A 54859-nucleotide genomic window follows, 5' to 3' on the forward strand; every position below is an offset into this window, starting at 1 on the left:
ATGTTTAGATTACACACAGAATACTATTAACAGAAATGGGCTCCCTTTCTAACAGCTCTGTCTAGACACAATGATGCATGCTAACAAGCCCACTATAACAACACCAACATGTCTTGATGTTCAGCAGGTATAATATAAACCATCATTATTAAGTATTTAAGGTGACTGCCACATTGCGTATGGCAGTTGTTTGAATGGTTTGACCCTGATACCGTCACAAGAAATAGAAAGAATTAAGTGCAAGTTTTACAGCTACAGAGTGACACAATAAAGAAATCAGTCATATTATCATTAATCCTGAAGCAACAAATGAATGCTCAACTACTGATTATCATCAGTATCTATTAATCCAATCGATTATATGATTGGTCAAAAAAGATTTTGTAGATTTTTTACATTTTAAAACACAAAACGAATCCTTTTACATGCACGTGAAAAGTAAGTGAACAACAGGAGGATAGACAATTAGATAGAAAACACCATTATAATTGTGTGATGTTTATTCATCAAAGTAGCTAAACCTCCTTACAATCTGACTACCAAGACTAACTCTACAAGATGTCTTGGGGTATTTAATGTAGGTGAGGACTAAAGTGGTGGAAAAATTAGCTGCCTGAGTCCCTCCCATTGCCATTCCTCAGCCAGTGTCACTGGCACAGCAAAGAGAACTTGCAGAGCCATCTCTGCTAAGTCACTTGCACCAAACATATCCCCCACAGAATGAACCTGACTGTAACTTACTGCAAACTGTGACATTTTAAATTCACTGACTGCAGCACTCTCCAGCCACTAACTTTTAAACAACTGCATAAGTGGGGAATGAGTGTTCCAGCTTCAGTTCCTGTTGAAGTTGAATTACACACAGTCTTTAAAATGGTGAGCTCATCAAACATCAGCTGTTGCTACTATATGTGACATTTGACTGTGAGTAGATTAACTGCTGCTCCCCGCACTGCTGACCTGAATCACTGGGAAGATGATGAGTGAAAAACAAGCATAGGAAAATACATGAAGAAATAAATCTCAACCATTTATAATGAGCATGAGGAACACTAGAATGCTGAACCATTTAAGTCAAACTAGCCACAACGACCACAGTTAAAAATGCATAAAATTACAACTAGAGCCATGATATTTAAGTATACATACTTAGCAACTTCACCCACTCTTGTCATGTCGGCCAGGTTATCTTGATTTCCTTATGTTGAAGATGATGTTGTGCCACCAAGTTGAATACATTCAATAAGTACAGACATTATTAATAGTAAATGTAGGCATTTTCAAATTGTATTTTAACTACTGTAGACCAGAATTTATTTTTGTGCTTAGACCAGGAGTGTCAAACTCATTTTAGTTCAGGGGCCAAATATTTGATCTCAAGTGAGCCGAACTAGTAAAATAATAGCATAATAACCTTTAATTTATTTATATATATATATATATATATATATATATATATATATATATATATATATATATATAGAGAGAGAGAGAGAGAGAGAATATAAAACTTTTTCCCCCTTTGTTTTACGAAACACATTATGAACTGGACATTTCCTAAGAAAATAAGTGCAATTTCAAAATTACTATGCTTATTTACCATTTACACATGTGCATTACAACTTACAGATCATGCATAATGAGAACGATATGATGCATTGCCAGCCTACACTACACATACTGCTAACTGCTATTGTTTGGATAGCCTGTGGTCACTATAAAGTATAAATATGTACATGTAATTTATTTAAAATATTTAATTTTAATGAAAAATGTCTGAAGTTAGGGTTAGCTAACTGGCCCAGATAAAACACTGTTTTTTTTCCTGACCAACATCCATTAATCGTAGTAAACAGCCAAGTGTGCATATTTGAAAACAGGAGGATCAATTAGTTAAGTAAAAAATAATAAATTCAGCTTTAATTTAATTAGATTGGAAGACTATTATAAAAAACTGCTTTGAATAAATTGAATCTTTAGTTTAATAAAAAAAAAACCTGTGCACACTCTAAATCATGCTCAAAAATTCTGTAACACCACATGGAAACAAAGTTGAAGTATGTTCCATGAAACCAAATAACACATTCATTACTATGGTTGTTTGGACTGAGGAATGCTACTGGACTTAAAGAGAGTGGTGAAGTGTGCAGGTATTTCAATGTTCTGTTGTCATTCTCAAAGTCTGGTTAATGTACAAATTACAGCTACTTCACTCGTTTGTTTTGTTCGTGGTGACGTCCGTTTCATCTGTTCTCCATCTACATACCTCTACAGTCTCATGCAAAAGTATAATAAAGAGTGGCAGTACCCCGTGCATTAGTTATGGATAACTGGACTAAGCTCAAATTAAACAAATACTTTTTCGTGTGGATAGATGGAAATGATAGAAATGAACTATACTTCTCTAACTGAAGGTCAAGTGAGAGACTTAGAAAAGAAACTTAGATCTTAGAAATATGGGGGCTGAGCAGTCCTCAAAACAATAGACATTAGAGGAGAACTTGTCTACATGTACATTAAATCACTGTCAATATCTTTGATAACAATTTCAAAGTCATTTTTGACAAATTGAATAATCGCTAAAGTAGCATTGCATTGCACAGTCAGTCTGAGGTATAACAGATGCAATTACGTAAGACTTCACCTTACATGTGACAGAATATTTCAAGCCACAGGTTTTTGTTTTCTGTCCATAAAACGTTTAGAACAGGAGTCTCAAAATCAAATGACCTGGGGGTCACTGCAGTGTCTAGTATGGTCAGTATGGGCCCAGTCAAGTGACCAAAAAAAGGCAAAACTCAAGCGCCCCTACAGTTTCCGAGTGAAATTACACTGTCGTAAATGCCGCTCAGACACCGCGACAGATTAGCACAACGTTCGTCCCAGAAAACAACGATGTCACCCGACAAGTTACAGTAATTTTTCATGTTATTTAGGGAATATTACTTATATCGCACAGTTGTATTAATTTTGCCACGTAAAATAAACATGAACAAGTCAGGTGTTTTACTTCGGCGTCGCCTCGAACGGAAAAGTTCCACAGCTAAACCTGCTGCTAGCTTCCCACTCGCGGTGAAATCATTCAATCATTGAAACAACTTCCCATAGCCAAAACATCATAGCCATGTTAGCATAAGCAGCTAATACTTATCTTAAGTGGCGTTTGACAGTGGTCCCTATGAACGGTCTCCATTCACATCCCACTGTAGTATCTGCAGGTGTCACGTCCAGCTCCTCCAGGTGTTTAATTAGACTGCGTCATTGAGGAAAGGTGCGCTCGATTTAGTTGCAGCATGTGCAGCTATGGTGAGTGTAGCACCACATCAACTGTCCTCAGGAAGCATGACATTGCATATTTCCCATGAAGAGTTGCTGTAATGCAGTGTTCTACAAGAAAAAGTACAATGAAAATTGAAGCAAAAGTACCTTAAAATAGCGCTTGAATAAAATGTATTACTTCTGTTCATGTGCTTGTTGAGGAAAACTTAATCCAGCCAATTTTGCGTATTTTGCACATTGCTCACATTTGTTTGTTTAATGTCGGATTTATTTATTTATAACATTTTCTTTACTAAATGTTTAACAAAATGTTAGGAATAGATACTTTTTGTCAGTGTTTACAGAAAGGGATAATGAAAAAAATCCCTATTGTCCTCATTATTTACTTGAGGGCTGGAATAATAATAAGAAGAAGAACCTCCTCATGCTTTGTTATGAAGATCTGTGAGATCCAAACATGGCTTTGGTAATTAATGTTTCTTCAGGTTTTTGGATGCATGTACCCCACACCTTGCCCATCTATTTGCTGACCATATTTTGTAAAAGTAAACTAGCCATCCCAATCAATGCAGCCCTTCAACAGCACAGTGAAGCTAACATGGCATTTTCATGGCAGAGAATAGTGCTCTTATTGTTCACGTTTTGCTCAACATGTCCACTGTATGAACCACTGAACCACTGTCTTTGTGCATTTAAAAAAAGCTGAAGGAAACACATTAATATTATATTCTATAGTTGCATCCATACAGGCAGCTCCCAGAACGGTACAATGCTCAGAACTGTCTGGTGGGTCAAACTGCTTTGTGTCGACTTTATTTATTTTTTAATTAGATGCCACAGCACTCCATTCTCATGACAGAAAGGGTTGTGTTTGAGTTGTCTAAAAATAAAGAGAGAGTTTAAATTTAACTGTCCATAAAGTGTCAATGACTTCCTGCCTCAGTGTTGGTTTTTATTTTGGGTCCAACGGTAGTTGGCCTTGCTTTGACAGATATATACTGCCCCCTATTGAGCAAAGCTAGGAAATAACAATACATTAACTCAGTAAACTTTGTATTTCTGTCAAAATGTTCAAAACACAGTCATTTGTTAGTTTCAGTTACAGCCATAAAGATTTCCCTTAATAAAAACTGTTTTTCAATATTGCACATATGTTACTGACGATATCAGGGTACAGCAACACAAAGAAAGCAGTGTCCCAGGAGCAGTGCAACGCCTTGTTATATTCACCACGTCTTTCATTTAATTTTACTTAAGGAAATTTAATTTATGCTTTGTGGCCCAAGCAAGTAGAATGTGTCAGTATTTTATCAAACGCAGTTTAAAAATACATTTGCACCTCAGGACTTCTTTACGCTCTGAAAAACTGCTCATTTTAATTATAATCTAAATTAAACAAACCGTCAAGCTGAAACCATCAAACTTTATTACATACTGCATGTCCTTTTAGCATAATACATCAATGATCACATCAGAATATACATATATATGTATATGTGTATGTGTATATATATACAGTACATATATACATATACATACATATACATATATTTATATATATATATATATATATATATATGATTTCAAGGTACATTAATCACTCAACAAAATACCCTGTTTGGACAGACGACCGATACAAAGTGCACAAATAAAGCTGACTCAAGTCAACTGCATCATCACATTACGCAACTGCTGTTGGGTTTTTGTAGTAAACAAATAAATAAAAAATAAAGCTTACATTCAGAAACCTCAGGAGGGTTTGTCATGTTAGGAGAATTTCATGGGACAGTACTGATTATACTCTCTGGTGCTTAATGAAGTAGTGACCCCATGCATCATAGTTAGATGGCACACATGCGTGCACTCCCCCCCCCCCACAAACACACACACATCCACGGCCACACATACATACAAATTAAATATAAATATTGTATATTTGGCACCATATATTAGGCATAGAACACAAAATACAACTCGAAATACAACAGTTAGTAGTATATGGAGGTAATAGTATCTGATTTTGGCACATTACAAGAACACCCACGGTTTAAAAAGTTCATGTAATCTTCCCTATTACATGCTCAGTCTTTACTGAAAGGTATTTTGAGTTAGAGATAGAAATCACCTCGCCGTATAGAGCAATAATTCCTCAACATTAAAATGGTCTTCGGCTCACTGAGCCGCCATATTCATGGAGAGCTACTGACTACAGATTCCCATGTCAGTGACATCGAGTAATGTATGCTTAATGGCAAGGAAAGCACCATATTTTCCTTGGACAGTTTGACATTGGTTGCAGGTCTTCAGCGCCATAATGACTAATGTAAACACGTAGCAACCAATAAGCTGTTGAGTATGACCTCTCTAAAAACCCTTAAAGCCAAGATGTCCTTACAATCTAAGACATAATCATATATTGCACTCTAGAAGGAATCCTAAGTCCTTACTGCACAAAGGGGTTGTCCTGGCCTGTTCAAACCATCTTGACAAAAAAAGAAAGAAAACTCTGTATATAGATATAGAATTAATAAGGTATTCAGCAATACTATGTTTATTATAACATCTTGTGTATATTAACTTTGATATATAGATTATTTCAACAGTATGATATGAAAGATACATATTTATAAATTGCTATGAATATAGGCAGATGCCTCTGTTGAACAGACACAGTGCCAGGTATAACATAATAACTATTCTATGATTACGTCTTGTCATCCAAACAAATACAAATAAACGCTCTCACACGTGGCTCACAGAGTAAACCCGGCGTGAAACTCCATAGTGGATGTGAATTGAAGCCTCCCATGCACAGAGAGGTTTCAATACAGGTCGAGACTGGTTTTCAAACAGGCCAGCGTGAACCTTAAAACCTCAGCATGCATGCTAAGTAGGTAGAACAGCAGTCCCTGGTGGACACATTGAAAAATTACAGCAACATCTCTGTATTCTTTGAATTTTGTGTTTGGCTTGTGTCTTACTAGAAATATGCGAACGAATACAATAAAACACTTTGAAAGATTGGTCTGGGGCTGTATTTGAATATCAATATGCGGGAAATAAAGTAAACAATGGCCCGTCACCTACCTCAGTGCATTACAACTTCTTGTTTTCAGCCTGTCACCCTCCACACATACATCTACCTCATGTATATTTGCACCAACATATACATATATATTAGATTCAACATCAGTATTCTATCTCAGAGCAGCAGAAACACACACGCACTGTATACCGTAAGGAACAGAAAACAAGGAACGGACAATTCCGTCATTTCGTGGAATCTGTGTTAACCTCAGTCTGTGGCGGGGCACGGCACTATGCGTTGAGATGTGAGCTTAGTGAGCACATCCTGGGGAAAACTCCAGCGATGTTTGTTTGTCGGAGACAAAAACACATAAGTTTTATGCCTCAGGTTTGTCTGGCAAGCTGCCCTGACTCCTTGGTAACTTCACTGTATCTTCCACAGATGTACCAAACCACTGATCAGAACCACCAACCCCTATTCGGAACACGTACGCAACACTAACTTTACATGTAAATAGCCTGTTTCCAAAAAACATGCAGGCAATGTCCACCATCACGGATGGCTAATTCACTAACAAGTTTAACAACAAACGAGGAACCCTCATGAAGCTCAATCATATTAAGGAGCAATTTTATACTTAAAAAGGCCAGCAGCATGCACTTTGTGTGAAAAGAGGCAAAAATAAATGCCCGTAATCTTATTCATAACATAACTCCACGTTTGTCTATGCAAATTCACTCCACACTCCACACTGAGAAGCTCACAATATCCACAGTCTGCAAGATAAAAAAGCTAAAACTGCATCAAGCCACACTCTAAACTCTATAGCAAGTCTACTGCCAGCTTTCTACAGCGACATCAGAATCACCACTTACACTACCTGTAATCTACAATCCGGCCCCAACACATGTTCAGTGACGTCCCACTTATTCAGAAGTAGGAGATAAAAAAAGACTCTTTTCACTCCATCTTATCACGCACACCTGCTTCCACTCAACACTGCGCTGACCTCGCTGCACTGGTGCTTACGTCTGTGTCCTTTACCTTGTGCAGAATGGGACACTTTCATCACCTGGTGGAGTGGTGCTCGGATGTCAAAAGAAAACAAAAACATTTTGCACCCAAAATGTACAGCAATGACGGTGGTTCACGCATCGAGACCACCGGGTATGACGATGCCAGCGCCGCCTGGCCTGAGCTAACTGCAGCCTCAACCAGCGTACAGTTGCAAGCATGTTTGTCTCCCTATCGCCGCAGGAGGACAGTAAGATGCCTGAGCCCTAAAAGGAACCACAATTGAGCTAACGTGAAGCCGTAATGGTCAAAGAGCTGCCTGGTTGCCAAACTGTCCCACCCTGTGAAGTCACCTAGAGGCCGGTGAGGTCCACAATTGCCTTGATGAAGATGGTGTCGTCGCGGATGTAGGAATTCTTGCCATCGAGTTTGGAGAGCGGGCAGAAGAGTGGACAGCCGCTGGCGATGTTCATCTCGCTCACTGGTCTCTGGAAGGAGGACGACGTGACGTCAGGTCGGAAGGCGTCAATGATGTGCTCCCTGTTGCTCTGGTCCAGCAGCATCAGAGTCACCTGGAAACAGGGAAAGGGTAGAAAGACAATGTTTTCTGTGCATACTTTTGGTGTTACTTACTGTTGGGCATATTTAACAGTGACAGTGTATAGTGACATTTTAAGGGTCAACATGCAAGATTTCTCGGAAAAACAAGTACATCCGGTCCATAATCTGAGATAAAATGACTTGGTTCAGGTGACAAACAACTCATAAACAAACAAAACATTTCATAAACAGTTCCTAAAACTATACTGGTTCACTGAATAAGTACATTTTAGTAATTTATGCATTGTTGATGTATTGCTGCTACTTTATTTGTTTTTTATCTAAGAAAGAAACTTGATTATGCATGATTTATATATGATGATCTAATTCCCCTCCTTAAAGTTGCAGTATGTAACTTTTAAACACAAACTAATGTCTGTTAGATGCAAACCACTGTCAAATGACTTTCACACGATGCTGATTAAGCCTATCACCTTCAGATGATAGCGGTGTTTGAATACTGTGTCACCCAGCAACATTCACACGCTGCACACAGGAAATTTGTCATTTTATGCCAAGACAGATGGGTGCAAAAGCAACATCGAGCTAATAGAGTGAGATGGCTACCAACAGGTTGTAGTAAGACTGAAAGAACCACCCATGAAAATACAAATTTCATGGGGATAAATGCTTCCTGCCCCCTGCTCTGCTGCTGTATACACGTAAACGCTCACTCAGTCAGGTCTGATAGTATTTCTTGTTAGAGCCCTTTTCAATTGAAGGACGCAGCATAAAAATACATCGTTTCTGTTCACAACGACTAAACAATAAAGAAAAATCAGGCACTGCAGCTTTAATATACATACTTTCTTAGGCCAAAAATTTTTTCCAGCAGTTTTCTTGTTTGCTGTGGAACTTAACCTCAAACACGAATATAAATGTGGCTGTTTGGTGCCTGAAAAAGAGCTAAAATACATTATTTTATGTTCCCTTGATATCTTTTACCTTCTGGTTGAAGGGCCATTTGAGCAGGGCGTCACTCTGACCTCTCATCACCACAAAAAACAAGGACAGGTGGCTGCCACGCCCCGTCCCATCTCCATTCAGATAGATCCGCAGACACATCTTATAGCCATACTTGTTGGTGTAGAAGGCTGAAAGGGTGAAGGGGAAATTTAATCGTGAGAATTCTGCTATCGATTGGCTGATTAATTAAAAGTGATTGCAACAGGTTGACTTGGTTTTGAGAAACAGGGTCTGACCCTGATCATTATTCAGTTTAATCAGGTCAGGGGGGGTCTGACCACACTTGCCGTCATCTTTTAACCCACAGTGGATGTATGTGGATCATCTGCATTCATTTGCGATGTTACCTGGTGAGAACATGGCAGGGGCTCGACCAGCGATGGCGTCCTGTCTCTTTTTGGCAAAATCAGAGATCCTCCACACAAAGACGCCATCGAAGGTAGTGGCAGACATTTCCCGTAGTCGACCCTCCATCTCGGCTACTGTCAGGTCTTTCAGCCCCACTGTCCTCTCCAGCTGTCGCACCTGGAGGGGGATTTCACACACTCTACTTTATCAAGGTCTTCACGCAATCCTATTCAATATATACCACATATAATTGGAACATACAAACGTAACATAAATTGTGGTTTAATACATTTAGAATCATGAGAAAAAGAGGATGTATGGAAATAAGTTTCGAAGAATGTCTTCAGAAAAGAATCTGTGTGTAACTGTGTGTTCAGATATGAAAGTGTTACATCTCCAATAACTATGATAGTCATCTATTTCCAGTCCCACCTTATTACTCAGAGCCTCGATCTTATCCTGGTCCAGTTTATGCTGACGGTTGCTGGCCTCCATGGTGGTGGCAAACCTCTCCACCTCTCTGTTCAGGACGCAAACCACGTTTTCAAACGTGCCAGATTTGACCTCCAGCTCCGTGCACCTGCGTCCCAGCTCGATCACCTTGGTCTTTTCACTGTGGAGCTGGAGCTCCAACGCTGCACCCACTGAGCTGGGCAAAGGTGTGAAAGAGGTAGACACAGAGAGAGTGGGAGCTAGTGTGGGAGGTGGAGGGAGAGGAGCTGAAATGGGTGGACCAGGGGGGCCACTGCTGGAGGATGAGGAGGAGGCGGCGGCGGCAGCTCCCTGCACGGGAGGCCCAGAGGAGGTGGTGCTGAGCTGGGAGACTCTGGCCTCGAGCTCCCTGAGGGACTGCTGAAGTTCTACTAGTTTGTGTCCGGCGACTTCCAGTCCCTGGGGCTGCAGGCCCTCCATGCTCACTTTCATGCCCATGATGTAATGCAGCAGCAGGTTGAGGTGCTCGTAAGCAAAGGCGCGTTCATGGTCATGAATCTTTTCCTTCTCCACCTTTATAAAGGGAGGGAATACACTGGAGGTCAAAGTCTTTGTGTAGAAACGTTTCATGCAGGCATTTGTAAAGTTAGTCTTATACAAAGCAAAGTTTGGCCCTGATATTGTGTATATGCATGAGTTACATGAGGACATGCAAGATGATCCTATTCTATGGGATCAACCAATATGGGTTTTTCTATGGCCGATTTTTAGGAATCAAGGATGCTGATAGCCAATAACTGACAATAATTTGGCCCATATATTTAGCTGATTTTCCTTTTTTTCCTCCATCTGATAAAATATTACTTTTAATGATGACAAATATTACAAAAATTGCCTTACTTCAGTTACCAGTTAATGAACAACACTAATGGTTTGTCTCTCTAATCTACATTTTTTTGTCTTCACTGCTGTAAATTTTACATTTTCAATAGAAAAACAATGTATAATGTTTAAAAGTAAACAATATTAACTACATGAAACAGGTCATCAAAAACAAAAACAAAAACTAAGAACAATAAAGACCAACGCTCATTATTAAAAAATGGCAAATAGCAGCCCCAGTTAATCGGTCTACCTCTGTCTATGACCTGTGTTTGTCATATGCTGTGTGCTGTATAAATAAACCTGACTTGACTTAATGAAAAGAAGCCTCTACTGCAAAAACTCTCATTATTTCTGCTCTCCGGTCTCACATACACAGAGCGTGTTCACTCTGAACTGAAAGTAGCACCTGCACATTATGGTGCTTACTGCAGGGTTACGTTTGAAACTGTCCTGTAAAAGCAGCCACAATTGTCATAATTTCTTTTTTTAATTGCATACTCATGCCCATGGTGTAAGAATTCACTGTGCATGATTTATCTATCTGTATATTCAGTACAAGTCTGTCTCGGAAGATAAGTGAGATATTTGGTTATTATGTAAAATAACTATTTCAATATGGACAGTTGACAGTTGAATGAAGTTGAATAGTTCATCACTTCATATTGTAACTCTTTCTTTGGACCTTGACCTTCCTCCTCTACAGTATCGACACAAAATAACAAAAGTTATCTTTATGTAAAAGTAATACTGAATGTTTCAAATGAATAATATTTCAAACACTCAATATTTTAGATGAAATACGATTAATTTCATTACTTACAGACATATCACATCCCACCACATGGAATCGACACGGGGTTCTGAACTTGCTGCAGAACTTAATGTGGTCCACGTACTAGAGAAGACAAAAAACAACGAGACTTTGTAACACATAAGCAACAACTATACACACATAATAACACATAACAATAATAGTACTACTACAGTAACCTCTGTACATCAATGAGCTTATATTACATACATCTATTTCTCTGTAAATATGTTTGTTTCACACAAATGTGTAAATGTAAACTGTAAATCCATATTCCAACTACTGCCTTTATATTTAGTTCCTGTTTTTTTTTAACGATGATTGTGTTGTGCTGGAGTGAACTCTTCATTGTGCGTCTTTCTTTTTTGTGTATATCTGGGTGTTTATTGGTGTAGGATTGTGTGTGGAGGTCCGTTACATAAGTCTATGACTCATCATGAAACATGCTTTATTTTCTAACGTTGTGCAAGTGTGAAAATAGAATGAAATGAAATCAAGAATTAAATCGAGAATTGTATCTGGCACAGCAGAAAGAGTTGATTAATTAAAATAAACCATTATATTAGGCCTTTCAGTCCCGTATAGACGTGTTTCCATCTTTTCCAAACATTGCTGACAGAGAAGAATCACCTTTTCTCTGGGTATTTTCTTCTTGGCGCAGCCTTCACAGATCATCGGGTACTTGGGACAGATTTCATCATGTGCCTGAAAAACAAGGACAGTACACGGAGCTGCTGCATTGTGTCCGGGCATGACGAGCATCTTAAGTCTAAATAAATCATTTCTAACCTTGATATTTTTGAAGTGAAATGGCTCCTTGCAGTACTTGCAGTTGAGCGTTCTCTCCGGGCACTCTCGCTCGTTATGGCGCTCCTGCTCGTTGAAGCGGATGCATTCCTTACAGGAGGGGCAGGGGATGATCATGAACTCGCAGTTCCCCTCGTGGCTCATCTGTGGGGGAGCAGAGCTGAGCGTGAGCGCCTGTGTACGGTCAACAAGTGGGTCGAAGTCGGGTCACAGTTCACCCTCACCTCGTACTCTTTGACGCTGCCTGTCCACGTGCAACTCTCGTTGATACAAACAGCTGTTAGGTTCTCAACTTCCCTTCGAACGGCGTTGTCAGGAAAAGCCTGAAAAAACAGAGGATTCGGCGTCACACTGTGCCAGTGTGTGTTCACAGAGCCTCCCTGTTTGATTGTTTAAGCTGAGGGAAATGTGTACATTTAGGATACAGGGTAATGTATATACTGGACGTGCATTGGTTTATTTTTCTTTTCCTTATCAGCGGAGCCTCCCTCAGAAGTTTAACATTTGTCTGACATGAAGGAAGAGCCAGATTACTAAACAAGTCCTCGAACAGCAGAGGCCGAGGCGAGTTCATTCTCTGTCAACACAACGTAACAATTTCCATGCACTATGCCCATTGTTTGTAAGAAAATCAGTGTAGACGAAGGTGAACAGATGAGGCAAGAACAGATGTGGTGGAAACAACAACAACACAAGCAGCAAACTCTATTTTTAGTCTGCAGTTTCTCTTCCTGTGGCTTCGGAGAACTTCTTGTAACCTTTTGTTCGACGAGAGCTAAGAGATTTATTGGTGTGTCAGAAGAATACACACATATGTACAAATATATATAATCATACTTTGTATACAACTGCTTTTTCTTGACACAGTAACTGCACTTTGATACTCACACATCCTTGTTTCAGAATCGATGTAGGGTCCTCAAAAATCTCTTCTTTAATGCAAGCGTTGCATTTCTGGGGTCCATTACTGGAAGAAACATAACAACATGTGCTTAAATACACACATCAGATACCAAACGGTGGGAGGACACAGTGCCGTGCTTAAGTAAGTCATCTCTGAAAGCTGCGCTCCCATAACTGCCCACCTCACTGTCCTGTTGAAGCAGTAGGAGCAGAAGCGGTGTCCACACTGGGCCTGAAATGGTCGTCGGAGTATGTTGTGGCAGCAGTTGCACAGGTGCTTGTCCTCCAGCTTATTGCCCAGGATCTTCTTGGGAAAGCCGGGTTTGTTGCTCTCCATGGACGAAGGCGGGGACGGCTCCTGTGTGGCCATGGTGTCTATTCACACGTCACACCTGGAGAAGAAATAAAACATCAAAACACGAGCAAGAAACACACTCATTTCGATGAAAATGAAAAATTACAAATTACTAAATGAAGTTTCCCTGGTATGGTTCAATATTTCCAGGACAGGCACTTCTATATTGTATTATATTAAGTTATGCCATATTATATTTGATTACTTTCCCAGACAGACTAACATGACATCACCAAGCAGACAAAAGGGCATCTTAACTCTGGCTTAAGGGAAAAACTGAGGCCTGAACACAGACGCATGCAAACGTTTCCTGCACCATAAGACATTAGATGTAATATACAGAATATCATATACATTAGGACTGAACGATTTGGAATAAATATCTTATTGTGATTGCGATATGATTAGCAATATCAGAGGGAATGGCAATTTTTACATCATTATTCTCATTTTCATTCGAAAAAACATATTGAAAATGAGTGATATTGTGATATTTGTGCACATCTGTGAGAAACAACACCGTCCTCTTGAGTCTGTAGAATAGGATGTGTACAGATCAAGACAATCATTTGTCTAAAATCATATTTTGGCTTCCAAATATATTGCGCCTCTTGCGATTCTAAACCATCCATTGACCCCTTTGTGTCCTGTGGATGTTTCCCATCAGGAAGGAAGTGTTTTTATCACCGAGAGCAACGGTGTATTGATTTGCAGCGACTCTTACTTCTCCAATGACAAAATGTTGGCAAAGTAAAAACTCCGACCGTGTCCTGCCCCAACAGCCTCCGTCTCCTGCAGAAGAGTAAGTCGCTCTTCCCTTTTTCCCCCCCTTAACGCTAATGCATCACGGTCATCAAACTTGTGCTGTCGACCGCAAACCTTATTAACTCGAGTGTTTTCCATCGAGCCTCATGCCGAGCCACTCACTGTACCAAATGAAACACCGGCCATTTGAGCGTCTTTGTGAGCGAAGCTGCCGCCATCTGTGCCGTAACCGTACACCCTCTGTCAAAGTCACTCGCATCTTTTCAGAATCAAATGGGCTTGCTCTGCTTTTATTTATACATACTTTAGAGGGAGTAAGATTGGAGGTTAATTGCTTGACTGTGCCATGCACCTGTGCACATTCCTTTCCTTTCATTTGTCACCCGTCTGTATGCAAATCACACAATGTCTAATAAAGGTGCTTTTATAAAGAGTTGACAGTGGTGGCAGAAGTGTTCAGAATACTCACTTAAGTGGCAGCAGTATTCAAAACTTTCAAAGACAATGTTCTTCATGCATCAAGTGTAAGTAAAAGAAGAGCTGCACTCTACCGTACTTAGTATAAATAATAAGAACATGTTAAGTAAGGGTGACGAAGGTTAAGTGGGAGCTTATGCTGTGAACAACAACAACACTATAAACTAAAACAGTTCAAGGCTACAGTGTGCCGCGAGTACGGAGCGAGCAGAGTCTGACACAGCAGATATTCTATTTCAGAGACGCTAATATGCCATTGATCACAGGATGTAGACAGAAACAGAGCAGAGTAAACCTGTTAGCCTCTCACTCTGCTCAAACTCTACACACCCAGCCTATGATGTAGCAGTCTACTCAACCGTGTTTATGAGCTTTCTTTGTCAGGGTCTGTGATGATCTGACTTTATTTACTTTACACTTTCTCTCATCATCGATAGCCCATCATTGTTTGGAGGTTATGTTTTTTGGCCATGTTTGTCTGTGAGCAGCGTTACCAGAAAAGGTCTGAGTGGTCTTGGCAGAGGTTGGTTCACCGTGAGTGTTTTTCTTGCTGAGGTCATTTGGTCTGTGAAAATGTGTCAAATCTGTGAAAAAAAATCCATTCCACGCTTCAAAACCCAGAGGTCAAAGCATCCACCCAAACAGTCCAAACGCTTTGTTTAGCTCGCAGTCACAGAGGACACAGACGCAGTGACGTTGAGGCTTGAACTGGTAAACATGCAAGTGGATCAACAGAGCATTTTAACGGTGTCGTTGAAAATGAGAGTTTGTGAAGGCTAAAATCTTGATTTTGAATTTACTTCAACCTTTAAGGACAACAAAATGTGTTCTTTCTTTGCTGACAAACTTTATTCAAACCCTCGTTTCCACTCTTGGCTGTTAAGTTTCACCTTGACTCCCTGAGTCCTTTTATGATATACACTCTATAAGTGTGAAAGACCTAAACACTCTGCAGTGAGAAACATTGTTAATGAACTGACTCACAGTTTCTCAGATGAAGTTTGGCACAAAGTGGTGAGACATAACCCTGAGCCTTTGGTAGACGCTCTTTTTAAGTCCTCACAGCGGGGTAGTGGTTAGTGACCCAGCTGCACCACCCGGTCAGAACAACAAGGGCCTTTCTGCAGTCCAAAAACATGCAGAAGTAAAAACAAAATGTCTTTCAGCTTCTGAATTCGCATATTTTATTTGGCAGATATGTTTTTATGCCGGATGCCCTTCCTGACACTGTCCCAACCCTCCCATTTATCCAGGCTTTGGACCAGTTGGGGTCAATTTCGAGTGTCCAATTAACACAGAGCAATAGGGATTGGGTATCTTGCTCAGGGGTACACAGCCCATGACCTGGCACGGACTGAAAGAGGCAACTCTTCATTCACAAGCCAAGTTCTCTTTCTACTCAGCTATGGGCATGCAGAGGTTAACTGACCACTCTAAATGGCCTGTCGGTGTGAATGTGAGAGTGAATGATTGTTTGTGTCTGTGTGTGTCAGAGTGTGACCTGCCTTTCACCCTGTGTCAGCTGGGATCGGCTCCAGTGACCTCACGTGGAGGATGAAGTGTTGGAATATATTTGTCAGGTCTGCCAGTGAAAACACTTTTTTACCGTTAAATAAAGGTTCATTAAAGTGATTTAAGATTTCAGCTACATTCTTTAGCAAGTGAGCCAACTTTTCTGGAAATGGGCTTAGGGAATAAATAATAACAATAAGCCAATGGTGATTATTTGATGAAGCGGTCGAGGGCGATCCTTTAGTGGAAACATTTTAAAGACCCAGTGAGCCGCGAAGTGTGTCTGCATCCCGAGTGTGACATCTTCTCCTCCTCTGATCCTCAGCAGCACTCAGTCCCTCAACAGTTCCTCTGTGTGGCTGTTCACAGAGCAGCACAGCCAGCTGGAAGGCCCACACCCTTTGTTTACATTTGCACTCTGCTTTCATGGCTCCCCGTAGTTGACTTGGCACTAAGTGATGATGAGGAGGAGGAGGAGGAGGAGGAAGAGGAGGAGGATGACGACGGCGGCGTTGGTGATGATGATGATGATGATGATGATCACCAGCTGCCTCTCTTTATAGCCGAACAACACAGGCTCAGCAAGCCTACCCAGTAACGATGCTGACAAATCGCACAGCCATTGTCTCTCCTCCGCTTCCATCTCTCCCTCCTTGTTGCTAAGCTATCAGCATCCTCTGCTCAGAAGTGGTACCCAGCCAGCCAGCCAGCACGCGGCCACGCCCCTTTGAAATCCGAGGCTCGCAGCCTGCAAGAGACCATTAAGTGGAAAAGCAAAGCAAATGCTGCTGCAACCAGCGGAGTTTGCACTTACCAGCGTTTTTAGTCTAAACTGTCATCGCGTGCAGAGGCTGTGGAATCTCTTCTCCCCGTGGCAGCCGGACGCTCGTGCACTGTGCCGCTGTTACACGCGCTCCTGCAGCCGACTGGACGTGTTTCCTTCAACCTTAGCCACATAATATAGATGTGGTCCCCAAAAGCGACGGCTGTTATTGTCCAATATCGCCATTGCACTTTCAGACTGGCTCTTACGTCATGCGGTGGGCGGAGCACGGGTTGATAGGCAGACAAGCTGTGCAGGCGTGGACGTCATTGGTCCAGAATTCACGAGTGGGCGGATGCTTTGTTAGAGAGCACAATAAAGGCAGCAGACAACATGGTTTACAAATGCACATGACAGGAGTCTGTTTTTAATGATGCTGCTGTTGTTGTTGTTGTTTTCTTTGTTTCCTACTGTTATGGAGGTTTTTTTGTATCACTTTTGCACAAACACAGAGTTGCATCATGTTTTTTTGATTTCATTTTTTTTATTCCAAAAGGTGTCATCTTGTCATTTCACACACCATATGAAGTGTTAAACGTGATGAAGGGCATCTGCAAAAGCCTTTTTCTTTCAGCGGAGTGTGTGCAAAATGTAATAAATAAATATTACTTCTCTTCAAGCCCTAGGAATGTATCCGCATCTATAAAAGGTACAATCGTCGTGATTCACACACACATTCCTAAGTGTTAAAACTGGCGGAGGAAGTCGTTATACATCTTCCTTGGAGACGACATGGTTTCTGCACACTTCTGAAAATGATGCTGAATAAATCAACAACAAAAGAAACTGGTCTACCAGTTATTATGATATCTATGACTTAAAGGGACCAACTCCTCATTTCACACACATGAAAGGCAGCCAATGAGTGTCTCGTCAGGTCAGGAGGGGGCTTTTTTTTCAGAGGAGGAAAAAACTGTTCAGTAAGGATGATCATCATATCACAATATTCCATCATGTAATCTTACTATTAGGTATTCATAATAATAGATCAATAATGATACAGAATAAATAAAATAATAAATGATGTATAGGAATGACATACATTAAAAACATACAGACAGAAATAAGTCATAACCGTCACCCCCAAAGTCTTCCTATCTTTTCCTCGTGATGAAAATGATAAATAAATGTTACTGGTGTAGGCTGTTTCAACCCTTATGATTATTATAATCATTACCTTTAGTTTTTGTGGGAAGTCTTAATATCCTTTCTGTAAGAGGACACTTTATGGACACTTGTGGTTTATGGAGTCTCAAAGTAATGTTTGACTACAGAAAGCACTCAGAGAGCACAAACCTCTGCCAAGGACGCTCAGTTTCCCACATGGTCAGTTCTGGATTATGGCCAAAATTGAATAATTTCTCCCTTGGAATATGGCCACATATAACATATCCCAGAATATATAAACAGTATCTCTTAATAGAGAGGTCTCAAACTCAAGGCTTGTGGCCCCCCCCCCCCATCGATATCTTGTGGCCATAAACTTACTTACTTTTAAACTCTAAATTACATTTATTAAATGTATTAAATTCAACATTTCAGTTTAAATTACTATTATCGATGTTATTATTGGTTTAACCCTGAGGACAGGTAGCATTTAGGCAGCTTTTTTCTATTTCTATGTTAAAATGTACATACAGACGTGTTAAGAATGTGCAGTATAGAGTGATGTATATCCTTTTTTCTCAGCACAGCCTATAGGCAATCTAATGAAAAAGAATTGTTTCAATTTTCACCAACTATAGAAACACACCTGAGCAAAAAGTACTCCAAATCTTGTGAAATTGGAAATATGTCACAGTTCAAAGTTCACTTGGCACCACCATCATGTTCTTTTTGTGAATTATATATCCAACACCTTTCCTTTGAAATGGTGCGCAGTATCTGCAACATCACGAGGGATTATCAAGATATCATTTAAACTTTTAAATCACTGAACACTTAATTTGTCCCGGATCTATAGTGACTATCTATACTTAAACAGGCTGGCATAAACAAACACATCCTACCTCTAAATAAAGAAAAAGCTCACTCCTCTTCAACCTTTATGATTACAGTCACAGCCTTTGTTTCTTCTAAACAACAGATGCTGAACTAAACTTATAGTCGAGTGGCACTAATTGCCCGGCCTTCATTTTTAGGGACTGAACCACGACAGTGGCCACAGGTCTGAACCGCATCATCATACGACCGCTACATCCCAGACAGCTGCAGCTGTGGTCACATAAGCCCAAAATATTTGCTCCAGAGGTTTGGAGGTGCTTTCTAACAACATGTAATTAGTCGAGGTCACGCGGGGACTGAGTGAAAAACAGTTACAGTACAATAATGGTGCCAGGGTCAAAGTGTTCAACAGGGACAATAGGCAGATGACTTTGTATAATTATTGTTTACTGTATTCTATTCAGGACGCACTGCACAAACAGTGCATTAACACACAGCACTGTAGTATTTCATATATTTTAATTTAATGTCTGCAGCTGTCAATCTTGAAAAGTAACAAATAAAACCCAAAAAACGTATGAAAAGTGGGATTATCGGCAGTAATCGTCACTGTAAAAGTCTTTGGAAGTTCATGTTAACGGCCATTCGTGAGAATTTACAGCCAGCACAGAAAACTGCCAGGAATTGACGTGGAATTTCAATCTCAGCTTATAACTACAAATGTACATTTGTATTCATAAGCCGTATACGAGCGCCATTAATTCCTGGTCTGCTACGTGTTGTGACATAGAAACGCACACGTCTGGGATTAAAAACCAAGTCGCTGAGGTTCGCTATTGCTCCTGTAATGATTAGCAGCACTTAAAAACGACAAAAACCCAAGAGAGATTAATGTTAAAAAAACAAACAAAAAAACTAAAACAAGAGTAAAACGTTTTAAATATGTAAGTAAATAAACCTACAAAGTATATATACAGTATGGAATTAAAACATAAAGTGTTTATTGACCAAATAATCCTGGCTAAATTGGCTACATACTATCACACAAACAACACCTCAGTCAATGATATAAATACATGACATAAATATAATTTATTGGTATTTTGATTCTAACAAAACATCATTAGTACAGCACAATTTGACCTTTGCTCTGTGGAGACATACATGTATATTTATATATATACTGTATATATAAATATATATATATATGTATATGTACATATATATCCCACTGTTCTGAAATGTATAATCAAAGACAAAAGCTACACATTATTGCTTTCCTATCCCTAACACTGGCACGCACACACACACACACACACACACACTTAACTCTACACTCAGTTTCTGCTCTAGCACAACTTTTGTCTTGAGAAAGACTTCAAATATAAAAGAGTCCTGAGAGGAAAGGAGGACAGATATTGCACGATTTATATTAAAGACAACTCTCTACACGAGTCGTCCACACTTTGGCATCAGATCTTTTTTTCTTTTTTTTTTGACTTAACCTGATCACTGCTGTTAAAGGAATGTGTCTCATAAAAGATTGAGCTCTTGTCCAACAGTCGTCCTTTAAGTTCCTTCAAGTAGCTTCTGGAGGTTCTTTTGGATCTGGAATGACAAGAATATTAGATATGTGAAAACATCACAAACCTGTGACAATGCTGTGAGTGGAGACGTTCATACAAAAAAACAACTGTGAGCTTTTCGTGTACGTTTTAAAAGGTGCAAGAGCGGCAACTAAGGATTATTCTCATGGTCCGTAAAATGTCAGAGTCGTCTTAAAAGCCCAAACAAAGAAAACAATACATATATCATTTAAAAAGCTGAAGCAAAGTATTATTTTATCTAAAGAAAAACGACAAAAAATGATTATAAACTGAGTTATTTCTTGATTGGGTGAAGTGACCTCCTGGATTCATGTTGTCAACTTTGAGAGTTTCTACTAATAATAGTACAAACACGATTTAAAGCTTTAAATGTGCTAGTAGGTGGTTGTATTTATTTATTTATTTACTTGTGTATTTTGACCTCAGCACAGAGCCAGACTAACTGGTTCCTGATGCTTCCTCTCATGATGCTATAAGCAAAGCAAATCCAGAGAAGCTTCCAGCCTTAGGCTTCATCATCATACAGGTATAACATGCAAAAATGATTCTATGAACAAAAGAGACACCTGGTGTTTTCTGAGAGCCAGGAGACTTCTTTTATTTTACTTCAGGTCAAGGGTTTTTTATGCTCTTTCCCCGTGTGTGCGTGGGTTTTCTCTGGTTTCCTTCCACAGTCGAAAAACATGCAGATTTGGGGATTAGGCAAATTGCAGTGAGTGAAGGAGTGTTTATTTGTGTTGTTTCCCTTCTGTTTGTTTGTGGGTGTTTACGTTTTGGAAAGATGATTAGCATATTTTTGACAGTGAGAGACGCCCATATGTGAGTGAATGATTCTTTGGGGCGGGGGGGAATTTATCTTATTTGAATCTTAAATCAATGCATTTTATTGTATTCAAGATTTAAAGAGTCATTAGACAACATTCCCATGTGTGTTACTGTTTTGTCACTGTCATTAAAAAGACTTCAGGTCAGAACACAGGTACTTTTCCCACAGAGATAGAGTTACAATATGAAATGACAGGATTCTCTTTTGTGTTCCTTTGTGTCGTAAGTTGGACCGAAAACTACATCTTAGTTGCCAAGAGGGTAAAATAACACAAAGTCAGTCAGTTTTAGCATCCTGATGACAAAGTTCAAGACACAATGTTGTCTAGTTCAGCTTTAAAATGTTTCATTTACTTCATATCTACTTTATTTGTTTTAAAATTGTATTTATTTAATTGGTTTAATTTCTCTTCCACCACTTGGTTCTTGTGTATTTGTCTCACGCTGCTTTACTGCTCACATTTACTCTGTCTTAATGTCAGCTTGTCAGTCCCAACCTGAACGAAAAGACAATTATAAAGGACTTATAAAGGAATTATAAAGGTTTGACTGATTGAAGGTTAACTTTTTTTCGTCATTTGCAACATTATTTGACAGAACTGGTCTGATTTATACAGCAATACTTCACCGATTTGCATGTAGCTTTGTTTTACTAGAATAGGGGTAGTATTTCTTTTATATTTCTTATGCCCCTTTTTGCTTATACAGCTCTCAAAGATATTTAATAAGTATTTCTATTGGTTGGCCACGAAATATTGATTTGTGGCCAAGAAATAGAGTTTTTTTTCCACCTTGTTATGTCTGGGGCTCTGTAGATTGTGAGTTTTTCATGTTAAATTTGTGTAAATAGACATAACATATTAAATATAATATTAGTGATGTTATATCGTACAGGTTATTAAAACGGGACAAACCTTTTCTATCTTGAACAGGTTGGTGGAAAGCTCTCCATAGAACTCAGCGTTCAGTTCACCCTGGGACCTGTGGCTCAAGGCATGCCTGCAAATAGATTTGCACTGTGATGACGCACACACACACACACACACTAAATGAAATATGCGATATCGTCCGTGTGGAGAGGAGCACTCTATCTTAACATCTTCTCAACACACTGTGGTTTACACTCTTACTCGTTTCGAATGCGCTCCCCCATGGATATCAGGGAGTTCAGCCGGTGCTCAAGAGCCATGATCTTGAAAGCCATGTAACAGGAGGACAAGACGAGAACACTGACTCTGTCCGGACACACAGACACAGTGAGAGATGAATATTCAGACTCAGTCAGGACGCAGTGTCTCCGAGACATCGCACAACTCATACTCTTACGTCAGAGAGCGGTACTCACATCACCAAGTAGATGAGGAGGATGGCGAGTAACGGCATGGACTGTGAGGATTTGTCTCTGAATATGACTCCGTGGTCTGTCTTGGCCGTCCCTGGATATAACATAATATTTCAGTTGTCATAAAAGTGTATTTTACATAATGGAAATTAAACAAAGTGGGATAATAAATGATGTTGAACGACTTTGCCCACACACATGAAACAAAAGGAGTATAGTTCATTTGCGTTAAAGGTGACATGAACATATTACTTTTAAAGGGGTAATTCCGGCTGTAACTTAACAATAGGCTCACCTAAAGAAATCCATGCCGGCTACAGTATATCTGAAGAATATCGTCACTGTTTGTGTCGACTTCTGCCTTATTCAGTGACCTTGTTTCACTTAGGTGAATCTAAAACAGCTAAAGGAGAGATTTCAGACACTGAAGTCCTGTACACTGTAACATTAAAATGCTGATTTTTTTCTATGGACTTTGGCACAGGGAGTTAAGTCATTTAGAAACACAAACTTCAGTTTCCAGTAGGAAAATGATGCCTAACAACAGTGAGACATTTCTCAACATACACTACTGTATATGGACAATGCTTTGCTTCCAACTTTGTGACAACAGACCCTTTTCTATGCCAACATGACTGTGTCCCAGCTCAATGTAAGGACTATAAAGACTTGGTTTGGTGTGGAAGAAGTTGACCGGCCTGCACAGAGCCCTGACCCCATCCAGCACCTTTGGGATGAACTGGAACAGAGATTGTGAGCCAGGCCTTCTCGTCCAACATCAGTGCCTGACCTCATAAATGCTCTACAGAATGAATAGACACTAACTCACAAAGAAACACTTCATAATCTTGAGGAAAATCTTCCAAGATGTGTGGAAGCTGTTATGGCTGCACAAGAGGGACCAACTCCATATTAAAGTTAAAATATAAGTATTTGAACACATCATTACAGTCCCTGTTGGTGTAATGGTCAAGCGTCTGAATACTTTTGTCCATATAGTGTTTCACAGATTGGAGCAGATGTCATTTTATTAGGTGAGCCTTTTGTTAAATGGTTATAAAATCAGTTTTACACCAAGAACCAACACAATAAATGATAATATAATGTATAAAATATATATAATTATATAATAATTATATATATACTGTATATATATATGTACAGTACATAACACATTTATTAGACCACCACCCAAAGCCACAGCTGACCTAAAAAATGTATTTAAAGAAATCATATTTTATGTTTCAGGTAATGGTTAATACACCTTTATGAAGCTCTTTAACTGAAATATTTTTTTAATAATCATAATTATATATATATAGTATATATATAGACAATATAATTATATATAATAATTATAGTATAATTATTATTGTTATCCATGAATTTTCAAATGTACTGTTTTACAAAAACATTGGAAATATGGTGAAGTGCATTATTATTTCTTGATTAAGAGGTCAAATTACAGTTATTTACTACAGAAAAATCTGTTTTAGTGCTTGAATGTTATGCTTGATTAATTTCTGACTTCTCAGAGAAGAAGCCCAGCGAGCTGGCTCACACTTGGGCATGAAAAGGTGAATTGAGTTTGTTATTTGCCAAATGAATAACTATAGTTTTTGAAAGATTTCTAATTTTTATGACACATATGTATGGATTTAACTTGGTGGCAGGTGCACATCTGGGGATTCTAGGGAATCCCCATTTCTGGGGAGCAACAACTGGTGTTTGGAGACAACCTCATACAACCACCCTCCAAAAAACCCTGAACTATTCATTTAACATAGAAAAAAGGAAATGATGAATACATTCACAGAGGTAGTAAGAAAGCATCTTTTCACTCGGGTTGTTTCAGTACCGTTGTTGAGGGCCGCTCTGTGTTTCTGGCCTGGAGTCTGCAGGTGAACGTCTGCGTGGACTGAAACCTCTGTGCTCTTCGTTGCACTGAGGAACGTGTCTGGGACGCTGGTGAAGTCTGCTCGAGTAAACACACACACACACACACACACACAGAGAGAGAACCCGTGACACCAGAGCAAATATTCGCTTAGAGATGGAACAACACTGTCTCGCTGTAAAGACTAAAACAAAAGTAATAATCTGGAGATTCCATCGCTGTTGTGCGACCAGTTGTGTTCACACGAACAAAAAAGCAAAAGGTCAGATTTCACTTGGCATCATGCCAGCTATGTGCCAACTAAAGACTGTCTGAGCCGCACTGACACCAGACACCCTCAGCACGTACAATAAAATGTGTACAATAGATTAAGTTTGCTTTGTTTACGTACACATAAACTGTACATGGGTGTGTCAGGTGACGCTAAACAGGAAGTATGGATATACAGAATGGAGGTGAAAGGGCAACTCCACTGGTTACAAAAAAAAATCTGAACTTTGATTGGACGTTGGATGTGGGAATATGAGCCTATTACGCACTTTTAAATCGCCTTTAAAGACACACCTCTTCTCCTTGGCCTTCACTTCAGAATAAAAATAGTCAACCCGGCCACTTCTGTGTAGTTTTTACCATTTTACTATTATGTTATGTCACAATTTTTAGCTGTATTTTTATTGATTTTACGTTTTATACCTTTTATGTTGCAGAGTTGACTTGACTTGACTTGATTTACAAACTCAGAAATCATTTTCCTGAGGAGTTAATGGTCTCAATCAGTAGTTTCAGGCCTTTTTAACAGACAATTATGTCCATTTTGAAACTGAAAATAGACAATAAAGCATAAAACTTTAGCCAAATCTCAAACCTAGCGGCTTCAAATTGGACTTCAGCGTCTCATGGGTGACCACTTGATAAGGACACACAGTGTGGTATGATACTGAGGGAGCACACACCGGTTAGTTTGTCATAATCCGGAGTCCGAGACCCAGAGCTGCTGCTCTCCATCATCTCCTGCCGTCTCTGTTGCACGACGCCGTCGAAGTCAGAGAAGTCTCCAGAAAGATCCTGCAGTGCACACGCAGAGAGGATTGCATTGTAATGTACTGTATATGAACAATAAATACATCCAGTATAAACATCCCATAAATAACATACACACAAAGATCCCCGACCTACCAGGGGAAGTGACGACGGGCAGCTGACGCTCAGGCTGTGTTCAAAGGAAGAATTAAGAACGCTGTTACATTTCTGCTCCACCTGGAACGACAGCGTTTACATTTCAGTATGCAGAATTTATAATATTTCATTCTTTTGACTGCTGTTTGACGCAAAGCAGGTTGTGGAGACATTTTACTGAAAACAATACACACCAGTCGTGCTATGCATGTTTTAAGTGATGACATTAATCGTATTCCTCTTATTAACAGTGTTGTTGTTTTCAATTGTATTGTGATATTGTGATCGTGGGCTACAGAGTTCGTCTAATGCAGCGAGACATTTTCTCAGTCCTCTCGAGCGGCACCTGGCTTTGGAGTTCTTACACACTTTTCCAACACACTGACACTACACACAGATTAGATTAGGGAACTGACAGTAGACTTTTCCGGAGAATAACAGGAATGACTTCTGCTGACTACTGTGTCCACACACACACAGCTCCTCTGGACGATCTCTGGAGTTCAGCACACACCATAAAGCAACTTATGCACCTGGGTGACTTATGTTTCACCCTGATTCTCTTCTAAATCGGACACTACTCCCATTCAGTCACCATATTTATCAATTACTCAGTGGTCTTATTTTTCCAATTTTAGTCAGTCAATTGTCCCTTATTTATTAGTTAACGTACACATTTTTGTTCTCAGAAACTTGATAAAAGCTTTTTTTTTCATGAAAAAGTTCATTTTTTATTTTAATATGCAAGTTTACTGTGGTTCAGAAAAAAAAATGGAGATTGGTGAGACAGAGGATCAGTGTTCAGCAATCCCATGGATCATATGTTATACTTTAAAATACTTACAATTTAATAATACTAAAGATCAGCCAAGGAAAAACCCCTATCAGTTGACCTATTTACATTCATTCAAGCAAGAATGAGCAAAGAATGAACGGTAGATGAAATGGTCATCTATAGAAAAGGTTGCTCACCTCCAGTTGAATGCAGATGGATTTCAGAAGTTTGTAGGTTGTGTTTCGGGAGAGGAACGACACAAACACATGCTGGAAAAACATTTACATTTACAATCACTCTTCAGGTGTTTCATGTCAAGTTGTGATGAAAAAAGTATTTTCTCAAAAAGCCATCTTCTTACCTGATCACTTGCAGTTTCAATCACAAGGGCATTTGGCACTAATAACGCAGTTTTGGTTTTTTTGATAAACGTCACGGACACGACAGGGATTGAAATCTGGAGGCGAGTCAGAGAAGACGATTCAGTCACGAGACGTTAAAAAAGAAACCTGAAGAGAATTCATTCCTTAATCCCGACTGCAGCGTCGTACCTTAGTATCTCTGCCAAAGACTTTGGAGTGGAAGCAGATCCAGTTATCAGAGACAAACATTTTGCCCTGATATAACATATCCTTCTGCAGGGCACAAGTGTAACCTGTCGGCACATGCAGCATTTCACGTTAGGATTACCAATCTTACATTTCTGTGCCGGGGGGGGGATTTTAATCTCACTCACACCTACTTTGCTTGAGTGACTCATCTCTGCTGACTTCTTTGAACAACTTGTGATAGTGTTTATTTGTCTTTGACAACTGGGAAAAAAAAAAAAAGGTCATTTTTGGTAAAAAAAAAAGGGGAAAAAATGTGACTGGCTGAAATGTAACGTGTTCATACCTGACCGGGCTCCGATTTGCTCCTTTGAAACTTTGCGTCAAAGTCACTGGGGCTCAGCATTGGTGAAAGCTGCTCCACTGGTTTCAGTCTGACAGATAATAAAAAAAAAAAGGTTGGCGTTAGCCGTTGAGTGCTATGGCAACAAGACACGACAACTGGACGAGCAGCAGCAGCAGCAGCAGCGGAAACTTTATACGCGAGTTAAAAGTCAGAATTTGTAAATAAGTGGGAGAGTAAAAGTCTTATGTCTTAAGTCATGTGGCTCTGCAAGGTGTCACCTGTGTTTATGCAAGTGCTGCTTACACAGCAACGGCAACATCTGCAAACAGCTTCTCAGTCATGCAGGTGCACACTAGCTATGAGGAGTTATACTGTCGTACTGTGCTGTAATTAGAAATTAGAAAAACGCCACTCGCGATGGCTCCATCTTTCTAATGCTTTACTGATATCACAACCACGAGTATCTAACGATAACATCCGTCTGATACAGTCCTTTCTAAATCCTTTAAACTTCTGAGCTGTCATGTCAGAGACATTATGTTCCGACCGTAAAACAAACACTCCGCTCCTACAATGGAGAAATAAACAGCACACATAATTAGTGTCATATCGACTCAGGCCTCACATTAATCAAACACATTTATTTATTTATGCTCGTGCAAAGAATGACTCTATACAGTAGAAGCATGAACAATTCTTTGCCAACACACACACGAGCTGATGCCACCAGGAGTTTGTTTTTCTCCCAACACCGGCTTCTAAACAAATGGAAATAAATCTTTTTTTCCTTTTTTATTCCAATAAAACATTTAACATTTAAAATCACCAATTCATCTGTATAGGTTGTCTCTTTTTTTTCTTTTTTCTTTTTGTCTTAAGAGCTTAAGTAAATAATCAACAGAAAATCCAGTCTGTCTTCACATGTACAAATATTTACATTTTGCTGTGTTTGTGCCTGCAGCTAATCCCCTGAGTGTGTGTACGACCGTCCAAAAATCCAAACACGGTTTCATTTATTCCATTAAGAAACATGGAAAAATCTTTTTTTTTAAAAACAAATAAAAAGCTAGAAGAACAGTTTATGCTTTTTAAAAAAAAATAATAATAATAAAATAAATAAAATACATATATACGACTGAATTTCCATAAATTGACCAACCAGTTTATCCGTGACGCTGTAAAACCCACAACCAGAGGATGAATGACAACACAGTCGCTTGAACTATTCCACGAGGAAGTGATTGCAACTGATCTGGAGTTCCGCTGTACTGTATATCTCTATTTCATGTGCATGGAGAGAGTCAACGATTATTACATGCACACACCTGAACCTGTGACCATCGCAAAACACAGTGAAAGTCTGGGAGATTATGCAGAAGGACGGTGTGCAAGTTACTAAATGTCAAATCTCAAAACTCTATAAAAATCCACATGCAATACAATAATCACTTTTGGATTTTTGTCCCACAATTACCTTGAAACTTAAGAAACATTAGGACGATAGTAGAAGGGATGCATGATATTGGACTTTTTGCCGAGGTCATTTAGTTACTTCTGTAGTGAAATGAGCATCAATATTTTGCATGCTCGTGTCACAGCAGATGGAGATAAACATTTTGTTCACTGTGCAAAACAGTTGGTGAGAGAACCAGCATAAAAGTCATATCAAGGGATCTTAATGTCATTGCTGATATCCTATAATATATTTTAAAGCCAATACCAGCCAACTACACTGATATTGTGTTGATAATATTATATTTATATATCTTTGTTAACTGGAAATCAGCCTATGCTGCATCTTCATATGTGTTGATGCTGTTGTTATCATCGAGTTTTTGTTTTTTCCTAGTTTTATTCTTGTTTTATTCTCACTTAGTTTTAAAACAGCGGACTGACAAAGGACTGCAGATCTAAAAGAGCCAAAGTGGCATATTCACATGCTCATGTCCTGACTAAAATGAATAAATACGCCAACACCATTATTTCATATTTATAAGTAGTGGGTTGGTTATAACACATTGCAATAAGGTTGTAATGATTATAAAGCCGTTACTTATCAGATTATTATAGTATTTGTCTGTAACTGAGCAAACCAGTGAAAGCTGTTGTTTTAACATTTAATAATAATAATAACAATAATAATAATAATAATAATAATAATAATTTTTATAATAATAAAAAAGCATATATGCACCTCAGGCCGGTTGTTTTCCTCCTGCACTCAGATGGATCAGACTCGGTGTCCACGCAGCGCGTGGGATCTGTTTTTGACCTTCCACGCCTCCTCTGTCTCCTCTCCACTCCATTCTCCGGCCCAGACCTGGACACACAAGACAACACCGTGATCAGCTGCGTGTGACTCACCTGGAAACAGGCCAACAGACAGGAGCGGGAACACACACACACACACACACTGTTCTTCTCTCCAAGTGACGCACAATAACACATTCAAAGCAGAAACTTAATATGAAAACTTTCAACCTGTACATGAACCACAACTCCAGCCACGTACGCGTCAGTGTTTTTTTTTTTAAAAAAAAAAATAAGAGTTAAGAGTTAGTTCAATGACATGCATGCAAATCCCCACAGTGTCTCGGGCCTGGTCGCGTCCTCTTCAGCTGGGAAGCAAACCAGGCCCTTCCTCTCCATCTTATCCACTTACGTCGGCCGATTCCCACGGGAGTTCAAGAGTTGCTCCGGTGCGGACAGCGGGGTCAGAGGTCTGTCCGCCGGCTCGGCCATCAGTACCATCTGTTTAAGTTCATATCTTGCACCTCGACCCCATTTGGTTTCCCGCCGCAGCGCCGCAGAGAATGTATGGAGCGTTTGGAACGGAAAGTTAGGGAAACAACTCGACTCCTCGGCCCGAGACAGAGGAGGAGCCGGGAAAAGGGGGAGGGAGCAGCAGGGAACACCAGGAACAAGGGGGGGGGTGTGCTGTGGTTGATAAAGCACCTGAAACCTGACGTAAAAACAAGAAGTGATAATCCGCCTCTTTTTGATTAAAGACTGATCGTCTTTGCAAGGAAGCAAAACTGAACCAACACAAGGTTATGACAACAAGTTTGGACTGTGCGTAAAAACCGTGCGTAACGGTGCGTAATTGTCCTTTTTTAATAAAAGTATCACTTTGTTGGACAGTGAAGCTGTTCGTCTGCGTCCTGCACGTTTAAAACTTCATGTTTAAAACTTTCATGTTTAAAACTTCAATAAACATCAATGACTCTCTGCTGTGTACTGGAGAGACGGGTCCAGCAGGGGGCAGCAGAGCCTTGATGATGTAATGACAGTGAGAGTTTTTTTCCCTCAGGTGACCCTGGCAACAGTGACAGAACATTTTACTTCCAGGAAGTGATCAATGCCATAAAAACACAAAGGATAACAATGGTGGGAAGTAAAAGAAAAGAAAGTACATGACTCACCTCATTGCATTTATACATAAGGTTATATATGTAAATGTATTGAGTTATATATAACTCAAACACCCAAAAGTTAAGATAAAATAAAATAAAACAGACAAATTAAAAAGTGGAAGGTAAAAAAAGATGAAATAAAACGGACAAGATCAACACAGTAGATGGAGGTTAAAAATAATACAGTCATTTAAAATGCAGAATACTGAAAGAGATGGCTGAGGTGATAGCGGGGGGATGGTCATGACGGATTATAGGCTAATCTGAACAAGTAAGTTTTAAATTGGGATTTGAAGGACAATATTGTTTTCGGATGTGGTGAGGGAGTTTATTCCAGTGTTTCAGAGGGGTAGAAAGGCTGAATGACCTTACTCCTGTTGTGGACTGGCGGGCAGGTGGTGTGGAGAGTAGGGAGGCTAAGGAGGAGCGAAGAAGGTGTGTAAGTGTGGAGCAGGTCAGTGAGATATGGAGGAGCTAAGTTATGGAGGGCTTTGAATGTTAAAAGAATCTACCACTCACCTACTGTCGTGTACAGTACCTCACTTTTTACCCCCAGACATTTCAGATTAGTCTGCTTTAAACGTGTAAAATTGCAAAATTAGCAGTGACAAGATGATCCTCCCCTGTGTGAGACACTTCTGCTGTATCTACCATTAGAAAATAAAAACCAGCCAAGTGCAGTAGTGCTATATAACTGCAAATGTGCAATATACTCCCATAAATGATGCACTGTGTATACATATTCATTGTATTTAACTGTATTTTTATTGTGCACATATTCTATAGCTTTCCTTTTCTTATTATTCATTCTGTTTATTACCATTCGTATCTATTCTGCTGACTCCAGCAGCCTGCACAAATATTCCTCGGCACTCTAACCGTGCAAATGTCAAATAAAATGCATTTTTTAAACCACACCGTCCCCATTATTTGTGAGCCCTTGCTGCATTTTAGAGATGAGCCGTTTGTAAAGAATCCCCCCCGTTAAACCTCTCGGACGGTTTCATTAAACTATTAGAGGCCTAAAGAGGATTTCATCTCATCTACATGAAACTGTCGCCGTCTCCATTTCAGCTCCACAACCCCCAGGAGTCGCTGTTGACGTGTGTAATGAAAACATCACTCCGGAGTTCAGCAGAAGACTTGTCAGACTTCATTAAGTAGCCAGGAGACAAAGGCACAGCCAGCGACTGCAAGCCAGCAGCTAGTTAGCCTGTCATTAATCATAGCTGACAGGGAACAAGGGGTTAAAGGTGGGGACACTGCCAGAGACAGTGAGTGGTTTTATACTGCAGGATTATTCACTGAGGAGGAGAGTCGGGGAAACACAGAGACATCCGTTTGGTAATGATACCGGCCAAAAAGCAACAATAAACCAATATCACTATAATACATAGGAATAAAGGAATGACATATGGGATCATGTGGACCCCAATCTGTTCCTCAGTACTTATTATACTAATTATTTTACAGCAAATAGAGATACACCTAATCTAATCTAGGTCAGCTAATGTGCAAATATGCTTGTACCTTCATTTAGATTCAGTTACTATTTTCCCTCATGAAAGACGTGACTTGATTAAAACCCATGCATGTAGTTATTACTCACCGATTTAGACTTAATTCTGTATTAAATGAGTGTATTTTGCTTGTTTGTAGATATGTTTCACATTTTACTCCTTCAATGCTCTGAATAGGAGAGCCAGTGTTGTGTCAGCCAAAAATATTTGAGTATACCAGGATTATTACCTTTAAAGGAAACCTCTGGTAAAATATGGGTATAAACTATAACGTGCATTTTTTTTTTACTATAACAGTGGAATCTGTAATTTGTAAGTATAGGTGTCGCATACTTCTCTGAAATGTGAGGGTCTAAAATTATAATGTAGTGAGGTATGTAAAAAAACTTGATATTGCTAATTCTCATGAAACATGTCAGATAAGGATTAAGTTTGGCTCCTGAGTGAAAGCTGACTTAGAGACAAAGTTATTTTTTCTAAATGTCTTAATGGACAGAAAATACCAAACACTTTCATAACATTTTATAAATCTGAGGCAAAACATTCACATCAACTATGTGTCTCAAAGTAGGTTTAATTACTGCATAAATATATACCAGGATACATCCAACCACTGCTATATTGATATTGAAGGAAACATCTTGAATTATTTCCAATGACTAAAAGTAGTATATTTTTTTAAAAAACAGATGGTTTTAGTTGCCACACTAATAGTATTCTATTTTTATAACTTGTTTTTTTTTTTCTTACACTTCTCATTTATAAATACAGGACGGCACGGCTGATAATTAGATCACATCAAACATTAGCTGATGCCCACGACCGGTGGATGTGAGCATGAAAGAGCAGGACTCTTTCTACTGCCTTTGCTCTTTGAGAGAGAGAAACATCTCCTTCTGTAGGCAGAGGCCTTTTCAGAGCCTGTCAGATATTCTGCCACAGAAAGACAGAGAACAAGGAAGGCATAGAGAAGGAGGGGTGGGGGGTGGGCTCCGAGAGAGAGAGTGTGTGTATGAGAGAGAGAGAGAGAGAGAGTGCAAAAATGGTATTTGTGACGGGGGAAGATTGAAGTCCTGTTAAGTGCTCTGCTTGAAAGCATGTCTGGCCTCATTAGCTGTCAGTTGTAACAATACTGAACTGGCAGTGAAGACAGGTTGGACTCTAGTGGTCATAAATCACTCCTCGACAGCTGCCTGACAAGCTGGGAACCAGTACAGAGGCGCACGGGCACCTACTACTCAGCCTCGACACTGCACAGGCTCACAGCCGCTGCACTCAGTAATGTAAGAGAATCATCGCCCTCGCCCCGAAAATTACCTGGAAAAAGTGGGATTTCTGTGCGAGGGAAACTGTTTTCACAGCGTGTCTGCCTTTTGTACGCGCGTATAAGCCGTGCTCTCCCGGCCTTTGTCTGTCTGTGCCTGGCTTTGTACACTAGTTTAATGAGTGGTGGCTGCAGTGACTTCAGTGGTGAGGTGTGGTGGTGGTGGGGTGCAGCACAGGGCCTGCAGGTCATTAATCATGGCCCCTGACATGCAGAGCAGGAGGCCAAGGCTCCCCTATGCATACAGCTGCCGGACCACACTCAATGCACAGGCGATGTGTTGACCCTACAACCCCCCACCACCCACACCCTCCACCCCCTACTCCCGACGCCTGTGGCTCTCATCTGTCCAACTCCCTCACTGTTTGTGTCAGTCATCAGCGCTGTCAGACACAAGCTCCTCCTGACCGACCACAACACTCTCTTCACGCTGACTCCTCTCATCGCAGAGACACTGAATTTCTACAGCAGAACGTTTTTAGCATTTGCGGGAAAGATATTAAGCGGATTACGGTGATATTCATGGTTCCCATATGATGCCTGCTCACGGTGAGCGGCTTCACACCGCTGCCACCGTGAAGCTGACATTTATGGTTGCGGCTGAAATGCCATGGGACGGACTGCCATGAAATCTGGGTCCAGACATTCAACTCATCATCATCAAAACGTTGTTTTCACAATGGCTGTAAACTCTCAGTTTTGTGATTCTAATAGTCGATCACTCAGCCTTAATTTGGCGAGCACTTTTCATGCAAACACAATGTAAACAGGCCAGAGTCCCTCACACATGAACAAATAAGATGTGGAAACGCTATCTCGCCACTTTGCAAATGAGGAAACACCAGCACTAGATATAGTCTGTTGTTTTTTCCTATTGCAGACAAATAGAATAAAAATGTAAATTTCAATACAATCCTGAAAATATACGGACAGGAAAAAAACATTCAATTTAAAAGTGAGAAAAGAGAAGTCAATAAATGAATGGAAAGTAAATCAAAATATGGATTGAAAGAGAAAAAAATATCCAAGAGGAATTTAAATAATGGAAAGTGTTGAAACCCAGACTTAAAAGCACATATTCACAACATCATTACTGAGCGTACGGTAAAAAAAACAACCTGCACTGTTTGATGTTCAGAAACTTCAAAAAGAGTAAAAACAGTAATGACACAAACATACTAATCAGTTGATAAAGTCAATAACAAAAGCAATCATCAAGATAACTTTTATAAAAAATGGATTTCTACAAAAACAACCTATATAAACCTAAGATCCGACTGTCTAAACGTTATTAAGTGGATTATTTTGTCAAGATACAGTTTAAGGTCACGACAGAGCGTTTTTTGTTGTTGCGACTCGTCTTTATTTGTGCACATTCCGGCGTTTGTACGTCATGCATACTTTGACAAACAGCGACGCCTTCCTCCTCGTCCAGACGCACAAAATACAAGAGGCAAAAAAAAAAACGTGAAGAACTAATGTGCCATCTTGTCCTCGTTCCCATCCACTGACATAACATCACCCGGACCCACAGCTGCTTGCATAATGATGAAAGCCAGTCAGGCTGTGAGACACTGAAACACTCTGTTTCATCATTCACAGCCAGTAAATCACAAGTCCAGGCAACAAGACATCTGTTGAAAGCTGATTCCTTATCAGCCTTCCAGCGTGATTTGGGAGACATCTGGAGTTTCTGAGGACTTTGGCAGCGTGTGGGCTGGAAAACTCACAAAGACGGCTAATTCTCCAGAATGTGTTGACACTTACAGTGGAGAGCAGGTGATCCGCTGCGGCGTAAACTGTGTTTTTCCCCCCGAATGTGGTCGCAGATGACGGAAGACAGATAATCAACTGATTAAATAGCTCTTCATTAGGAAACATGACATGTTTTAATTGATGGGGGCGACGTTTTCATTAATTGAGCGAATGAATATGTTTTGAAAGTTGACTGTTGACACTGCTTAGTTGCTGTTGTTGCATCTGTCATCAGATATAACACTATGTATGTTCTGTATATGGAGGAAAAAAACAGTTTAACCGTCGACGTCTGATTGAGCAGCTGTAGCTATAGTTAATATGAGAACAAGAATCTTGTGTGGGATTTTATATATTCTCCTCATACTGTAGACACATAAATTACCGGAGGGCTTGTTTTATAGCACTTTCTCTTCACTAAAGCTTTCCACATTTTTTTTTTTTTTTTACTAAACTTTAACACACAAACACACACTCTGCTGAACAAACACATCGTGTCTGATCTAAGTTAGTGGCAGAGATCAGGTCTGGTGGTTAGACTAAACAACAGAATTTGAGTGGATTTGCTCTCTCTCATTAATCATCCTGACAGCTTGAAAAACAACATTTCCTCCTTAATGACTGTATTTGAGTAATCACGTCTGCTTATTTCCATGCAAGCATCTCATTCGGTTTCGTGCTCCCTCTCTCTCTCTCTGGCTTTCTGTTGCCATCCCTCTCTGTGTGTGTGTGTGTGTGTGTGTGTGTGTATTTTGGAGCCTCGTCCTGACCTCCCAAGTCTGTGGCGTGGCGTCTGCTCCGGGTCACGCCGGCCAATTACAGTCAGTTACATTCGCGAAAGAGGGCGAAAAACCATAACCAACAAGAAAATGTGACCATGAGGATCCAGATGCGGAAGGGGGCGGATGGTGTCACCCCCTGCATGTGGCTAACCCACAAGCACCCGCTGGCCTCCAGGCCTCCGCTAGGTCACTGCCAAAGCACGTTTTTCCGCAAAGCGTCGGCCCTGTGATGCATGAGAGCTGACAACTGAGCGAGGAGCCCCGAGAGCACTGCCAGATCAAAACCAGCTGGGGCCATAATGCATATTAGCAGTGAAACCATAATTGCATTTGCCCTTTTGTACACCACTAAACTACCCCTGTCGACTTTGTTTTTTTCCACCGGGCGAGGTTTGAGACGCGAGGAGAGAGAAGTGGGATCTGAAGAGTTCCCCGTTTTAGATGCAGAATTACCTGCTCGAGTGCAGGTTCATTTATTGTTGCGAGGGGTAATTTAAGATACGAGCGCCGTGTAGTGGATCGACGCGGTTTCGTGGAGTGTTTTTCTGTACGCGGGTGCAGAGTGCATTTTCAACTTTCCTCGCAGACTGTGGGTGGATGTAAGTGATGGGTTCATGGTGGTTTAGAAACATCAGTATAGCACGGCTGACATCTGTGTCCTCTTTATTTTTGGACCACTTGAAAAGCCCTTATAGTAGGATGATGGATGAAGTGATAAAGTTGGAAAGGAGACAAACTGAAAGCCAAGGAGTCCATTTTCTGGGAAGCAGTCCACAATCTCTAACTCACAGACAGTTCGGAGAGAGCATCGCAGATGTTCATAATTTGTGACTACACTTAATGATTTTAATGCAAGAAACTTTCTTCAAAAACTATCTCTGAGGACAAAGGGAACGAGTCCACTCACTCCTTTTTTAGAAAGAAGCCACAAAACGTCCTTGTACGTCTCCGTATTCGATTCCACCTCTCATTTATCTCGTCTCTTTGAACTGGTTTCCACTGATGGAGAGATTAAAGACATGTCATGTAGTGGAGGAGCAGCCCCACAGTCTGTCACCATTACTCACTGCAGCTGTCAAACTGTATCCAGGTCTCACTCAGAACCAACCAGGCAAACAGCCTTCACCTCCAAGACCAATACCAAGCGTCTTTTTATATGTTACACTGAAATATATCCTCCTCACTCTGGGTGTAATTTAGACAGCTATATAAAAAAAGGAGGGGGCTGTGGTAAGCATGAGTTGAGGGTAACAGAGTTATTATGTGAAGGGTGAATGTCATTTGTTGACATGGGAAACGTGGGTGGGGGAAAAATGACTGAGTGACCTCCACGTCCTCCCCTCACAAGTGACCTTTGAGCGGGACTCTCGGCCCCAACTTCAATAACAAAAAAGACAGTGGGAAAGTGCTGTTTAAAATTAAAAAAAAAGGAAAAAAGAAGCATGAATGAGTCAATGTAATTCCTGTGGCTGGAGGAAAAAGGGAAAGGAGAAGGAGGAAAGGAAAGAAGGATTTCAGATAGTGGCTACAAGAGTGAGCAAGGAAATAGAGGCTTACTTTTTAGTGTGTTTGTATCCTAATATTTGATGAGTAGCACTAAAAAAGTGCAGTCCAGGTGGATGGGAATGTCATTAGTTCTGCACGTATTTGGTCGTAAAGCAAAGTAATGGACCAATTAAAACTTTGACTTTATGTTGCTGGTATCACCAAGTACCACAATGTGTCCCAAGGGAGACATGATAGTCCACATTAAATTCTTATGGCAATCCATCTGAAAGTTAAGGTATTTTAGCTCCAACCACAAATGTCAACTCCACGGTTGTCCTACAAGAAAAGTCGTCGTATTCCCATTCTGACCTCTGGGGAGTGTGAATGTTTCCGTGGAAATCCAATGAATTCTTTTAAACATTTCAGCCCGGACTACAGTGGGCGATGGATTAAATGAAACACAATTCTTGTTCAATAACCCATTTAAAAATAAAAAAGCGTCCCCTGCTCCCTATACTCTGAACGAACATAAAACTTCTTTCTCTCAGTTGAAGAATAATCCAACCTTCCCCTTTTCTGATCTCCCTAATAATATATGTATAGTCTGTATGTATCGTGTTATTATTTATATATCAGGCACAACACACATAAAGGACCATTATAAAATGATGTAATGGTGTCAGATTTAAAAAAGAAAGGATAATATTCATCAGCAGTCCCCAGGTATGTTGAACCCATAGACTGTATATAAAAATAAGTAATAAAAGTATATAGTCTTCCAGTTACAAATGGACCTGGAACTCTCACTGGTGTCCACTCATACGTGCTGTGATTTATTATTTATTTTCCTCTAAATGGGGACATCGGTTACAAAACTGACATGGTGTTCTATTGAAGACCTGAAACGAGCGATTGAGACCATTAACTCTCAAAGCCTGCACCCACACGAGAGGATAATTGGCCAGATTTCAGTCCCAGTCTGGCCCGTGTCTTCCGATTTTAGGCTGATTTGAACAGACTATCTGGCCAAATTATCCTGTAGTGTGGGGGATTAACAGACGGAATTTTAACGTCATTGGATGCATCAGAGTCTTCCCGATTTACAATGATAAGTATTAAATGTTTGATACTTACAACTGACCAGCAAAGTAGATTCCGTCTTCTCAGCCATGCTTTTTAGCGTTTCTCAGCACAAAACATCGCACACTCAAAAGAGCTAATTAACTGACTCAGCCTACAGTCCGCCTCCATGTCTGTTTACATTCTGAAGTCACGTTAAATCACGTGAGATTCTGTGAGATTCCAAATCCCTGGAATCTCCTCCCTGACGTAGTTCAAATAAAGTGTGTGGTCCTCCATGTCTACTGGATGGTCTAGTCTGTGCTTGCTAAGGATTAAAACATCGAAAAACAGTCACAAAGTCTGTTGCGTCTGTGGTCTCCCACGTTTTTAAAATCAAGTCAGATTTGTAAATCCTCTGGTGTGGGAGCGGCTTTAAGAAAATGCTTACTGATGTTACAAATCAAGTAAGAAGAAGACTAATTTCCCATAGATTTTCATTCAAACTGAGTTCTTTATGTAACCAGCAGAGTTCCCTCCAGAAGTCTAATTGCTGCTTCCTGGGATTCACTTTCCAAAGCGGGAGACGAAATCCATTTTTAGATACTATAGTTTAAAGGTGTAAGAGTTCGAGGGATCTATCAACAAGAAATGAGTATTATATAATTATCTAAAACTAACAATAACATGCTTTTTTTTATCTTAGCAACCTTTATATTTACAGTATTCATCTTATTTATGATTCTACAGAAGCCCAGATATGACAAACCAACAATAGGACGAATTGCATAATTTCTTCTAGAAAACAGAACTATCCAGTATTAAACTTCACAGATTCCTCCACAAGTAACCTGAATAACAAACAGATTTCATTAGTCACCAACAGAAGTCGTTCTAATCCAGCTCTTCACCTCTTTGCTACACTGAACGCAGCTGTCTGGAAAAGCCAAAACACACTGAAACCCAACAAACAGCAAACAGCGTTTCTCCCACACACTCCCACCACCTCCGAGATTCTGAATGCCTGGAAAACAGCCAACGCATTTATTTGGCTTAATAAACTAAGTGTGTGTTTTGTGGCACATGTGGGGAACCTGAAACCTCCAGCGTGGGCCTACAAGATCTCATGCCCTCCTGTCGAACTTGGACACCCCACCGCACGCAGCATCTCAGGCCCCGGCGAAACAGGAGCGCTCTCTCTGGTTACAGCGAGGACAGGCTGTGTTGACCCCTTGTCAGAGTCGTGAGTGACCAGTGTGGGTCATCTAGACTTCGCCAAGGGTGTCACAGTGTCATGTTGCTAGGAAATGGCCGCATTACCGCTGCCAATCATGCGGCAGCCGCGGTAACTGGAGCGACTGTCAGGAGGACTTCATCTTGAACACATGCAGGAAGCAGCACTTTGGCTCTGATGCTTATCATGATCCTGCGGCGGCGACAACTCGGTGTGCTGCTGTGCATTGTTGTCGTGTCTTATTTTGATGGAAAATCCAGTTTTCTGCGACGATATCTCCACCAGAGAGGAGCTTATGAACAGCAGGGATACAGCTCCTGCAGATTTATTCCTAATTTTCTTCCTTGAAATGCACCAACTTGTGTGCTGTTATTTTTTTTATTTTATTTATTTATTTATTTTTTTAAACAAAAAAAAAAGACAGTTACTAAATCCATTGAATGTGCATGCTGTTGCCTTGAAGAGACACCGTGTTCCCTGCAGAACAGAGGAATGTGAGCTGCATCACTCCAGTCTGCTTACGATCTCACTGTCAACATGGCGAAACATTTGTGGTAGTAAAGCACACCCAAAGTCATCATTCATGTGATTCTCTTTCGCTGTAAAAATAGCCTGTTGTGCAAATCCACTCACCACTGAAGCCTCCCCTGACAAGTCTACTGACAAATGTTTACATCTTCCTTCCATTTCAAGCCTTTCACCACCCGTAAAGGTCACACTGTAAAAAAATATCAGGAAATACTTGGAAGTAGATGAGATAAATAAGAAAATACTAAATAAAAAATAATATTCGCAGCAGAGCACATGCAAAATTACGACTTAAAATAATGTCATGAATTAATTAAATAAACGGCATTTGTTTGTAGAAGCAACAAACAAGAACACACACGTTTGAAAAGACGTCATAATTAATGTCTGAAAGCAGAAAAGAGTATAGTTCATTGTTAAGTTTATTTAAATGTATTCTTCTTTTTATATCGGCTCACTGGTCAATTTAATTAAAAAAAAGTTCCTATATTTGTTGGTTAAAATTACAGGGCGTAACATGTAGCAACATTTATAGGCGATGTTGCAGCTAAATTTCCCTCACTTTCCAGTTAGCACCAAAACTCAAAAGAGGTTTAGTTTGTCCATTGTGGGCTACCGTAAAAACATGATAGTCTAAAATGGCAGCCTGAGTAGCTTTAAAGGAATACTTCACTGATTAGCATTTAGCTTTGTATTACTAGAATAGGGGTAGTATTTTTGAAAAAGTGTGCTTCCAAACCTCTTTTCTTTGTTACGTGTTAGCGTAACTGTTAGCGTAATTGTTAGCAAAGATGGCCGACACTGTTTACATTCTGGGAATGAGGTCCTGTCCCCCTACGAGTGTAAAAAATGAAGATATTTCTCAACTCAAGGGAAACTGAGGTAATTTTTGGTTAACAAAAGAACAACAATTTATCCAATCACCTAATTATACATTTAAAAATGAAGTAGACTCATTTTATCTTCAATATTTGCATCCTCTGCCATGATTTCTGAGTAGAGAGTGAGTTTAGTGTGCGTTCATCTGTCAACAAGAAGAGCTGGCTGATGATGATGCTAAAACTGACAGAATGAGAAATGAAGACAAGAGAAAATACATCTTCAGTGAGATTTATTTAACAAAATACCACCTCCCCTTTCACTGGATGCCGCCACAGGGTGCACCGATTGTTCTTTCTTTTTTTTTTTTTTTACAAAAAAATATCACATCTCATTTTTATTGATTTCCTGCGAAAGTAACGAAATAATAAAGGCTGAGGATTTCAGAGGGAGAAGTGATTTCAACATTCAATCTGGAGAAGTGTTAAGACACAATATATTCAACACCTGTCATCTGGCTTCCCCACATGTTTGCTCAGAGGACTGTAAAACGAGAACAGATTCGTATGGTTGGTGAGCATGAAAGCGAGATGCCCGGTATTAAATAAATACGACTTCTCAGTAGGAATAAACAAAACCTAAAGGAATCAAAACAAATCACGAACCATGTGGCTGAGGAAACAAGTCAGGTGTGTATGCTGTGCTGAGCGTGTACATGCATCTCTCGCTGGGAGACGGCGACTGCTGGAAGCAGACTGACATCAGCTGGTTGCCACCACTCTTCCCCCCCCCACACACACACCCCGCCCCCCGCCGTCACTCCACATTTTTCTGCACTAAATCATCATCATCTGCAGCGAGAACATCCAAGAGCTATTACACAGCGTCCAACCATCAATTTGCTGAGCCCATCGGGCGGAGGACTTCACCTACGCCGCGGCAGTGGCGTCTGTTGCAAAAGTATCCGAGCAATGTGCAGACATGCATGAGCCACGTGTGTCCTCTGAACTTCAGGAGTGGAGTCTGATTAGTAAAAAACAAACCTCATCTATATATATATATATATATATATATACATATATATATATATATATATATATATATATATATATATGTACATACACATATATATATATATGTTTATATATATATATGTATGTAAAGAAAATGTGGAGATGTTCTCAAGTCAAAATCCAGGACTTCTCATCCTATTGTTCCACTTAAATCCAGACCGAAGTCACAGGCAGCCGAAGTCTGCGGCGTTTAAGTACTAACTTTAAGTTATACTTTGACATTGTAGGAAATAAGATTGACTCTCTGGTGTAGAATTAAATGAGAACACTGATACTGTCTCTTTAGTAAATATGAGGCTACAGTCAACAACTACTGAGAGACTAGCTGACATCACTATGTCTAGAGGTAAAAGGTTTATGACCGGTGGCCATGACTATTTGTCCATAAATTGATTACTTGAGTGGTAAAAAAGGGAATTTGCAACTGTTTAGATCATCACTGATTCATTTCAGTTGTTTTCCAAACAAAAATGCAAAACATTTGGTGTATTTTCTACGTTTTATGGCCACATAATAAAATATGTTTGAGTTCTGAAAATTTGGCTGAAACCAAATATTTGTTGAAAAATGACTCGAGTCATTTGCAGATTCATTGTTCATTGCTAAGCTAAGCTAAGCTAAGTAGCAGCTGTTTATAGCCTTATATTTTTTTTACAGATAACAACAGCAGTGTTCTCAGCTAACTCTCCACCAAAATGCAAACAAGCACACTTCCCAAATGGTCAAACAATTCAACGTGAGTCCATGTTGTATCACTGGTATCCCAGTGCAGATGCAGATCCCAGTCTTTGACCATAGAGGGTGTAATGAGGATAGTACGGGCCTGTGGTGGGAAGAGAGTGCAGGGAAATGGACGGGGGACCAGGGGGCAGATGGACTTTGCCGTAGGGGTGATAGCGAGCTAAACCCAGACTGGGAGGAGCTCTGAGAGAGAGTGAGCTGGGCATGGAGCCTGGACTACTCTGCTGAGGGAGGTGAAGGTGGCAGGAGGCCGGGCCAGAGGAGGAAACGGCGAGCAGCTTACTGTCCATCCCAACTGGCAGGGCTGTGTGCGTGCGGAGGTGAGCCAGCAGCTCGTCTGAAGTGGCGAAACGTTTGTCACACGGCCCTCCGGCTGAAACCCAGTTACACGCGTGAGGCAGGGGATCATTAGGGAGCATGAAGCCATATGTGTAGAGGGGATGGGAGAGGGAAGAGGTTGCGGAGGATGACAGGGAGCTTTGGTGGAGAGAGTGGAGAGGGTGGGAGGGATACACCAATGGGAAGCTGGATTTGAGGGAGGAGGATGGGTCATGGATGCAGGAATTGCAGTTGCTTCCACCCAGATGGGATACACTTGGGTAGCTTAGACAGTAGGGGTCCCTGCATAGACCCTGCATGAGGGAGGGAGGAGAGGCCCCTGTGAGAGGGCTGGAGCTTGGGTGCTTTCCGGGGATGCCCATACTAGATTTTGTCGGGTCCAGCCCGGGAACAAACTGAGACGGGTAGCCCGCATAGGCTCCCACGACAGATCCATGGTAGCCCATGTTAGAGGAGGGCAGGGAGAAGAGTGGTTGGCTGGTCTTGTAAGGGGAAATGGGTGTAATATGTCCAGAGGTGAGGTTAGGCTGGGCGGGCTCTGCTTTACCTCCCTCGTGGTTGGAACCGCCGTCAGAGCTGCCGTTACTGCAGTTGGTGCTGGCTCTGACGTGGCTGGAGTTTGCGTGGTGAGGACTGTCTGAGTTGGCCTTGTTTACGTCAGCGTCTTTTTTGCTGCTGCTCATGCTGGTGGGACTGCCTCGCTCATGTGCAGCGTCTCCATTGGGAGTGTGGGTGTGTGACGAGGACTGTCCACCAGGGGAATGGCTGTGTTTGTGAGAGTGCTGCTGAGTTTGTCCTGGTGGGGAGCTGCTATTGGCTCTAGAGCTTGGTGAGGCAGCGTGGGGTGGATAGGACTGCTGGCCACTGGTAGAGTTTCCATTAGAGGTCACATTATTGCTGGGCACTCTGAACCCGACTTTATCGCCACTGCTGGTCACTCCGTCTTTGTGACTGTCCCCGTTACCTTTATTGTAGGGCTTGAAGCTGGATTTGTCGTCCAGTGAGGGACGGCGCTCCCCGAGCTTCAGGATGGAGATGGCTGAGCGACTGCTGGACTCCTTGTCTCCCTGGCTGCCGGAGGAACTCAGCTTGGAGGAGGATGGAGGGTCTGGTTTACCAATCTGAGAGCAGGTCTGCGCCAGCAGGGCCAAAGGGCTCTTCTTGGCGTCCAGCTACAAGAAAATACAAATCTGATTATCACACAGGTTTTGTTTTAAACTGTAATCTGATATGAAATTTCATGCAGAAAATCATAAATGAGTCCTCTGTGGAAACTGAAATTTACACACACACACACACACACACACTTAGTATATATAAGTAAAATAAAACAAGGGCTGTGATGGATCATTATTTCACAAATGGATTAACCTGATGATTAATTAATAACACATGCATGCGTCTCCAAATGACAGTTGACTGATGATTTAATAGGTAAATAATTGCCCAGTATTTTAAAAAATAGATTGATGCTGTGAGTGTACGTTGTTTTTTTCTTGCCATCTATCGATGATAAAAATCATTGTTGAAGAACAGGAATAACAAAAAAAATCTTAAGACATCTGGTGGTTGTGATGGGTATTTTTTTACACCTCATAATAACATAAATGATTAAATACACAAACAACCTGTCATAACAGGTCCATCTATAGATAAATGACCTGTTAAATGTGTATGGTTGTAGATTTATCACACATGACAGGAGCTATTCATCACATTTTGGCAAATAATCAATGATCAGAAACAGTTGCTTATTCATTTCCACTTATTAACTCGAATCACTTCATTAACCTTTGATCTAAAATGTCATGTTTTAATAGTAATTGAGAAAAGGTCAAAAATAAACCCCTGTCTGTTGCTTCTACAAACAGTTTCTGTATTTAATTATGCGGGTCAGTGTGAACAAGACGACATCAAATGGTAATTTATGGTTATTTACTAAAAGCAAAGGTAATTTTATTTATACTGGTGGAATTTTAATGAGGGTAAGTCAGTGCGTCCGGAGCTATCTTTACATTTTCAGCACACACACACACACACACACACACTGTGCTGAGCAGTCAGGAGAAGTGCGCTGCAAATATAGAAACGATAAAAGTAGCAACACGGTGTAAAAGACAATAAATACCTCGATGCTCACTGGTGAGGACGTCAGAGGCTGTAAATATTCCGGGTGCAGCAAGTGTCCAGTGTGCGCAGTCAACATCTTGAGGACTCGGATTGGGAGCCGCTTAGCCTGGCGAAGTGGGTCCTGGGGGGTCAACAAAGAGACCGGGACACCGGGGCGAGAGTGTGGAGAGTGTGTGTTCTCGCTGAGCACGATCCGCTTACTGACACGATCCGCAGTTGATCCCAAGGGCAGATATATCATTTGAGAGAGGGCGCTGCGCTGTCGGTGCGGAGTGCGTTACTTGTTCCAAAATAATCCATGCAGCCACCAAACAACAGCTGGGGACGTCCTCAAAAAATGTCCCGAAGGACGGAGAAGCCTCTCAGTCCCGGTGCATGTCCACCTTTACAGACTCTTACTCCAATTTTTTTCCCCCCCTTTTTCCTCTTTATTTCTTAAACAAGTGACCAAAGAGTGAATAGAAACATCCACCGCGTGCTGCGCGTAACGCGGGCAGAGAGTCCTGTCTGTGGGTGCGTAAACAACCACCACTTCATAGAGTCCAGAGGGCTGTTGAGAGCGAACGTCCCAGTGCGTGTCTTCAGTCCGGAACTCAGCAGCTCACTGATCACAACACACGCACTTCAAAGTGCAGCAGTCGCAGTGAGCGGCGCTGGGTGGACGCATGAGTAATGAGGTGGGCGGAGCCACGGCGTCCTCGGGGGCTCACAAGGACAACCCCTTTCACATAATTTACTATAGTTTAATAAATAATAACGCAGACGAGCCGCTCGGTGATTTCTGCTGATGAGGCATTTTAACATATGAACATAAAGCATAAACTCTGCACTGCACGAGGATGAAGCGTTTACTTCATAAACATGTGTCAAATCATGTGTTTGGCCAGAAGGAGGCAGCAAAAAAGCCACCAACGAGACTGACACTCACTGAAGTAACAAGTAATATTACTACTACTACCAGTGTAACAAAGTACTAATACTTTGTTACTGTACTTAAGTACACAATTCACACATCTGTACTTGTTATTTATATTTCTAGCAACTTTTACTTTTACTCCACTACATTTCCTCAAAGAATTGTGTACTTTTACTCCAATACATTCGACAACAACTATCTTTGTTGTTGTTGTATCAAGAAGAGTTGGTAAATGGTCTGTATTTATATATTGAGCTTGTCTAGTCTTGATGAGTTTTGTTATTCACCCATTTACACTCAAGGATCAAGGTGGGCTTAGGTGTCTTGCCCAAAGACACAGACTAGTGGAGCCGGGAACCAAACTCACAACCTTTCAGTTGAAAGACGACTCACTCTACAACTGAGCTACCCCTCAAGTTTATAATACTTTTAGATTTATACTTTTAATCCCCCTTCGGGAAATTGTTTCACTGCATTTGACCCATCCTAGAATTAGGAGCAGTGGGCTGCCACACTGAGTAGCCCACTGCACTCAGTGCAACCCACTGCAACCCAATGGGGGTTGGGTACCTTGCTCAGGGGTACCCCAGCCCTTTTGACCTGGAGGGGACTTGAACCGGCGACCTTCCGGTTACAAGCCAAGTTCCCTTTCCACTTGCTACAGGCTGTGTTTTACTTCTAAATCACAAGAACATTTTATATCAGAAAATTACTTTTGACTTTTGGATTCATTATTTCGACAGTTCAGCTAATAACGAAACATAGTGAGAATAAGGAAAGTCCCACTGTGCACACGCAACAGAGACAGAAACATTGCAGCATCGAGGAGAGCTTCCTGTTCTCTGGGTGAGAGGCAACAAATATTCCACATTATTTATATTGACATTTGGACGACGTCATTACAGCATAAATGGCAGCTTTGTTTACATAGAGACAAATCAACAGATTAAAACTTCTGTTGGAAAGAAAATTCCATTCCAGTCGAGTAAGGAATTTTGAATGGAGTGCACAGAAAATGAAACAAATAACTACAAAATTATAATAAATTAAATAATAATAGTTAGCGTGACCTTATCTTTTGCTCCATACACTACCAGTGTGGGAAGTATACAGTACGTGAGGAAGAGGATGATGATGAGAGAGCATAAAGAGAGAGAATAAATGTGCCTCCGGTGAAAAGTCTGTAGCTGACTTTGCTCGGCCTATTTACACCACTGTATTTTAACGTTGGCGATCATGATGATGGTGTTACTTCGAGAGCTGGATATTTTCTCAGGTGGTACTCGGTATGAAATGTTGCCACTGAACCACTGATCTAAATGAGCAGGGACTTTAACTGACCACTTTACTTACTGACAACATCAGAGAGGTATACTTCTGAGGTACGAGGCATGAACCCTCATAAAGCTAAAAAAAAAAAAGAGGCTCCTTTGTGAGTGTAATGATGCAGAGACCAAAGTCAGTCAGCTGAGAAAATAAGTCATACACTCACAGGAGTCTCATCCTTCATCCCGCTGTCAACAAGCAAACGAGGGCGTTCAGCGCTAAACACTAAAATGGCTTTACTTGTACTGATGCTCGTGTTTCATTTTTAAACTGGGGGAATGTGTCGTCCTCTGAGTCATACGGTCACATGACAGATCCAGAAACACACACAGAAAATGTACATAACCTACGTAAAAATAGACTTTTATTCTTGTTTTATTCCATATCACAATAACAACAATCAATGGATGCCTTGCTGATAAAAAAAATAAATAAATTGTGCCACTTTGGAGAATATAAAGAAATACTAATGAGGCTCGGGTTGGTAAAGTGAGTGACTCTAAGGAAAATGGAGCTCAGCCTTTATTACTTTGATTATTTACACCGGAGACCTTCCCACAGTGACCTGTCAGAACGGCTGCTGTGCGTCGCTCACACTACGGGAGCTGCAGTTAGAGTACTATTATAATCAGAAGAAAAAGACTCGACAGTTGTTGAGATATTTTTGCCGGCACTAAACTGGTGGACTGACCGACATTTTCAACCTTGAAGTCTTGCCACAAGTGTGGCTAAAAATACGAGTATCCTGTGTACGAATGGCCCTCTTTTCTCTACATAACACACACATAAGATTTCTGCTTTTAAACTTCAAGAAAAAAATGCAAGTTATACAGTGCGTCTGTGCTACATCTACATGAGATGAGATATCGACACGCAAATCCGGAATAGATAATCCAGTTATATATGCGGGGTCAAATGATTTGACCTAGTTCCGCGTCACATAAATCAGTTCCCATATTGTAGGCATGTAATCAGCAGGATGTTCTTTCATGCTATACACTGTGAAGGAACAAAGGTCAAAAGGGGTAAAAACATAAATATAGTTGACAGAGGCACAAACAGGACAAGTCACATGTTTGATTTAAAGCCTTCATGCGAGGCCTGTTTGCAAAGACTACTTCACAAACAGTATCACCATTCAAGCAACTTGTTGAGTAGTCAGGCAAACAGCTGTCATTAAGATTCAAAACCTTTATATAAATGTGAATGCTACAGGGGGAATGTGGTTTCATTGTTACACTGAGGCTTAAAGGACGCGTAGACTCTTTATTAACATTTTTCTGTAAGTACTCTTAAGTGCAGGTGCGCTTTTAATTTGACATGTTCGAGTGATGGCTCATTTATCTTAAGGCTTTTGCCCTGAGTATGTCAAAGCGCGCACACACACACACCAACACTACAGTGTCAAACACAGAACCTGTCGCACTAGAGTCTATTTTCTTTTATTAATTAACACCTTTTTTTTTTTTTTTTTTTTTACCAGTGAAGAAAACGGAGATAAAGACACATCGTGCCTGGATTAATGGCTCTATAAATCTGGAATGTTAATAACTTTATTGCATTACTGCCTGCTGACTGACTTTGCAATGAGCTAATATGGCTAACCTAATTATACAATGAATTGGTTAAAGTACTTAAAAATTATGGCTGACAGGGACTATTAGCAGCAGCAGCAGCAGCAGCAGCAGCAGCCCGAAATAGTCGCAGTGTGAAGGGCTTTGATTCTCTGAATCCTTTGTATCCACAATTGAGTGCAAAATCAGTCCTAATCCTTTACTACCTGTGGGCAAAAAAAGAAAGGCTGCCTTATGTGAAAGAGCTGATGAATATTTGTGCATGTCCTCCAGGGTCCTGCTTCATCTTTCAAAAGCGATCCTTCACATGTGAATGGAAATAAAGGCGGTTGAATGAACACCTATGTTTCTGCAAAGTATGTGTTCATTTTGAAAGTTGTCTTTTGAAAAAGTCCCTCCATGTCTGACGAAATCACAGCCAGATTAGCAATCACATTGTTCAATTCCAGTTTGATTCAACAGATTTAATTCAATCTCTTAAATTCCACTGCAGCCAAATCTGCCTCCGTTTATCTGTTTATTTTGGATCAAGTAAGAAAAATGACCTCTTCAATGATCGATATGTTTGTTGACGCCTGCAACTTGGCGCTCAGCACTGCCCTCTAGAGGTACCGTGTAACGTCCAGACCAACGTGGCCATTATTCCGACATCAACTTTCAGATACACTTTCCCTCGTCTTACTCAGAAGAGTCCTTGAAAGCTTCCGAGAGCCTGGAGGGAAACACATAATCAGCTGAAGACAGTGCTGTTATCACTGGAAGGTTAAGTGTCACTTAGCATAATGTAGCATTATGTTAGCGTACATGACGGTCAGTGTACTGTAAGTAACTGCAGTGCTGAATGTCAAATTGCAGTAAAACAAGTGGAGTGAAGCAAACACGGTATTTACGTAAGTACGTAATAGCAGTGGATTCTGTACCTGATACGAATTGATTGCTATACCCAAGTGGAATCCATTGCTCCTTCTTTTGCTCATTTTGGAAGGCAGGCTCTGTTGTAGGCACAGAACTGGACAGTCTGACATCGATAGCTGAGCGACGCACACTCAACAGGCTCCTGTCCATCATAGACAATCCACACCATCCACTACACAGCACCATACACAGACAGAGGAGCAGCTTCAGTGACAGACTGCTGTCAATGTCCTGCTCCACAGAAAGACTGAGGAGATCATTCCTCCCCCATGCCATCAGACTCTTCAACCTGCATCATACATGACACATACATGCAAGCACACATGTACATCTCATTCTACAACGCCTTTATATTTTTTATATATTTTTTCTTTTTTCCTTTTTATACATATGTTTCAGTTTATATTTAGACTGTACATAGACCTGCATGCCTCTTATGTTTCTATCGTGTAACATATTCTGGAGCTGCTGAACTGTGAATTTCTCTGTGAGATGAATAAAGTATCTATCTATCTATCTATCTATCTTTGTGCTCATTCTGTGGCAGTGATCCACCCCCGCCGTCTCTTTTCATCATCCAGTAAAATGCTCTCCATTTTTGCTTGTCCCCGACTGTTTTGGCATCCTGAGGGACAACAGCTCTCCACCATCTTCACTTTTAATGAATACAAAAAAGTCGAGTTGCCTGGCAGACTGGAACAGAGTGGCCCTCTGCCGAAATGGCCTTGTTTTGATTCCGAAGGTTATTGTACATGATGGGATCGCCCGACATCGTCCAGAAAAGCTGCATCGATCCTGAAGTGACCGTTCTCACGCGCGTCACGCGGCCACATATTGGATAATTATGATCGGGGACCACATGCTGAGGGTGACACTAATCAGATTTGAACCAACAATTGGATTTCTGCGTCTACACATCCCTTTAAAAAAGATCAGAGCTGAGTCACAGCAATAGAAAATCCGGATAGGATTCTATTCAACCTGGTAATCTGAATGTAGCCCAAGCCACTGTTTACAAAAAAACAACAACAACAACAACATTTGGTTAAAGTAACTGTTGCCTTGACCTGATGCCCTGAACACCAGTACAGCTACTCACTGCCATCCATCAATGTCCCATTTGTGATAAGAGGCCAGGAGTGGGAGCGCCATCTCATCAGGAAACAAGGTCACAGTCTGCACCGCTGTAAAGGAGACAGTCGCCGTGGGATTCGCGAGGGAAACAGAAAAAGCAGCTTTGACTCATCAAGTTCAGAACATTAGCTGTTACACAAATGTAGACGGTGCATAAACTGTTTCATAAATGCATTTAACTAATTAGAGTATTTACCTTTTCCTTCTCATCTCTCTCTGGCAGACGTGTGGTCAAGTGAGAGAAAAGGTCATTGAAAAGGACAAAATGAATAAAGACACTAAAACTTTAACTATCCACACATAAAAGTAATAATGTATATAATATATAATAATGTATTTTATTATGTAAATTTAGAGAACCTACCAGCAGATCAGGGTTATTGAAACTTAAAGAGATAATAGAACTGCAGACATTATTCGTTATGTTCAAAGCCAAAAACAAAGTATTGCCAGAGAATTTGAAAAAGCTGCTTGTGCTTATTTCCGAAGATTTGATTTTAAGCATCGTGTTGCCCGGACCACTTTTAAAACAAATATGTGTTTCTATTGTTGGTGTAAAACTCTGGAATTCTCTAGAGAATGATTCAAAGGGTTGTGCAAATATTTCCCATTTTAAATATATGTATAAAGAGAAACAAATGAGACAGTATATGCTTGAAGTTTCATAGTTTTGTCATCTAGGGCGTAGTTGATGGTGTTTGTAACTGGAAGTGACGGACCATCTAACCAATCAAGCGCCTTTAAAATCATGAAAATTGTCCAAATTGAAATATGTATGATGAATTTATGTGACGATTTCATATTGTATTATCGTGCACTTCCATGAAAGGAACAAATAAATAAATAATATTCATAACAGTATCGTGATTTGTTGCCACCATTACTGTCTTAATCTCAACAGAGGATTATGTGACTGAGGAGTCACTCGTAAGAGAAAGAAAGAAAGAAAGAAAGAAAGAGCCCCGCAGAGATTCATCACCTGGCTCTGCAGTTGTCTCCAGGTCTAAAGAGATTTATAGTCTTTCAGTTTATTGTTGTTGTGGTTTTTTTTTGGGCCTCTCACTTCTTGGTTTTGGTTGGTTCGTTCCAACAGTTGAGGAGAAATCTATATCTGAATAGGTGGATCTTTTCCTCTCCATTAAGCAGCAACAAACAAGACAACACGTGCTAACATGGCTCTGCCACTGTTGGACATATAAATAGCGTTTGAAAAAAGAACTGATTTGTGATTTGAACAGTGCCTTGACAGCTATTGGACAACACCAGCTGTCAATCACACTAATATGTCGCTGGGCTTTATCGTCTATTTCGCTCTGACAGGGAACTGACATCAGGGAAACATTTACTAATTGTATATATCGAGTCAGAAACAGAGTCATTTTTATATAGAACTCCAAGAATCACAGTTCACAGTTTGCACTGCATTTTACCCGGTAACCACCGGGTGTCCAAACTGGTTTTTTTAACGAGGGCCAGTGGTCATATTTATTTTTAGTGTTAGGGTTAACACTAACCCTGTAACCCTAAACCTGATGTCACTACCTAACCTTCTCTGATTGGCTGAGAGAAGTCACATGATTTTCCAACTTCATAGCGGTGCCATTTTGGATATCCGCGGAAGTTACCATTTATAGTCACTTTCCTGGGAGAAAATGTTATCTCTTGACGTGACTTATTTTTTATTAGTTCAAATTAACTTAATAATGAACGGAATCAAATCCAACTTAGTAAATAAATAATTGCTCAATGACTTTATGATGAAACATATGAAATGAAACGGTCATCAGGCCAGACAACCCTGCGTGTCACATTAGACTGTGGTGGTTTGCAGTGTTGACGCTGCTGTTAGGTTGCAGAGTGTTGAACACACACTAGACTCCAAACACCACCCCATAAAATCTGGGTGTTTTTGGTTTTTTAACTTCTATCCAATGTAACAGCTGCTCCAAGAAAGCAGAAAAGGTCAAATAGTGAGTAACACCGAGGCAACAATAAACAATATGGTTCTTTTATATGTGATCTTTCATGGCCTGACTGGAAGTTGGAGGTTTACAAGCAATGACATGGTTTCTGTGAGTGATTATTGTTTCCTGCTGTTGCTTAATTTGAAACTGACATCTTCTCGGTCCCTTTTCTTGAAAACATAAATTAGCTGCACAAAATAAAACCAAGTTACCAAATGACTAAACCCTTTCTTACAGACTCCCACGACAGCAAATTATTATTAACAGTTGTTTTTGTGCTGTGCTGAAAGAAGAGGAGATTCATGTTTATGTGTCACAACTGCACCATTTGTTCTTTTATTCCAAAACCCAGTCTAAATGTTATTCCAGCTGCTTCCTTAACTTCCCACACAAACACATACTTCAGTCCATCGCTCACAATATTGTTCTTGTGCTTATGATTTTGTAAAGACTAAAAAACACAAACAACTGCTTCCAAAACTCTTTGTATGTTGATTGTCACTTTTGCAGTGGTTCAAACTTGTGTGGAAAAACAAGCAACCATCTCATAAAAAAAGCCCAAAATGTCGCCCACGGCACATATAATTCCCTAAAAAGAATTCTGGAAATCCTAAATCTCTCAGACTTCAACGTTATTTATTTATTTATCACTTAATAATAACTTGCGTTAAGGTCCAGTGTGTATGATTGTGACATCTAATGGTGAAATTACAGACTGGAACACATGGAGGACTCGTCTGCTCATACCCCATGTGTGTCAGACAACTACAGTGGCCCTCTAAGGACAGAAAGGATGTCCTTTGTGCAGAATAATATGATCTGGCTGGTGCGTGCATTTTGGCTGCTGTAGAAACATGATAACAGGCCTTCATAAAGCAAGACCCTTGCCTTAAAGGAATATTTCACTGTTGAAGGGCCTTCTTGGCCGAGAAAGGCAGAAAAATGGAATTTTGGCTCATGTAGATGAACGACAACAAATCCCAGTGAGGGATTAAATATATAATAAATATAAAAATGCAAAACAAAATGCTCGGCGCTCACCGCCACCCGCAGCCGGGGGCTGGTGATCACCTCCATCCGGGGCCGGTGCTCGCTGCCAGCTTCTAGCTTTCAGTGAAATGCAGGTATTTTCCCTTCCAGCCATAGTTTGAAAACTACATTCCATCATTGTTGTTCTCAGTTTACTCTGCAGAGCAAGAGCCGGTTAGCGTAACTGTTAGCAAAGATGGCGGACATTGTGTTTACATTCTGGGAATGAAGTCATGTCCCCCTATGGGTGAGTCTAAAAAGTGCGGAACTAGTGTTCTAGTTTCAAACCTTAAACCATCGTTTGCCCTACACTGAGGCAAATGAAACGAAA

At 40.5% G+C, this 54859-nt stretch overlaps 3 protein-coding genes across 5 annotated transcripts; all 3 read right to left on the minus strand.

Annotated features, from left to right (window-relative positions):
* Positions 1-4799: 4799 nt before the first annotated feature.
* On the minus strand, positions 4800-17215 carry LOC131446360 (TNF receptor-associated factor 2-like). 2 transcript variants are annotated; one of them, XM_058617533.1, is made up of 11 exons: positions 16997-17215; positions 13256-13465; positions 13059-13137; positions 12395-12493; positions 12153-12314; positions 11994-12068; positions 11373-11447; positions 9668-10240; positions 9235-9412; positions 8867-9015; positions 4800-7893 (listed from the first exon to the last, which is right to left on the minus strand). In XM_058617533.1, exons 2-11 carry the CDS (start codon positions 13441-13443, stop codon positions 7675-7677), a joined length of 1797 nt encoding a protein of 598 aa, XP_058473516.1. In that variant the 5' UTR covers positions 13444-13465; positions 16997-17215; the 3' UTR covers positions 4800-7674. The 2 variants fall into 2 exon arrangements, with proteins under 2 accessions (XP_058473516.1, XP_058473517.1); XM_058617534.1 differs by lacking the exon at positions 16997-17215 and adding an exon at positions 16774-16961.
* A 2801-nt stretch (positions 17216-20016) lies between these two features.
* On the minus strand, positions 20017-30343 carry LOC131446361 (GRAM domain-containing protein 2B-like). Of its 2 annotated transcripts, none has more exons than XM_058617536.1 (14): positions 30128-30343; positions 29660-29785; positions 27466-27553; positions 27314-27383; positions 27123-27226; positions 26933-27028; positions 26769-26840; positions 25797-25877; positions 25574-25685; positions 24582-24698; positions 22727-22817; positions 22512-22616; positions 22296-22380; positions 20017-20557 (listed from the first exon to the last, which is right to left on the minus strand). In XM_058617536.1, exons 1-14 carry the CDS (start codon positions 30214-30216, stop codon positions 20519-20521), a joined length of 1275 nt encoding a protein of 424 aa, XP_058473519.1. In that variant the 5' UTR covers positions 30217-30343; the 3' UTR covers positions 20017-20518. The 2 variants fall into 2 exon arrangements, with proteins under 2 accessions (XP_058473519.1, XP_058473520.1); XM_058617537.1 differs by lacking the exon at positions 30128-30343 and adding an exon at positions 29947-30012.
* Positions 30344-42526: 12183 nt separating this feature from the next.
* On the minus strand, positions 42527-46271 carry LOC131446767 (zinc finger protein 703-like). The gene is made up of 2 exons (XM_058618206.1): positions 45669-46271; positions 42527-44712 (listed from the first exon to the last, which is right to left on the minus strand). Exons 1-2 carry the CDS (start codon positions 45909-45911, stop codon positions 43213-43215), a joined length of 1743 nt encoding a protein of 580 aa, XP_058474189.1. The 5' UTR covers positions 45912-46271; the 3' UTR covers positions 42527-43212.
* Positions 46272-54859: the final 8588 nt, after the last annotated feature.

This window comes from Solea solea, chromosome 19, assembly GCF_958295425.1.
Source record: "Solea solea chromosome 19, fSolSol10.1, whole genome shotgun sequence".
In the NCBI taxonomy this organism is placed as follows: domain Eukaryota; kingdom Metazoa; phylum Chordata; class Actinopteri; order Pleuronectiformes; family Soleidae; genus Solea; species Solea solea.

Bases quoted from the DNA above. Each gene is read 5' to 3' on its own strand.
- LOC131446361 (XM_058617536.1), bottom strand. From the start codon at position 30,216: ATGGTACTGATGGCCGAGCCGGCGGACAGACCTCTGACCCCGCTGTCC. The intron at 27,029-27,122 runs GTACGACGCTGC...ACTCGCCTCCAG, and splicing joins TCTTTGGCAGAGATACTAAG to ATTTCAATCCCTGTCGTGTC. The intron at 22,381-22,511 runs GTAAGAGTGTAA...ATCTATTTGCAG, and splicing joins GGGGAGCGCATTCGAAACGA to GCATGCCTTGAGCCACAGGT.
- LOC131446767 (XM_058618206.1), bottom strand. From the start codon at position 45,911: ATGATATATCTGCCCTTGGGATCAACTGCGGATCGTGTCAGTAAGCGG. The intron at 44,713-45,668 runs GTATTTATTGTC...ATTTTCTTGTAG, and splicing joins CCTCACCAGTGAGCATCGAG to CTGGACGCCAAGAAGAGCCC.
- LOC131446360 (XM_058617533.1), bottom strand. From the start codon at position 13,443: ATGGCCACACAGGAGCCGTCCCCGCCTTCGTCCATGGAGAGCAACAAA. The intron at 12,494-13,058 runs GTGAGTATCAAA...CTGTTTTTTCAG, and splicing joins CGATTCTGAAACAAGGATGT to GCTTTTCCTGACAACGCCGT. The intron at 9,016-9,234 runs GTAACATCGCAA...TCACCCTTTCAG, and splicing joins CCCTGCCATGTTCTCACCAG to CCTTCTACACCAACAAGTAT.